The following is a 72089-nucleotide window of genomic DNA, read 5'->3' on the forward strand; positions in this document are numbered from 1 at the left end:
ACATATTGGAAATAGCTGATGAAGTGGATGGGTAGTAGATCCAAGGAATATCTACCAAGGGCGTATGTCTCCACTCAACGATTGATTCAAATGTGGAAGTTGCTGACAGAGGGGGCCATGACAGCCACAGGACTAGCTTTGAAAGGGAATTTGGACTGATCCATGGAGACTAAGGGCCATTCTGCACCGGGATCCATGTTGCAAATTGGTTGCAGAACGAAAAATCGCCATTTTAAATAGTGGAATTCATCATTATGCATACCTGCCTTTGTAGTGGAATCCAGTTACGTTTCTATCGTTTCCCACAGGTTTCCGGTCTGGGCAAAAATCGCTAGCCAGGAAGCGATATTGCCGAGCTGTGTCCCGCCCCTGTCTGTCAAGCAGCCAATGGGCGGCTGTTATTATGCTCCCAAACAGCCCCTTTCCCTTTAAGGAAGGTTTTTAAAAAACACGCACACACACACGTTGCAATGAATCTACGTTGATTCGTTACAACGGAGAGACCCATCTAGGTAGCAGGTGGTGTTTGAGCTGCCGTTTCATCGTTGCCATGCTCCCCCCGAGTGAAACCCCCCCCCCACACGGGCACGATTTTCGGCCGAAAATAGTGTGAAAAATAAAGGGGAAATAAACCAGCAAACGGGCCTCTGTGTTGCTTGTGCTTGGTGACTTTAAACAGAGGGACTGCAGCTGGGGAAGCCTCGCTGGGTAAACGAAGGCTTGCCGGTACGTTGATCTCCGCTCGCTCGCTCGGAGAAAAAAAAATGGCGATCGCTTCGCTGGAAGATCAGAGGAGAGAGCCAGGGGGAGGGACTTTGCAGAAACCGCAACAATGGTAATGCACAGAACTTTTCCGCTAGTGTTGCAGATTGGTTGCAGGAGTGTAGCGCTTTCTGGAGGGTGAATCCACTTTTTGGGATTTCCCTGAAAGCGCTACAACAAAGCACTTTTTGCGGATCGGTTTCAGGAGTGTGGTAGATTGTCAACGATGTTGTGCATAATGGCAAAACTGTAGTGATTTCAATTTGTAACCATTGTGCTATTTTGGACGAGTGCGGAATGGCCCTAAATATATCCATGTTGACTAGCCATCGTGACTAAAAGGCTCCTTCTGCTAAGTAGGGTTCTCAATCTTCTGCTGGTGGCTGGAGCTCTCTTGGGATTACTACTGATCTCTCGGTAACAGCGATCAGAACACTTGGAGAAAATGGCCACTTTGGAAGATGGCTTCTATGACAATGAAGTGTCCTCCCCTTCTTCTCCAATCCAGCCCTTCTCAGGCTCCCCCCCCCCCCAAATCTCCAAATATTTCCCAACCCTGAGTTGGTAGCCCTACTCCTTCATTTCCCTGGGCTAGCTGTATGGCTAAGTGTAGTAAAAAGGGGCAGAGCCCTAGCTGTCAGGGAGAGCATCTGACTTGTATGTGGAAGGCCCCAGGTGCAGTCACTGGCATCTTCAATAATCAGGATCATGAAATATAGGATGTGAGAGAGCTCTGCTGTGAATCCCACCACAGTACTAATGGTGATAGATCAATGGTCTGGCGGGGTATGAGGAAGTGTCCTGTATCTTCAGGATTGGTGCAAGAAGCACTAGAACAGCCCAAACAAGAGAGCTCTCCTCTTGAAAGTATTTTAAATTTAACACTATTCTTTGTTAGAGATGACTCTGTTTCTGTAAACAAGATGTTTTTCTTTTTTCAAAAACCTGCTTTTGTACTCTGTTTTTGCAACTGTTTGTTAACAGATTCCCTACCCTGTAATTTCAGACAGTCTTGTTTTAGTAACTGGCTGCTGGAGGCATTTATTTACCTTTTCAGACAAACAAGCTTGCATCAGGTTAGCAAAGCATGGTTGAAGCACAATTGACAAAAACTGCTTCCTTAAAGTTTTCACCTTTTCCTCGCCCCACTGAATCGCTGTGGTGGGCTGTGCAAAATGTCCATCACACTTCCTGCAATGCCATTTCCCCCCTGCCCTTTTTTGCTGCACAAGCTGCCTCAGAACTCTGCTAGAGGGCTACAGCACTCTAACACTAAAGCACTAGAGCACTCTAACACTAGAGCGGCACAATGGGGAATAAATTGATAGTTTCTTACAAGCTTGAGTGGCAAAATAGGCTGAGAAAAAAGTGTCACTATTTGAAATGGCTTCAGAGAAGACTAATTCATGCAAAGAATCACCATGTGAAACTTCTGTCACTGTATCGCGGCACTTAATTGGGCCAACAATGAACAATATCTGGTTTAGAAGGGTAATGTGAAGACCCCCAAGTGCTTGAAAATTATACTCATCTTGCTTCCGTTAACAATTTTCTCTTGATCTGAGCATGTCATGTGAGTGCATTGCTGATTTGTTCACAATTAAGAAGTAGCTGCATTTGTGGGTAGTGTTGACACTAGCACGGTTGGCAGTGTTCAAGTGGGAAGTTTCTCTTGGTATGGCAATTTGTTGACTTCCAGGTACCACAATTAAACTACATGTGGTGTGAAAATGTACTTTCTTGTGTCTGGTTAGAATCTGGGTCTTCCTGGGAACAAGAACCTGCCTGTGGTGAGCTCTTTAGAAGCATAGAATCATAGAGTTGGAAGGGACCTCCTGGGACATCTAGGGTGGTGGCCCCCAACCACTGGGCTGCAGCCTGGTGCTGGGCCATGGAGGCCCTGGCACTGGGCCGCGGCTCCCCCCCCCCGCCCCCCCCCCCCCCCGCAGTAAGAAACTTCCCAGGCTGCAAGCAAATCGGCCGCAAGAACGGCCGATTTGCTTGCAGCCCGGCAACTGTGGTGCCTTGTAATGATTCACTCATCAGGTGACCACCTTTGGAAGTCCATGGACAAATAGTCATTTCTGATTTGGGTTGCCAGCACTGGGTTGAAAAATACCTGGAGACGTAGGGGGTGGAGCTAAGAGTGGGTGGGATTTGGAGTGAGGAGGAACCATCAGTGGGTTACAATCACATAGAGTCCACCCTCCAAGGCAGTCATTTTGTCATGAGAAAATGCTGTCTGTTGAGCAGAGTTTAATTGTAATTCTTGGAGTTTAACTGCTCCTTAATTTTATTATACAACTGTATGAACATAAAATGAACAGAATGCTCAGTATACTTACCTGTACATGTGAACATAACTTCTTTAGCTACAGTTTTTCTTTTAATATAGGTCATACTTAATTAAATTGTACAGTTCAGAATAACTATGTATAACCTTATTGCAATAGAGACAAACTCTACATGAGGAGTTTCACAGGCCAATCAACGTTAAGCCTAACCAGTACATTCAAAATGTAAGCTTAGATCACATATGAATCTTCCCTGATCCCAGAAACGATACTGCCCTTAACATTTGCTATTTTGGATGCAATGTTATTAAAGGCGATTGAAGTCCCAGATATTCGCTTGAAGCAGACTCCATTGAGCGATAGGCATGGCAATTTACAAACTTCCATCTCCCACTGGACAAGGCTATTCTGTTGGGCATCACCATGAACACAGAAAAGCAGGAATCTCTCCTTTTGTTCATAGTCACAGTTGTTAGCATCTAACACTTTCCTAATCTCTCTCATCATGTTGTTTGGGTCCATGGAACTTGTGGTTTTCATACTCCAGGTGAACCTCAAATACCACGGCTTAGAATCTTTGCCATCTTCTTTCTCTCGCTCTTTTGGTTCTCCAGAAGTGCTCCTGTGAACAAATTTGGATGTTATCTTGCTGATAATGCCAGTTGATGTCCCTCTTCTAGTTTGAGCAAACGTGCATGTTTCATGCAATGGTGATGCAGGTGGCCATTATATGTGTCGTTGCACCGCTCCCGTAGCTGCTCACCATGGAAGGTGCTGAGACTTAAACTCCCCCGTGGAAAGCGGGTTCTATCTGGAGTGGTAGTGCTAATACTGGGAGCAGATGGGGAAGCAGCAGGAGCCCTCTGAGTTGCACTGCTTGGCCGGTAGGTTTCACTGCTGTCTTTGATTGTGGGCAACGTGGCTTTTATTGGGTGTCCAGAGGCAGACATGGACTTCTGGTGCTGAGGCCACGCCGCCTGCTAGCAGTGCCAGGCGAGGGGGGGGGGCGGGACGAGGCGCACCACAAAGGCCTGCAAACCCAACGCCGGCCAAGCCGCCGCTCACTTGCTCGCTCGGCCCTGCAGGGGCTGCCCCGCCACTCGCGCCGATGTCCACCCGGACGCCGCTACCCACCGCCAACGAGCGGGACATGGAGAACTATACTTCTGTAGATGGATATACAGAGCCCCATGTCCAGCCCACAAAATCCAGTAGCAGGCAAAACATACCCTGTTGTAGAAACTCAATAACTTCTGTAAATGATGATCATCCTCATGTTAGGAATTATCGCTTACTCAAAACAATAGGAAAAGGAAATTTTGCTAAGGTGAAGTTGGCTAGACATGTTCTTACTGGTAGAGAGGTTGCTGTGAAAATAATAGACAAAACCCAACTAAATCTCACCAGTCTACAAAAGTTGTTCCGAGAAGTACGAATAATAAAGATTTTGAATTACCCTAATATTGTTAAATTGTTTGAATTTATTGAAACAGAGAAAACGTTGTACTTAGTAATGGAATATGCCAGTGGAGGAGAAGTATTTGACTACTTGGTTGCACATGGAAAAATGAAAGAGAAAGAAGCACGTGCAAAATTTAGACAGATTGTGTCTGCTGTACAGTACTGTCATCAAAAATGCATTGTTCATCATGATCCTAAGGCTGAAAATCTTCTTGATGGAGACATGAACATTAAAATTGCTGATTTTGGTTTTAGTAATGAATTTACCATTGGCAATAAACTGGACACTTTTTGCGGGAGCCCTCCAGATGCTGCCCATGAACTCTTTCAAGGAAAGAAATACGATGGCCCAGAAGTAGATGTCTGGAGCCTCGGAGTCATTCTTTACACTCTAGTTAGTGGATCGCTGCCATTTGATGGTCAGAATTTAAAGGAACTGAGAGAACGGGTATTATGGGGGAAGTACCGGATCCCATTCTATATGTCCACAGACTGTGAAAATCTACTAAAAAAAACTACTAGTGTTGAATCCTATCAAGAGAGGGAGCTTGGAACAAATAATGAAAGACAGATGGATGAATGTTGATCATGAAGAAGAAGAATTAAAGCCATATATTGAGCCTGAACCAGATGTTAATGACACCAAAAGAATAGATATAATGGTCACAATGGGTTTTGCAAGAGATGAAATTCATGAAGAAGAAGAAGAAGAGTTGGTTCTTATATGCCGCTTTTCCCTACCCGAAGGAGGCTCAAAGCGGCTTCCCATTCCTCTCCCCACAACAGACACCCTGTGGGGTGGGTGAGGCTGAGAGAGCCCTGATATTACTGCTCTGTCAGAACAGTTTTATCAGTGCTGTGGCGAGCCCAAGGTCACCCAGGGGGCTGCATGTGGGGGAGAGCAGAATCGAACCCGGCATGCCAGATTAGAAGTCGGCACTCCTAACCACTACACCAAACTGGCTCTCTGATTCCTTAGTAAACCAAAAATACAATGAAGTCATGGCTACATACCTGCTCTTAGGCAGAAAACCACCGGAGTTTGAAGGAAGCGAATCCCTGTCCAGTAGTAACCTGAGTCAAAGATCTCGAACAAGCTCTGATCTCAACAACCGTTCTATGCATTCTCCTGCTTGGCTGAAAGTCCAGAGGAGTATATCGGCCAATCAGAAACAACAGTGGTTCAGTTAACATGTTGGCCCAGCAATTCCTCCTGCTGTCTCATACTCAAAAAGGGGTCAGGCAAATAGTGTGGAGAGTGAACACAAAGAGGAATGGGATAAAGATGTAGCACGTAAACTTAGCAACACTACAGTTGGCTCGAAAGGAGAGTTTAACTGCTCTGTCTTGGAGGTCGACAACCCTAAGTAAGATAGTTGTGGTTGCCAGCTGTGAGTTGGGAAATACCTGGAAACTTTGGGGGTGGAGTTGGGAGTGAGCTGGATTTGGGGCAGGGCAGGACCTCATTGGAGTATAATGCTACAGAGCCCACCTTCCCAAGCAGCCATTTTCTCCACGGGAACTGATCTCATCCACCTGGAGATGAGCTATAATTCCAGAGGATCTGCAGATTCCACCTGGCGACTGACATTCCTAGTTCTGATAGACTTGCAGGAGGGCATTATGTGCTGGAATAATACGCGACCCCAATGTTGGGATAAACAAGGCCACAGCTTTATTATCTCCCCACGGGAAGGTTGGCACAGCATGGGAGAGGGAGCCAGACCTTGCAGTCAGCAGACTGCACCAACAACCCGTGAAGTCCAGGGGCGCCCTGGGGACCTGCACCATTCCCAGCCGGAGAGCAGATCCCCTTGCCCCTTGCCTACTGAAGGGAAGCGACCTATGCGAGGGAGCCACCAGGCACCAACCAGCTTTGACTGCCCCCAGGCCACCTGGCAAACGAGCCCCTGGCCTCCCAGCTGGGTAAGCCGCGTTTGTATACGTGCCACCTCAAGAGAGGCCCCAAACCCCAGGGAGTCCGATCGCACACCGGACTCTCTGCCAACAGGCTCCATCCCATGTAAACCCGCAGCTATGACAACTATTGGAAAACAAAACCAAAAACATCCCCCTCAAAACCCTGAACAATCCTGTTTACAACATAGGGTGGGTGGGAGGGGAGCAGCTCCTGCAGCATTCCAGGTGAACAGGGCGAGACCCATCTATGTGTTGACTTAAATAGTTACCCCAGGCCCCGCCCTGCCGCCTCCAGCAGCACCCACACTAGAGGGCCTCTGGGTGGTCGCCTCTCTATCCCAGCAAGCCCTCCGCTGCTCCAACGTTCGGCCGAGGTAAGTCTCGGCCGGGTTTTTGTCGTCAGTTTATTATATTTTTAAGCCAAACACACAGGGTTATACCCTGACAGCCTGTGAACAGTCCTCTTCTTTTCCTGTTTCAAAACCAAACCTTTCTCCTCTCTACATTCTTCCGCTCAGGGAAAAGAATGTGATTAATCACAGCTTCTTGAGAGGCAAATCAGCGTGATCCACTGCTGGGTCAGTTTTTAATCAGAGTGGGCAGCCCTTTCCGTAACCCCTCCCTGTTTTGACTTTAAGGGTCTGATTTCCATTCTCTATATGACAATCCTCTCCAGTGAAATTACATCCTGAATATTCCCCACTCCAAGCAGTGGAGATAAGAGGGCAGGTTAATTTAAACCCGTCTTGGCTGTAATTTATGTTTTAACCTTGGCCTTGGCATTTCTTCTGCCATCCCCTCCTCTGCTTTTACCAATGTGTTTAACCCAGTGGCCTTAAAGCAAAACAAGACCGCACACACACACAAAAAGACAGATAAATCGACTCTATAGCCATTATTAAAATCTCAATGTGAATTCCTTAACAAAGTACCAGACGGCTGAGATCATTATATTCATATTATCCCATTACCCACCACAGTAATAAGGTCTGTAATTCAACGACTTATTAACAACATTGTTACGGCCAGACCTTTTTTTTTTTTGTCCTGTTATGGATATAATGAATGTGCCGTTGACTTCTCCTCTGAGTCTTCAAGTGTTCAGGGTGAAGTCCACTGATTAATGGGAGCCATTCAGATCAGTGAAATAGACAGGTCAGTAAAGCGGGAGACCTTCCAGAGGAGAGACAGGATGTCATCTTCCCTGGAAATTAAACTTAACAGACTGCAGATGTTGGCCTGACTCGGGAAACTCCAAAGAGAAAGACGCACTCCTGGCAATGTAGTGCTAGAGCAGGGGTAGTCAACCTGTGGTTCTCCAGATGTCCATGGACTACAATTCCCATGAGCCCCTGCCAGTGTTTGCTGGCAGGGGCTCATGGGAATTGTAGTCCATGGACATCTGGAGGACCACAGGTTGACTACCCCTGTGCTAGAGCACAGAACAAACCGATTCTCAAATAGCTGGCTGGGTATTATTGTCAGAAATGGTCAATTCTGCCACGCATCTATGTATCTATGTGTTCTGTCATGTATCCATTTTAATCTTTTATCTGACAAGCACTCTCCCTTGGTAATCTTTGGTTATACCCTGCCCTTTGATCTGGCCTGATACCAGTTCCCATTTGTCTTGCTAAGTGTTGCTTAGTGAACATCAACCAGTGCCAAATTCCAGGCTCTGTGTCTTTGATTCCACTCCTCTTCTCATTTGTTTTGTTTCACAGATTATGTCTTGCATAGCTTGTTTTCTGCCGAAAACTGGAGCCAAGGGGGGCCGCAGCAGAGGGAACTGATAAAAGCTCACCTCTGCCATTGTTCTTTAGTCTTGGCAACATACTGAGCAGGCTTCTTCACATTTATCCAATAAAGTGATTTTTGCACCAAAGCAAAGTCTGCTATTGTGGCAATTGAATGCAACAGGCTTGGCCCCTAGTTTAAAACATAAACCCAATATACCCATGTTCTCACCCACCTTCCCCAGCAGGACAGGAAAACTGGGCCACAGCCAACAAAATGAATGATATTTATTTGGGTAATAAAATGTGATGCATAAATATAAGATGGGGGATTCCTGGCTTGACAGCAGGACATATGAAAGGGATGGAGGACAATAAGTTGAATATGAGTTAACAGTGTGATACAGCAGCTAAGAAGTCTGCATTGCTAGGAGCACAGAGCAAGGGAAGTCATAATACCTCTTTATTCCACATTGGTTAGATCTCATTTGGAATGTTGTGTCCAGTTCTGGACGCCACATTTCAAGGATACTAACAAGCTGGTGTTCAGAGAAGGGCGCCTAGGATGGTTGAGGAGCTAAAATCCATGCCTTATGTGGAGAGGTTGAGAGAGAGCTTGGTATGTGTAGCTTGGAGAAGAGGAGGGCAAAGAGTGAGAGAACAGCTGTGATTAACTACATCTAAAGTAGACGTTGCAAAGAGGGGGCCAACTTCTTTACTGCAGCTTTTTAGACAAGGACAAGGAGCAAGGGGAAAGGAAATTCCATTTAAATATTAGAAAGTATTTTCTGACAGTGAGGGATAGATAGAATTTGCTGCCTCAGAGGGTGGTGGGGTTTCCTTCGTTGGGCGTTTTAAGGAGGAGATTGGATGAGCACCTGTCAGGAATGTGTCATTTTCAAGTCCCCAAGATGGTGGGGGCTAGACTGGATGGCCATCTATGGTCTCTTCCAGTTCTGTCTGATTCCGACAGCACACAGGAAACTAGATATCAAAGGCCTGGGAGGAGAGGTATGTTTTCACGAGGCTCCAAAAGCCATATAGTGCAGCTGCCTGGTGAATCACCAGAGCAAGGCTATTCCAAGAAAAAAAACCTTCTTGCAAATTTAATTAGGGAGACAAACCCTACAGCTTCTGCCTCTCTGACCCAAGCATCAAGCCACCAGGTCTAAGACTAGAGATGCCAAACATATGCCCAGGGGCTTCTGCTTCATTGAGTTTGAAGTGCCTTCTTCTGTACGGGGAGATGTAAAAGAAACTGGTAAAGTAACTGGCAAACAACCAGTTTGCCAGTGCCACATTCCTGATAAAAGATTACCAGAAGGAGGAACAACTTAAAACAAGTTTCATAGGAAGGACACCTAATATACCACATTCAGAGGTAGCTTGCTACTGCTTGGCTCTACATAGCAACTCTGGACTTTCTTGGTGGTCTGCCATCCAAGTCCTAACAGGACTGACCTGCTTTGCTTTTGAGATCTGAGAAGATCTGGATGGCCTGGGCCATCTAGGTCTTCCTTTTACTTCATTGCATTTTCCACCCTCTTTTTATGTCTTTGAAATGCATGCATTGTGAAGCCTGCAGATCTCACGATGCAGTGTGCAATCACAACAATGGTGTATGTGTGTCAAGAACGACCAAATGTGAACACTGGGTGATTCTTGACAAAAATCTGTGCATTGTTCAGAGCTGTCAGACTCTGAATTCCATTTGTCTTAGAAGTGACGCTAATAATGCCCTCACAAGATGAACAATACCATTGCTTTTATCACATTTGCTGGCTGTGTGTAGGAAATTTGCATATTTGACTAAGGGCTGCTTCTCGTTATGAAGATTGTGTTCATGAAAGTGCTTTCTAGACAAAGAAAAGGACAATAGAAGGAAGGGTTCACACCAGAAAACCACTTCTCAGTTTGCATTTTTACTCAAGTGGAGATGGCAAAGGAAGCTGGCACTATGTAGCCCATTCTCATCAGATATTGTTGGCTAAGCGGTGTTGGTCCTTGGAAGGGAGACCACAAAGGAAGTCTCTGAAGAGGAAGGCCATGGCAAACGACCTCTGCTGCTCACTTGTCTTGAAAGCCCCTTCATTGAGTCACCATAAGTTGGACCCAACTTGATGGCATTATACAGATAGGAGTCAATACCCAAGTAGAAAATTTTCTCATGTCTCAGCAGCCTGTAGCATGGGTACATGCAAAATCCAGTGCCTGAATTCAGAATATTCAGCTGCGGAGAAAGGTCTATACCCAGACATTAATTGTAAAAATGAGCATGTGCCAAGAGGTTCATGTCAATCAGCCAGGTCCGGAAGTGTGTGCATTTTGTATTTAAGTACTCATGCTTAGACAGCTAGTTTGGTGTAGTGGTTAGGAGTGCGGACTTCTAATCTGGTGAGCGGGGTTTGATTCTGCACTCCCCCACATGCAACCAGCTGGGTGACCTTGGGCTCGCCACGGCGCTGATAAAACTGTTCTGACTGAGCAGTGATATCAGCGCTCTCAGCCTCACCTCCCTCACAGGGTGTCTGTTGTGGGGAGAGGAAGGGGAAGGTCACTGTAAGCCGCTTTGAGCCTCCTTTGGGTAGAAAAAAGCGGCATATAAGAACCAACTCTTCTTCTTCTTCTTCTTCCCTATAAAATGCAAACACTTGTGCAATGTAGTAAAGATTGGCGATGATGTGGTTAAGAGAATGCTCTCCTGATTGCAAGAAGCTGCAATTATGTCAAAATTCTATTAATTACAGAGATATTTATAGATGGAAATTAAATAGAATACCAACACCCCATATCAACCCAAGAAGAAAATAACCTGAGATGAATTAAGGGTTTGATATCTATGCAGTTGCACTATCTTTTGTCCAGAAGGTAAAATTATTCCTTCTGTATAACTGTCGGATTATAAATCTTTTCATTAAGGTTGTAAAAGATATTTTGCTCATGAGCATTAAAAAGAAGCTGGCAAAATAACTGTGCCATCCTAAGCAGAGTTACATCCCTCTGAGTCCATTGATTTCAGAGGGTTTAGAAGGATGACATTCCGCACAGGATCACCCTTTAAGTCTTGAAAAGGCTGTATAAAATGATGGCTTTTAATTATCACCTGTGTAAAGGGATTCCAATATGCTGAAAACCTCTGGCCTCCTCTAATGACATCTGCAGTTGTGGAAGTATTCTCCTGAAGACAGCTGTTCGTTTGAAATATATTCGTTGGCTTGGATCCTTTGTTAAATTTCCGCTCAAGGACTTTCTTGCCCTGTATATCTTAATAATAACACAATCTAAAGTGTTATGTATGGCTGGACACCTGCCTCTCAGGCTGGCACACGGTTCTTTCTACAACCTATAGTACTGCTCCACACTGCTAGGAATAACACCATTTTGGACCCCCCTCTTCAGCTTGTCCTTCACTACAGGTTAGGAATAACAGAAACTGCCTGAAACATGTATTGCTCTTCTTCCCCACTCCATTGTACTGTGGATTCAGTGGCCTGTCTCAAACATGTTTGCCCAGGGGCACCTAGGCTCTTTTCTCTCATGTATGACTCCTGCTTGGCCCCTCTGCCAGGGATATCTCTTCCCCCAACCTCAGCCGCTAGACCTATTGAGACATGATGGTTTCCTTTCTTAGACCCATTAACGCCTTTGTCTAACCCATCAAAACCCATCTCCGAACCTGGCCAGGGCATTGCCCAACATCCTGCTCCATGGAAAATTCCATCATGTGCTCACCTGGGTTACATCACGTAGCTCCCTTCCCCAAAACATATATAAACAGTGGCTTCACAAAGCCACATTGTGCTTTCTGATTTGGATCGATTAGGAATACCCTTCACACTGGTTCATGTTGCTGCTCTCTGCCTCTCTGATGATGATGATGATGGTGATGATGATGGTAATGATGATGATGATGATGATATCCGTTCAGTCGTGTCCGACCCTCAGCTATTCTATAGGAAAGTCTTCGCCCTGCGCCCCTGTTTCTGACTGCTTGTTTTAACTGGTTCATGGTCATCCCTGTGTTGGCTCTGATCATGTCAAGCCAGTGGATCCTTTGGCGACCATATTTCCTTTTGCTGCTGACCATGCCAAGCGTTAATGATTTTTCTAGCGAGTTTGATCGCATGATGTGTCCAAAGTAAGTGAGCTTCAGCCGTAACATCTTCCCTTCTAATGACATAGTTGGTTTGCTCCTCTCCAAAACCATCTTGTTGGTAACTTTGGCTGTCCATGGTATTCGCAGCATTTGTCTCCAGCACCATAATTTGAAAGCATCTATTCTCCTCCTGTCTTCCTGCCTCTCTACTCTTCGGTAATTATATTGAAATGTTCCTCCCTACTCTATTTTTCTCTAAACTGATTGCTAGATATATTTTTGCCTATTTTATTATTTTCCTTCTAATAAAGATTGTCACTATTTTTACTATAATTATTTGTGTCTACCTTGAGTTCTTAACGGAGTAATCACCTCATAAACATAGACAAACTACCAATTTCGCTATGTTAACACCTCTTGTTAAGCAAATTCCCCACTGCTGACTCTACATGTGTCACAGGACATGTGTGTAAGTGCATTTCTGGTAACAAAAGGTAAGGGTTCTCTAACAAAAATGAACTCTGTGTGTGAGGTGATGGTCAGAATTACCTCTCCTCTTCCTAGAGCCACCTAATCTTCTGTCAAGTGCTATTTTAATTTTTTTAATCATCAAGGAAGTATACATAATATTTAGGAAAGTCACAAGATTACATTTCATGACATCTATGACATTCTAGGAATTCCTCTAATCAGGATAATTCCTTGAGTATCTCTGTTACTGTGATGTCATGTTGAGGCACTCAACCTAAAAAGATGTCCCAGTTTACTCAGGTTCCTTTGCCTCCTCCAAATGCTCCAAGCAGACAGATTTAAATACTAAGGAACTATTGGAATATACAAAAACTGCAGGCTCCCTAATTGAGCATAATTAAGCAGAATATCCCCCTTCAAGGATCGCTGCCTTGTTGTGGCAAGGGGGCTTGCGTAGTTCAGTGAAGCTATGAGCTATGCCGTGCAGGGCCACCCAAGACGGACAGGTCATAGCTGAGAGCTCTGACAAAAGGTGATCCACTGGAGAAGGAAATGGCAATCCACTCCAGTATCTTTGCCATGAAAACTCTATGGACAGTTCCAATAGGCATAACGATATGACGCTGGAAGATGAGCCCCTCAGGTCGGAAGGTGTCCAATATGCTACTGGGGATGAGCAGACGGCTAGTACGAGTAGCGCCAGAATGAATGAAGCGGCTGGGCCAAAGCCGAAAGGACGCTCAGTTGTGGAAGTAACTGGTGGCGAAAAGACAGTCCGATGCTGTAAAGATTTTTATTCTATAGGAACCTGGAACGTCAGATCCATGAATCAAGGCAAGCTGGACGTGGTTAAACAAGAAATGACAAGACTGAACATCGACATTTTAGGAATCAGTGAACTAAAATGGACAGGAATGGGTGAATTTAATTCAGATGACCATCAGGTATACTACTGTGGACAAGAATCTCGCAGAAGAAATGGAGTAGCCTTCATAATCAATAAGAGAGTAGGAAAAGCAGTCTTGGGATACAATCCCCAAAATGACAGAATGATCTCAGTTCGAATCCAAGGCAAACCATTCAACATCACAGTGATCCAGGTCTACGCCCCAACCACTGCTGCTGAAGAGGATGAAGTTGATCAGTTCTATGAAGCCCTACAACACCTTCTAGAAGCAACGCCCAAAAATGATGTGCTTATCATCATGGGGGATTGGAATGCTAAAGTAGGAAGCCAAAAGATAACCGGGATAACAGGCAAGTTTGGCCTTGGAGTACAAAATGAAGCAGGGCACAGGCTGGTAGAATTTTGTCAAGAGAATACAATGGTCATAGCAAACACTCTTTTCCAGCAACCCAAGAGACGACTCTACACATGGACATCACCAGACGGTCAACACAGAAATCAGATTGACTATGTGCTCTGCAGCCAAAGATGGAAAAGTTCTATCCAGTCAATAAAAACAAGACCAGGAGCTGATTGTGGTTCAGATCATGAGCTTCTTGTTGCAAAATTTAAACTTAAATTGAAGAAAGTAGGGCAAAGCACTAGGCCACTCAGGTATGAACTAAATCATATCCCCGACGAATACACAGTGGAGGTGACAAATAGATTTAAGGAATTAGATCTGATAGACAGAGTGCCTGAAGAACTATGGACGGAGGTTCGTAACATTGTACAAGAGGTAGCAACTAAAACCATCCCAAAGAAAAAGAAATGCAAGAAATCAAAATGGCTGTCTGAGGAAGCTTTACAAATAGCTAAGGAGACAAGGGAAGTGAAAGGCAAGGGAGAAAGAGAAAGATACACCCAATTGAATGCAGAATTCCAGAGAAAAGCTAGAAGAGATAAGAATGCCTTCTTAAATGAACAGTGCAAGCAAATAGAAGAAAACAATAGAATGGGGAGGACCAGAGATCTTTTCAAGAAAATTGGAGATATGAAGAGAACGTTACATGCAAAGTTGGGTATGATAAGGGACCAAAATGGTAGGGACCTCACAGAAGCAGAAGAGATCAAACAAAGGTGGCAAAATTATACAGAAGAACTATACAAGAGCGAGCTTAACATCCCTGATGACCACAATGGGGTAGTTACTGATCTGGAGCCAGACATCCTGGAATGTGAAGTCAAATGGGCCTTAGGAAGTCTGAGCAACAATAAAGCTAGTGGTAGTGACAGCATTCCAGTTGAACTATTCAAAATCTTAAAGGACGATGCAGTAAAAGTGCTACACTCAATATGCCAGCAAATTTGGAAAACTCAGCAATGGCCACAGGATTGGAAAAGGTCAGTTTACATTCCAATCCCAAAGAAGGGCAATGCCAAAGAATGTTCAAACTACCGCACCATTGCACTAATTTCTCATGCTAATAAAGTTGTGCTCAAAATCCTACAAGCTAGGCTCCAGCAATATGTGGACCGAGAACTTCCAGAAGTACAGGCAGGATTTCGAAGAGGCAGAGGAACTAGAGATCAAATTGCCAACATACGCTGGATCATGGAGAAAGCTAGGGAGTACCAGAAGAACGTCTACTTCTGCTTCATTGACTATGCTAAAGCCTTTGATTGTGTGGAGCACAACAAATTGTGGCAAGTTCTTAAAGAGATGGGAATACCAGAGCATCTTATTTGTCTCTTGAGAAATTTATATGCAGGTCAAGAAGCAACAGTGAGAACTGAACATGGAATCACTGACTGGTTCAAAATTGAGAAAGGAGTTCGGCAAGGCTGTATACTGTCGCCTTGCCTATTTAACTTGTATGCAGAGCACATCATGAGAAATGCGGGATTAGAGGAGTCACAAATTGGGATCAAGATTGCAGGGAGAAATATCAACAACCTCAGATATGCAGATGATACCACTCTAATGGCAGAAAGTGAAGAGGAACTAAAGAGCCTGTTGATGCGGGTGAAGGAGGAGAGTGCAAAAGTTGGCTTGAAACTCAACATCAAGAAAACAAAGATCATGGCATCCGGCCCTCTCAATTCCTGGCAAATAGAAGGGGAAGAAATGGAGATAGTGACAGATTTTATTTTCCTGGGCTCCAAGATCACTGCAGATGGGGACTGCAGCAAAGAAATTAAAAGACGCTTGCTCCTGGGGAGGAAAGCTATGGCAAATCTAGACAGCATCCTAAAAAGCAGAGATATCACCCTGCCAACAAAAGTGCGTTTAGTCAAGGCTATGGTCTTCCCAGTTGCAATGTATGGCTGCGAAAGTTGGACCATAAGGAAGGCCGAGCGTCAAAGAATTGAGGCTTTTGAACTCTGGTGCTGGAGAAGACTCTTGCGAGTCCCTTGGACTGCAAGGCGAACAAACCGGTCAGTCCTCGAGGAGATCAGCCCTGACTGCTCTTTAGAAGGCCAGATCCTGAAGATGAAACTCAAATATTTTGGCCACCTCATGAGAAGGAAGGACTCCCTGGAGAAGAGCCTAATGCTGGGAGAGATCGAGGGCAAAAGAAGAAGGGGACGACAGAGAATGAGGTGGATGGATGGAGTCACTGAAGCAGTAGGTGCAAACTTAAATGGACTCCGGGGAATGGTAGAGGACAGGAAGGCCTGGAGGATCATTGTCCATGGGGTCGCGATGGGTTGGACACGACTTCGCACATAACAACAACAACAAAGCAGAATATAAAGGGCATCCTGCAGGGGGCATCAGAGGAGATATATATTTAGCATAGAAGAAAGGAATTTCCCAATGATTTTCAAGTGATCTTCTCCAGTGTCTTGTCTCAGTGGGAGACTTCTTGCACGTTTGAGAACACCTCCTCCCTGCTTGCCTTCAGGTGTCAAGACCCTGTTTACATGTTCACTGATTACCTCTTCACCTGTTTTCATATAGTGGCCGTGGGATATTTCGTTGGTCTGTTTTTGTCTTACTTTATTTGTGTTTATTTTATTTTAGGCAGATTGTAAGGCAGAAGCCCTTGTGTTGGTGCTTGGCTCTTGTGGCCCTTTCTTGCATGCCCAGGAAAATGCCAATCACCATTTTGGGGTCAGAAGGCAATTTTCTTCCAGGCCAGACTGGCTAGTGATTCTGGTCATCTGGGCATGGAATTGGGGTCATTGTAGTGGGCAAGTATTTATGAATACCTTCATTCTGCAGGGGGTTGGAGTAGATGACCATGGGCCAACCCTATGACTTTATGATTCTTTTTCCAGAGCTTGGAGTTCCAGGGCCTCTCTGTCATGTATCTCATGGAAGCTTTTTATTGTTTTGATCATTCTAGTCTGATGTGTCTCTTGGAAATGCCTTTGTAGTGCCTAAGCTGCTACTTGCACTTTTGCATGGGAAACACTATCCATGCCTGGTTCTCTTTCAGCACACCTAATTTAAAATTGAGGGAGGGCTTTGGAGAATGCAAATAGTCCTGTTTCTAGATTTGCTTTTCCATTTTAGCAAGGAAACACCTTCCCTTGCAGGATGAGGAGCACGCAGGTAGGTGGAAGGGAAGCAAGGTGTGAGCAGGAAATCTGATGGTAGAGGGGAGGGAGGTCCCACAAACTCTGCCTGGGGAGAGAAGGCAGTGGGCTGAAATTTTTCCAGTCCTAGTTCCTGTCCCTCCAAAGGCCTTTGAACAGCACAAGTCACCACTAAATATATCAATGGAGGAGACAGTTGCCAGGTCCCCCTTGACCACTGGCTGGTGATGGGGGGTTGCCAGATGCAGGCTGGAGAGATTTCCTAGAGATTTGGGGATGGTGCCTGGAAAGGACAGAGACCTCAGATCAGTACAGTGTCACACAGTCCACTCTCCATGGCAGGCTTTTTCAGCCAGGGTGTCATAAAACCCCGGGGGTTCCTGATGGCTGTGGAAGGGTTGCCCAAAAGTGTGGGAGTTAATTATTTTTTTAAAAAAAATGTTAAACATTTATTGGATGTAAAAGGTAAAGGTATCCCCTGTGCGAGCACCGAGTCATGTCTGACCCTTGGGGTGACGCCCTCTAGCGTTTTCATGGCAGACTCAATACGGGGTGGTTTGCCAGTGCCTTCCCCAGTCATTACCGTTTACCCCCCAGCAAGCTGGGTACTCATTTTACCGACCTCGGAAGGATGGAAGGCTGAGTCAACCTTGAGCCGGCTGCTGGGATTGAACTCCCAGCCTCATGGTCAGAGCTTCAGATAGCATGTCGACTGCCTTACCACCCTGCGCCACAAGAGGCACTTATTGGATTAATTATGTTGGGGTCTCTCTCAAAATAGTCAAGGATATATCTGGAGGGGATGGGAAGGGGAAGAGCCCTAGGTGGGCGTGTCCACAGCTATGCGTCCCCACCATATTCTGCACAATTGCACCACTTCTGAGGTTTCTTGAGGCCTGAAGAATGTTTCAGAGTTTTCTCAATGGTATAAAGGCATCCACTTCCTCAGAAAAAAAAAACCTATATAGTCTGGGCATGAACTGTAATTCCAGAGGATTCCCTGGTCCCACCTGGAGGCTGACATCCTTATTGGGAGTGGAAAAGACATGTGGATATTTCACTGGCCTCTTCTTGTCCGTTACACTTCTGTACTATGTTTATTTTACTTAGAATAAATCATTTTTCCTCAATACTTTTCAGTCGCCTTCTAAGCAGAATTGCAGTCTTTTAAGCCCATTGATTCAGCAAGATTAACTCTGTTTAAGTCTGTACTGCCAATAAGCTACATCGGCTTGTGTTTGCTTGTCTGTTTTAAGATGTTCTGCTTCCTCTCTTAAGCTGCAAAGTGGCAAGCGTACATGACAATTTAAAGAGGAGGATGCAATATTACTATCCAGAAAATTTCTGGCAGGCTGTACTTCTGATAGAGCTAAGTGTCTGGAGTGCATCTCAAGGATGTATGGTGCCAGGTCATGAAAAGGTCATGGTGTGTCCCTAGGGAAATATCTGTTAACCATACAAGTCTGTATAATCCGCCATGGAAAGAGAAAAAAAAATATTTTGCCATTTCTAGTTCTCTGAAAAAATCACTAATTTTTCACCTGAATGGGGCAACTCTTTTTTTTTTTAAATCTAGGAGGAGGGGGGCACATCCTTCAGTCTATTGGTACTGATCTGCTGAGCACATAACAGTGTGGGGAAGTGTGTACCGCTATGTTATACCGACAGTGACAATTTCGTCGGTGGTGGTGGTGGAAGCAAGGGTGTGATGCTTCTTCTGTATCCATCTGTTTGTGCCAAAGCTTAATGCATGTTGCATATTAGTTATTGAGCTAGGCATTTGAAACACCAGCCCTGGAAGTGACTCAGTTGAGTTCATGCGCAATTTAGCAATTAGCTATCAGGGGACCCAAGGAGGCTGGAGTGGCATGCTGGCACTGACAAAGAGAAGTAATTGTTTTACATTCATGAACTTCGGGGAGAGCTGCAGTTGAACTGATTGCTTGGAACATTTCAAATCTAATTAAAGGACAGACTGTGGCTGGCCCCTGACTGGGTGCGCAAACAGGCAGGTGGTCAGAAAAGGGAATGAGCTGACGCACATCGCACAGCTATTTGAATATGTTTTGTCTAAAGATGCGGCAAAACTCTAGGATCCCCCCCGCACTCCCGGAAGCATGCCGTGCAGCAGAAAAATTGCCCAAACAGGTATGGGGTTTCTGAAAATTATTGCTGGGTGCGCAATAAAAAGTGACGTCGTCGTTGAGTCGCTGTTTCAGAAATAGGCCAACTGTCCGTGGGATACTCAGTGAGTCTTATTAGTATTAATGGAGGCTGCTGTCTATATTTTGTAAATGGGGAACACAATGTGCCAATGTCCAGCTTAGCATGCCATTTGTGTAATGTCTCGGATGGTGCTATGATTTTGAAGGAGGGATGTGCTGGGTGCATAATAATCATGTTCGTGCCATGTGATGAAATCCATTTGCCTCTGTTTCCAGGATGCTCAACTTTTCTAAAAGCGGAATCCCCATATAGATCTCTCATTTCACTTGTTGTGTCTTATTACAAAACTTGGTATACAAGAACACAACAAAATTATCCAGGCAAAGCTGGCACACTCACTGGGTTGGCCTCACCAATTGCCTAGGGCAGGGGTAGTCAACCTGTGGTCCTCCAGATGTCCATGGACTACAATTCCTATGAGCCCCTGCCAGTGTTTGCTGGCAGGGGCTCATGGGAATTGTAGTCCATGAACATCTGGAGGATCACAGGTTGACTACCCCTGGTCAAGGGGGTCACAGGGCCGAGGAATGCCATGGGCACCCAAAAGGACTGGCCTAACACCCCAAAAGCTCTGAACTTGGCCCTACATCTAGGTAATTATATTTCCCAATATGTTCCTGTTTAGAAGCAGAGTATGGTGATCCAAATCTCACACTGTTGTTTGCTTTTCCTCCACACATGGTGATGCTATTGAGTTAACATGGCCAGTAGCCACTAATCTTCCATGAATTCTTCTAACCCTCCTTTATAACTACTGTATATTCTAGTTTCTTTTCAGTTCTCATAGATCTATCTATAGCTACTGTATCTAAAATAGAGGCCTTCTCTATATCCAGAGAAATTGAATTCCATAAGGTAGCCTTTCTCAACTTTATAAACCAAAATATTGTGTAATTGATTGTCCATCATGGTTGACAGTTTTTGTTTATATATAACAGTAGTTATAGAAGTACAAATGTAAAAATAAGAGAAGAATAAAAAAGAGAGAGAAAAGTAGGTAACGTAATTTACAAATGGCTTCTTGTTGTTGTTATGTGCGAAGTCGTGTCCGACCCATCGCGACCCCATGGACAATGATCCTCCAGGCCTTCCTGTCCTCCACCATTCCCCGGAGTCCATTTAAGTTTGCACCTACTGCTTCAGTGACTCCATCCAGCCACCTCATTCTCTGTCGTCCCCTTCTTCTTTTGCCCTCGATCGCTCCCAGCATTAGGCTCTTCTCCAGGGAGTCCTTCCTTCTCATGAGGTGGCCAAAGTATTTGAGTTTCATCTTCAGGATCTGGCCTTCTAAAGAGCAGTCAGGGTTGATCTCCTCTAGGATTGACCGGTTTGTTCGCCTTGCAGTCCAAGGGACTCGCAAGAGTCTTCTCCAGCACCAGAGTTCAAAAGCCTCAATTCTTTGACGCTCGGCCTTCCTTATTGTCCAACTTTCGCAGCCATACATTGCAACTGGGAATACCATAGCCTTGACTAAACGCACTTTTGTTGGCAGGGTGATGTCTCTGCTTTTTAGGATGCTGTCTAGATTTGCCATAGCTTTCCTCCCCAGGAGCAAGCGTCTTTTAATTTCTTTGCTGCAGTCCCCATCTGCAGTGATCTTGGAGCCCAGGAAAATAAAATCTGTCACTATCTCCATTTCTTCCCCATCTATTTGCCATGAATTGAGAGGGCCGGATGCCATGTTTTCTTGATGTTGAGTTTCAAGCCAACTTTTGCACTCTCCTCCTTCACCCGCATCAACAGGCTCTTTAGTTCCTCTTCACTTTCTGCCATTAGAGTGGTATCATCTGCATATCTGAGGTTGTTGATATTTCTCCCTGCAATCTTGATCCCAATTTGTGACTCTTCTAATCCCGCATTTCTCATGATGTGCTCTGCATACAAGTTAAATAGGCAAGGCGACAGTATACAGCCTTGCCGAACTCCTTTCTCAATTTTGAACCAGTCAGTGATTCCATGTTCAGTTCTCACTGTTGCTTCTTGACCTGCATATAAATTTCTCAAGAGACAAATAAGATGCTCTGGTATTCCCATCTCTTTAAGAACTTGCCACAATTTGTTGTGCTCCACACAATCAAAGGCTTTAGCATAGTCAATGAAGCAGAAGTAGACGTTCTTCTGGTACTCCCTAGCTTTCTCCATGATCCAGCGTATGTTGGCAATTTGATCTCTAGTTCCTCTGCCTCTTCGAAATCCTGCCTGTACTTCTGGAAGTTCTCGGTCCACATATTGCTGGAGCCTAGCTTGTAGGATTTTGAGCATAACTTTGCTAGCATGAGAAATTAGTGCAATGGTGCGGTAGTTTGAACATTCTTTGGCATTGCCCTTCTTTGGGATTGGAATGTAAACTGACCTTTTCCAATCCTGTGGCCATTGTTGAGTTTTCCAAATTTGCTGGCATATTGAGTGTAGCACTTTTACTGCATCGTCTTTTAAGATTTTGAATAGTTCAACTGGAATGCTGTCACCACCACTAGCTTTATTGTTGCTCAGACTTCCTAAGGCCCATTTGACTTCACATTCCAGGATGTCTGGCTCCAGGTCAGTAACTACCCCACTGTGGTCATCAGGGATGTTAAGCTCGCTCTTGTATAGTTGTTCTGTATAATTTTGCCACCTTTGTTTAATCTCTTCTGCTTCTGTGAGGTCCCTACCATTTTGGTCCCTTATCATACCCAACTTTGCATGAAACGTTCTCTTCATATCTCCAATTTTCTTGAAAAGATCTCTGGTCCTCCCCATTCTATTGTTTTCTTCTATTTGTTTGCACTGTTCATTTAAGAAGGCATTCTTATCTCTTCTAGCTTTTCTCTGAAATTCTGCATTCAATTGGGTGTATCTTTCTCTTTCTCCCTTGCCTTTCACTTCCCTTCTCTCCTTAGCTGTTTGTAAAGCTTCCTCAGACAGCCATTTTGATTTCTTGCATTTCTTTTTCTTTGGGATGGTTTTAGTTGCTACCTCTTGTACAATGTTGCGAACCTCAGTCCATAGTTCTTCAGGCACTCTGTCTATCAGATCTAATTCCTTAAATCTATTTGTCACCTCTACTGTGTATTCGTCGGGGATATGATTTAGTTCATACCTGAGTGGCCTAGTGCTTTTCCCTACTTTCTTCAATTTAAGCCTAAATTTTGCAACAAGAAGCTCATGATCTGAACCACAATCAGCTCCTGGTCTTGTTTTTATTGACTGGATAGAACTTTTCCATCTTTGGCTGCAGAGCACATAGTCAATCTGATTTCTGTGTTGACCGTCTGGTGATGTCCATGTGTAGAGTCGTCTCTTGGGTTGTTGGAAAAGAGTGTTTGCTATGACCATTGTATTCTCTTGACAAAATTCTACCAGCCTGTGCCCTGCTTCATTTTGTACTCCAAGGCCAAACTTGCCTGTTATCCCGGTTATCTTTTGGCTTCCTACTTTAGCATTCCAATCCCTCATGATGATAAGCACATCATTTTTTGGCGTTGCTTCTAGAAGGTGTTGTAGGGCTTCATAGAACTGATCAACTTCATCCTCTTCAGCAGCAGTGGTTGGGGCATAGACCTGGATCACTGTGATGTTGAATGGTTTGCCTTGGATTCGAACTGAGATCATTCTGTCATTTTGGGGATTGTATCCCAAGACTGCTTTTCCTACTCTCTTATTGATTATGAAGGCTACTCCATTTCTTCTGCGAGATTCTTGTCCACAGTAGTATACCTGATGGTCATCAGAATTAAATTCACCCATTCCTGTCCATTTTAGTTCACTGATTCCTAAAATGTCGATGTTCAGTCTTGACATTTCTTGTTTGACCACGTCCAGCTTACCTTGATTCATGGATCTGACGTTCCAGGTTCCTATGGAATAAAAATCTTTACAGCATCGGACTGTCTTTTCGCCACCAGTTACTTCCACAACTGAGCGTCCTTTCGGCTTTGGCCCAGTCGCTTCATTCATTCTGGCACTACTCGTACTAGCCGTCTGCTCATCCCCAGTAGCATATTGGACACCTTCCGACCTGAGGGGCTCATCTTCCAGCGTCATATCGTTATGCCTATTGGAACTGTCCATAGAGTTTTCATGGCAAAGATACTGGAGTGGTTTGCCATTTCCTTCTCCAGTGGATCACCTTTTGTCAGAGCTCTCAGCTATGACCTGTCCGTCTTGGGTGGCCCTGCACGGTATAGCTCATAGCTTCACTGAACTACGCAAGCCCCCTTGCCACAACAAGGCAGCGATCCTTGAAGGGGGACAAATGGCTTCTAGCTCCCCTTAAATTTTTCCTTGCAGACAATCCTTCATTACATTACATCATAATAATATCTAATAATACCTTATTCTAAAGGCCGTAGTGCTTGTATAGGTAAAGTGTGCCATTGAGTCGGAAGAGATTCCCAGTGACCCCATGAAGGCCCACTTCAGAGGGGGTTCCAAAGCAAGAGACTAGCAGTGTGTTGCCTCTACCCTCTTCTGCATAACAGAAGTCCTTGGTGGACTCCCATCCGGGATGCATCAGCACCCAAAGTTCTGACAAAATCACGTTAGTGGGAATTAACAGGGCAACTATGGCCCTGATAGTCTTTCTTTCTTTCTTTCTTTCTTTCTTTCTTTCTTTCTTTCTTTCTTTCTTTCTTTCTTTCTTTCTTTCTTTCTTTCTTTCTTTCTTTCTTTCTTTCTTTCTTTCTTTCTTTCTTTCTTTATGTTGCCGGCAGCCAGCTTATGGTTGACAAAAGATGTTCAGAGATGGTTTGCCATTGCCTACCTCTGCATAGCAACCATAGTGTTCCTGAGATCCAGCATGGTTAAGAGTGGTGGCCTCCAGTCCGGTGAACCCGGTAGATGCTGTGCTCCTGCTCTACATGAAGCCTGTTGGGTGACGTTGGTTTAGTAACAGTTCTCAGGGCTCTCTCAGCCCCACCTCCCTCACAGGGCGGCTATTGTGGAAAGAAGAAGGGAAGGTGATTGTGAGCCACTTTGGCTGATTCCACACCAATGGCACCACTTGGGGGGCACTGCAGGGGCAGTGATGCAGAGCTGTAGGCTGTGCAGCTTTCAGCAGGGCACCTGGTCAGCCACTGAAGTTTGTTGCCCAGAGGATGCAGCCGCTGCGGACAGGTTCCACTGCATGGGGGGGGGGTTGTTATTTTGCACGAAGGTGAGATTGCATGACAACACAATCCCACCTTTCTGCAAAATAAAAAAAAATGTCCCAGTCTACCCTGTAGTGATGTGAAGTACGACAAAGCTGACCAGGGCATTTTTTTTGCCCCTCCCAACCTCTGTAGGGTGGGAAGGAGCCAGGCCCATCTCTTCCCATCCATGCAGGACTGCTGTGGGACAGGCCACATTGACACATGCAGCATGAAAAGGAGATGTGGGGCTACTGAGGGCCCAATCTGCGCCAGGCCCTGTAGGGTGTCAGCATGGAAGCAATTACATGTAGACGTGGGGATTAGCCTCGTATCTATACAAGCCCCCTTCTGGCTTTTTGGTGCCAGCTTGGTGTAGTGCGGACTTCTAATCGGGCATGTCGGGTTCAATTCTGCCCTCCCCCACATGCAGTCAGCTAGGTGACCTTGGGCTCGCCACAGCACTGAGAAAGCTGTTCTGACTGAGCAATGATATCAGGGCTCTCTCAGCCTCACCCACCTCACAGGGTGTCTGTTGTGGGGAGAGGAAAGGGAAGGCGAATGGAAGCCATTTTGAGACTCCTTTGGGTAGAGAAAAGTGGCATCTAAGAACCAACTCTTCTTCTTTTCTACCCATTTGGAATCAGTCTTTGAGACCCTTTTGGGTAGTGAAATTGGGGTATGAAAACCAACTTTTCTTCTTGCTGTTTCCCATCCAGTTAATAACCAGTGCTGATGCTGCTTAGGTTTAAAGAAGTGATGAGATCGGGTTAGCCTAGCCAAGGGGTAGTCAAACTGCGGCCCTCCAGATGTCCATGGACTACAATTCCCATGAGCCCCTGCTAGCGAATTGTAGCCCATGGGCATCTGGAGGGCTGCAGTTTGACTACCCCTGGCCTATATTATCCTGGGCAGAGCCTCCTTTTATATATTTACTAATTCTTGTAAAAAAATAAGTTTTCTCCAGTCTACCTGGAACAGACGTTATACTGGCAGTACTGTAATTTCCTGAATCCCTTGGATCCCTTTTATAAGCATAGCATGATGCTTGCTACTTTCCAGTCCTCTGGTAGGGAAGCTGCTATTACTGACAAGTTGTACATTTCTGTTAGGCGATTAACATTTTTACATTTGAGTTCTCCAAGACCCTGGCAGGGCTCAGCATCCCATTCCATCTGTGCCTTGTCTAGCTCTGCCATGGAAGGCACAGCTGCCGTTATGAGATCATACATATATGTTCTGTACTCAAACAGCAGCAGCATGGCTTGTGCATGTGAATCTCTAATTATTACACAGTGAACTTTGCAGAGAATACTGTAATGCCTATATACTGGCAAAGTATATATGTGACGGGTTGCCATCTCTTTTCTCAGGAAACTATATAGATTAAGCAATTCTAGCTAATTCGTGGCACTTGCCATGTTGATGTGAACACATGAAACTTCCTCATAACTGAATCCGACTCTTGGCCCATCAAGGTCAATATTGTCTACTCAGACTGGCAGAGACTCTCTAGTGTCAAAGTCTTCCACATCACTCACTGTCAGATCATTTAATTGGAGATGCTGGGTATTGAACCTGGGACGCTCCACCTGCCGTGCAAATTCTTTACCACTGGGCCACAGCCCCTTCCATCTCTTCCATCATGTTCAAAGAGACTGGATCTTCTGATCTCTGAAAACTGACATAATGTAAAAGAGAGAGAGAGAGAGAGAGAGAGAGAGAGAGAGAGAGAGAGTAATATCACTATTAATATTATTAATAAAGTTTATCTCCACTCCTCCTCAAGAATTCGGGTGGGGCAGGGGGAGGAGTAAAAGCTGCCAACCAGCTCCATGGGACCCATCATGGCCACTGCTCTCCCTCCCTCCCTCCCGCCCTCCTAGCGGTCTTCTCCAGGAGAACTGGTGCCTGGAGACCAGTTGTTAATCCTGAAGACCTCCAAGCCCCTACCTTGAGGTTCGCAACCCAGCTGGCTGCACATGAAGGAGGAGTGGGGAGTCAAACTGGTCTCTGGAGATTAGATTCTCCTCCTGTTTCATCACCCCCAACATGCTGGATCTTAAGATCCGTCGGGAACCGGGCTGGGGGAGGGTCAGCACCCAGGAAAGCCACAGTGCAGGCATGTGTGCTAGCACCCATTGTATTCCTGGATATAATGGGCTTTGCTCCTAATATGACAATAAAAAAACAAATATTATTACAATAGTGACATCCAGTAACAGAGATAGGATTAAGACTTACAGTCCTGTTGGCCCCTGTTGTAGGTCTAACAAAGTTGACCGTAACGATGCTAGGATGGAATGTAGGGTAAGTGTCCATGAAGGGGGAGGCCCATCAGATATCTGCTCTGCAGTGGTATGCAGTAGCTGTGCTGTCCTCAACCAAAGACTTGGCAGAAGAGCTCCATCTTGTAGGCTCCGTGGAATTGCTAGAATTCTGACAGTCTTGATTGCACTCGGAAGCTCATTCCACCAAGCAAAGGCTGAGAAGGTACTAAAATTATAAGTAGTGACACCCAGGCTCTCACAGGTATATGGGACACATACCTGCTCCATAGATCTTTAATCCATCCCGCTCCCCCCCTCGGCCCTCTCTCTCACAAACACACACACACACAAACACACACACACAAACCATTTCCCTCCCTACTTCCCCCTCCTTTCTCTCTCCTTCACTCTTCCTTCCATTATCTATTCTCCCTCCCACACAAACATGCACACAAAGAGTCCTTCCCCCTCCCTCCTTACCTCTTCTGCTAGGAGGGCCCTGGCCTCCTCCAGCCTGGAAGGCAACGTGTGGGCTTGCACTGGCCTGTGTCCTGGCCCTCGGAAGCCTGGTGGGCAGCCACCTGCCCCCGGAAGCCACGCAGCCTCCACCCCAGCCCTCAGAGGCCCCCCCGCCACTCAGACTCCCTGCTTCCTCTGCACCCTCACCTCTGCGCCACCTCGCAATGTCCGGTGCCCTCAGATGGTGCTGGCCTGGCCTCCTCAGCTGCCCCAGGCACTTCTAGCACACTCCCTCTTTATAGCTTGTCTGGAAGACCAATCAGGAACATGACCTGGGTGCCATACTTAAGACTTAGGCAGCACAGCCCCCAGATGCCACAGACCCAAGGCTGGGTATGGTGGCCACTTGCAACAGTGCAACACTTGATGGCCATCCAACATGAACCCACACAACCATCCCAGGTGTCTGTGCCCTGCTTGGCCACTGGGTGAGTTGGTGCTGGACAAGATGGACCACTGGTCTGAATTAGAAAGATCTTCTTATATTCTTATTTTCACTAGATATGAGACATAGGTAGGTAGGTAGCTAGCAACATTAAAGCACAAACACATCAGTTCAGTTGTCAGAAATATGCAAATATATGTTGAGGAAATTACCGAAGTAGGTACTTTGGTGACATCATCCCCCACTATGGCATAATATATGTTCTTAATACTGTCAGGAGTTTCACCAGATGCTCAACTCCCCAGCTGCTACTTAAGCAGCTGCCCTAAAAAATGGAAGTTGCTGTTTTCTCGGTGGCTTGGGATCTGAGCATTATTCATGAGACCAAGCCATCACCATGGGTAATTACAAAGCACGCAGAATGATGTAGCTTCTTTGGAGAATTTTTTTTGCAGATAAGATTCCCAGAAGTCTGCATCCATATGGAAGCAACATCCACCCTTGGCTAAAGAGGGGAAAGTTGGCAGTTCTTAACCATCCTGAAACTTTACAATGTGTTTTTTTAACAAGATGATCATTCTGATCCCACTTTCCCTCAAATAATGGTGGTGTACTTTTAAAAGATTGTAATTAGGTCAAGATCCCATGGTAGTGTGAGGATTTGAACCCTGATCTTTTCATGGCCTCCAGCGCTCTAACCACCACACCATGCCAACTCAGCTTAGCTGGACTCTAACTCTGTAAGAATACACAACACTACAGAAGGTCTGTGTTAAAATCACAAATCCCTCATCTCCCCCAAGCTCTCCATGACATGGTTGTAAACTCTGGAGTAGGGTTGTGCTCTTTGGCTGGCAAAGCAGCCGTCCCAGCCGAAGCGCACAACCCTACTATGGAGTGGCTTATCCAATGGAATAGTGCAGCTGAAGAGAGAGACTCCACAGATATGCTTGGTAGCTGCAGATGAGATTTTTAAAACTCTAAGATGCCTCATGGCTCCATCGGACTAGCAGATTGGCTTGAAGCATAAGGTTTTGTGAGCTAAAGTCCATATGATCCATTGAAACAAATGTTAGTGAGAATATCAGACTTCCAGGAAGTGCTGGGGGAAGCTGGTTTTGATCACTCAGGGTCACTCACCATGACATTTACATCATTGGAGGCATTGCTCTGTGCCGGTTTTTGGCTCAGGGCAGGTTGCCCTGCCTCTTCCCAGCTCCACACAGGGGGATATTTGGCCCCCATCACCTATCTACCCCGGATTTATGCTCCCCCATTGCAACTGGGGTCAAGTGCTGTCATGTGGTAGCAACGTATGGTAGACCCCTCAAGGGGTTTTCAAGGTAAGAGACGTATGAGGTGGTTTGCTGTTTTCTGCCTCTGCACAATCAATATTCCCAATAACCAGACTGTTGAAGAAAATCACTTTATTTAGGAAGGAGTGAAACTGAACATAGTATCTCCAATTCCTTGCTAAAACTCAAGCACCTCTAAATAAGCCCCTCTATATCTATACTCCCACTGACCCCAATTTTCAGTGCAAAATAAACAAACAACCAAAACCCCCATCATTTCTCATGGCAAAATGAAAGTGCCAGACTTAGCCACTCGCTTGGGCTCCAAGGCCATGGAGATAACCTGTACCTAAACATTTGGCAAATTTACACGCTGACCCTCCTGATGGAATGGGAGAGGTGGCAGGCACCATCCCCTACATGCCATCTCATGAACAGTCTACAAGCCTAAGCAAAACTACATCATACTAACATGCATAATGGAGTTAAAATGGTCATGGCAAAAGCTGGTCTTCCTTTGGTTGTCTGCCATACAAGTATTAACCACGGCTGACCCAGTTTAGCTTCTGAGATCTGGTGAGACTAAGCTAGCATGGCCATCCACATCAGGGTATCCTTGTCATCATCATCAGGTAGTAGTTATTACTAAACCTTCAAAAACATGTCAAAAATTGCATTGACAAGGAAGTTTCGACAAGATCACTTGGTCAGTTTTTGAAGAACATTTTCTTTGGAGACAAAGAAACCGTTGCTGGCATCAAGTTATTTGAAGTCAAAGGAGGATGCCGAGTGACAAGACATCACAGCTGAGGGAACTTCTAAGCAGGCGTCAAGACCTTTTGTAGATCGGGATTGACAGAAGAACAACTATTTTCTACAAGCTGTATCAAAGTCCATTTGTTGCAAGGGGGCAGGGAGGAAATTCCTTTGAAGCCTACTTGAAGACATTTTTTTCCTGGGGAAACATTTAATACAATGGCATGATTGCCATGGCAATACATTCTTGACAATGCATAAAATGAAACATAGCATGTTTGTGCTTATTTTTATGCAGGCATTTCAATCCCACTTTTCTCCACAGTAGGTGGGGGGCTGGAAAGAAGAAGAAGAAGAAGAAGAAGGAGAAGGAGAAGGAGAAGGAGGAGGAGGAGGAGGAGGAGGAGGAGGAGGAGAAGAAGAAGAAGAAGAAGAAGAAGAAGAAGAAGAAGAAGAAGAAGAAGAAGAAGAAGAAGAAGAAGAAGAAGAAGAAGAAGAAGAAGAAGAAGAATCCCCTGATTAGAAGCTGCCACTCTTAACCACCACACCAAGCTGGATAAAGCAAGATCAATTTTGCTTTAAAAAAAAACAAATTAAGATGAGCAGTCACAATGTATTTGGAAGGTGGTGGCACTAATGGAGTTCTCATGTTTCCATTTCAGGTAAGCATCTTCTGTAGTAACATCTGAATCCCCTTCCATTAGTCACCTTTTGTTGTTGTTAGGAGGTTATTTCTGCACACTTTTACCATCTCTTATCCATTAACCCACCATAACCTTTTTTTTCCCCTGCTCATAAAATATTTTTTCCCTAAGAATCTCCAAGGCAGTGAGTGCTCTGACACCAGTGTCTACAACAAGAATGGGTGATTCAGTTCAGATAAGCCAAAAAGGACCCAAATCAATGATGATTCGGGCACTTTTTGAACCTATTTGTGCCTACCCATCCCTGTACTTTAAACCGGCCAAATCAGTGATATACAAATCATGATTTGGTGATTGGACCATCACTCAGCTTGTTTAACAGAAGGGTCGTGGGGAAGAATACACACCAAGCAGCACATCAGCTGCTTCGTGCACCTTTTAAATCCCCCCCCCTTTCTCAACCAACAGAGATGTTCTCTGCTGCCTGGGGAGGCAGGAGAGGGAAAGGCATGGGCACCAGCTGAATCTAACTCAGTGAAGGGTGATTTGGATTCGGCCTGAACTGATTCCCACTGAATCTGAAACGGTCCAATTTGTTTTTCCTGTGCACTTGTCTAGTCTACAATCACAAATTGCTGTTTAGATGATTTCCAAAAAACAAAAACAAGGTTGTGCTCAAATAGGAGCCTGATGTTCTTGTTTAAGATGCTAGCTGTGCTAGAGAAAAAGTTGTCAAATCTACTGATCCAGGAAGGGGTTCCCTGCTTTCCAGATGTGCCTTGCCCCCTGGACTCCCCCCAAACCAGGAAAAAAAGTCACCTTTTAACACAATATACTGACACCATCCAGAAGTGATGTTGGTGTGTCGGGGTTGTCCAAGGGGGGAGGTGGCACTCTGAGTTTTGAGCAGAACTCTATAGCTTGAAGCAAATTCTACTATAGGTTTCTGCTTAAAAGACAGAGTGATACCCCCAACATCACTTCTAAATGACATCAGCATATTTGACAGCTCTGAAAAATTGGTCCCCATCTCCTGCTGGCAGGGTGGATGGACCTGGTAACCCTACTCTGGGATTCATTGGTGGTCTCCCATCCAAATACCGACCAGAGATGATCCTACATAGCTTCAGAGACTTGATGAGCTCAGACTAGCCTGCGCTAGACACATTAGATCCTAATGTTTTAGGAGTTCCACAAATATTTATTTTTTCTATTTAAATGCTTCTTTGCTGCTTTTCTACCCAACTCAGTGACAATTTCAAGCGGGTCACAAAGGTCACAAAGGCAATGAAAATTTCAAACAGGATATCAGTATTTAAAAAACAAACACAAATATGTGCATGCACACATACAGTATTTAAAACAATTAAATAACATGTATAAACACATAGATGCAAATACAGAAAGAATGACTATCAATAGTTTGTGAAGAGAAGCAAGAAAGTCTTCACCTGCTGGCAGATGCCAATGATGGAGACAAATGCTTCTCCCTGGGGAGGGAGTTCCAAAGTTTGGTGCCACACCCAAGAAGACCCTTCCTCAGTGCCCCCAGTCTAGTCTTAGATGGTGAGGGGACCCAAACAGGCCTTCTGAACCTGAATGGAGTGGTGGGGAAGTAGCTGTTTCTTTAGGCCGAGTATCTATTGTGGCACACATAGAGAATGAACCAAACAAAATTTGAAGCCCCATTCATTTCAATATGGGAGATTAAAGGACTAGGTTATAGCTGCCTTTGCAGTTTGTACATCTTGAAAGGAGATTTAGCCCAATGAAATTTCAGGCATAAAATAGTCACATGTAATAAAAAAACACCATAGATCTATCAGCTTTACAATTTACTATATGGCAGGGGTGAACAAACTGGCTCTCCAGATGTCCATGGACACGTTGGCAGGGGCTCATGGGAACTGTAGTCCTTGGACTTCTGGAGAGTCATAGTTTGGCCACCCATGCCATAGTGTTGTGCTGCTTCCTCTCAGAGGCAACATTTTCCCTTCACTCCATGGCTGGCCGATCCACTCAGCCATTTTAGAAATGCACCTTATTTGTGAGCCAATGCTATGTGCCCTCTGCAAAGACAATTCATGAACTCATTCAGAAAAAGAAGCAATTTTCATTTCTAATTACGATCCAGTCAATTGCCCAGGTGTGAGAAAGATTCAAAGGACAGCCTGTGCCCAAATTGCATTGTTAAAATCGATTTATACTCAAATCTATAAGCAATAACCCTTGTTTAAATCATGTCTTTTGAATGGGATACCTAAATTATTCAATAATATAACTGAATCATTTAATAATGCTATTGGCTACATCAGAGTGGCCAAATTTTATGCAGCTCATTCTCATATTAGCTTCTCAATGGGACATGGCAAGCATAGATGCATCTGTGAGCATGTTTGCACGTACCTAAAGAAGAACAGAAATTTCTGTGACCCTTTTCCAGTCTGGTCCCTGATGGAGCCTTATAGAGAGAGAGCTAGAGCCTCCAGCAGCTGCTCAGTTACCAATTACCTTCCAGCATTTTCAGAGAGAACAATGAGGAATCAATGGACATGCTGTTATTTTTCTCTCTCTCTCTCTCTGGTGGCAGGTGCTTTCCTCTTCCCCCCTTGGGAAACATAAACCTCCCTCAGCTCTCTTCTCTTCTAGCCTCAGCAAATACAAGACACTTTTTTCAAAATCTGGAAAATAGATCAGAGGCCCTGTTGAGAAATATCAAGAAGAAGAAGAGTTGTTTTTTTTTTAAGACCCCTTTTGACTACCCGAAGGAGTCCCAAAGCAAGCTTGCAAACACCTTCCCCTTACTCTCCCCACAACAGACTTTGAGGTAGTGGGAGTAGAGACAGCTCTAAGAGAACTGCTCTGCAAGAATACATTTAAGAGATCTGTGCCTAGCCCAAAGTCACAAAGCTGCATGTGGAGGAGTGGGGAATCAACTAGGCTTGTGAGGTGTGCTTTAACCACTGTGCTTTAACCACTACACCATGCTGGCTCTCAAAGAGCATAATATCTCAAGCCTAATATGGGCTAAGTTCCTCCCCTGAGGTGTCTCATGAGCCCCAATCCTTTCCCTGTCCATTCCATTCTGTCACAGGCATCCCTTTGGCTGAACTAGTCACTAGCAGCCCACCTCTTCTTTTATGCTAAAAACTCATGAAAATATTCCATTAAGTTTCTTACAGCAACATGCTAGGACATTGTGACTCCATGCAATTCTGAGCCACAAGAACAGCGTTCTCAAAAGATAATCTTGACCCTGCACATTACACGGAATAGATATCTGTTCTTCTAAAATGCAGGCATAGCTCACCAAGTTGAATCACACTGCAAGTTGAAGTGAGTCTGTCAAAGTTCAATCTGGATATATTTTGAGGCCTCTCCAGCCTATATCTGTCATAGTTCTCCCAAAACATAGCCTGTGCACACAGTAGTGATAGCTATAATGAGGTCTTCCTGCCAAGTTTCCATTTGTCCTTGTCACCTGGAAAGTTTAAATAGTAGTAGCTGAGGTTACCGGGCAACAGCTAGCAACTGGTTGGAGTCTGGGGAGGCAGGGAACTTGAGGGGGAGCCCCTGATGGGGTGACAGCATTATGTCACTTTTGTGAGAACCCAGTAGTGATGTCACAGCACATTAGGTTATACCAGAAACTCTTTGGTAAAACCACAGAGATCCTGGCAAAACGTAGAGCGGTGTGATGTCACTTCCAGGTTTTCCCAGAATGATATAATGTTAGGCATGAGCAGTTGGGCTCAGATTAACTGAAAAGTACATGAATCAATGCTGCTTTAAGCCTTTTTTGGCTCATCCAAGCTGAAACACCCATTCCCTGCATTTGAATGGTCCAAATCAGGGTGGCCAAATCATAATTTGCAATTTGACCATGATTCAGCTATTTAAATGTTTTCCCCTAGCATTCTCGGGCAGTCCCTGAAAAGGTGGAGGGAGAGCTTGTGCCTAACAGTTGAAAATGACAGATGCCCTCCACAACTGGTATGGGATTTAGTGGTGAACTGCCACTTCAGACACCAAAGCACCCAACTCTAGTATCCGCCCTTCAAAGCAGCTATTTTTTTCTCGAGGAACTCATACCAGTTGCCTAGAGATCAGTTGTAGTTCCAGGCAATGTTCAGGCCTCACCTGGTGGTTACCAATCCTATCCACACCATGTCCTGAATGTATGCAAAGCACTCAAGGATTCTGAGGGGTGTCAGAGAAATCAGGATGTGCTGTGCTGTCCATCTGGTTTGAATTGGCAGCTTCAGGTTTGCATTGGCAGAGCTCTTTGTAACGCCAATCGTTTACTCTCAGGTCTTGAAGCCCTCTAAATATGCAAATACCGTCTGAATTTCGAAAGGAGCTTTCAAAGGAAACCCCCTCAGCCGCAGCGAGCCAAGAAACCTCTTCAGACCTGAGAAGTGTCTCAGAGAAGGATTAAAAGAGATTAAAAGTATAAACAAGTTCATTAGAAAGTGGCAATTATTCCATACATCAAACCAAGATGGAAAGAAAGGAGGAGCAGGCACATCAAAAGGAGACATCGCCCTCCCTGGCTGCGGGCCAGCCGAAATACGGATGCCGCAGAGGGTGCCCTTTTGGTTTTGCTTTAAATTGTCACTTTGTCCCTACGGGCAAAACACCGCTTTGGTGTCAGATACATTTTGTGTGATATCTTACTTAAGCTGAAGAAAGAGTTTCTCGGACAGATAGAAAGGCTCATTTTGAATGCTGTTATGACTGGCAGATCATATACAATACAGCTTTGTGCCAGACAAATACTCTGAGGAGAAAATTTGCCACCTTTTGCCCTTCTAAATATAAGAAGGAGGGATGTTGGGAATTATCATTCCATACATATGTGCCACCAAGTCACCAAGTTTGGTTAAGAGCTGCAGCCTCTAATCTGGACAACTGGACAACTGGGTTTGACTCCCCACTCCTGCATGTGTAGCCAGCTGGCTGACCTTGAGCTAGTCACAGTGCTGTTAGAACTGTTCTTGCAGAGCACTTCTCTTAGAGCTCTCTCAGCCCCACCTACCTCAAAAGGTGTTTGTTGTGGGGAGAGGAACAGAAAGATGTTTTTAAGCTGCTTTGAGACTCCTTCAGGTAGTAAAAAATGGAGTACAAACATCAACTCTTCTTCATCATCTGATGATTACCCCAGCAAGAGGATTTCAGGACAAATTAAAAGGAGAGGTTGTTTGCCATTTCCTTCCTCTGTAGTCGTCCTTGGTGGTGTCCCATACAAGTGCTACCCCTTCTTACCTTCCCAGAACCGAAGTGACCCAGCTATACCATGATATCTTTCCTCCCAGGAAACGTTGCTGGGCTATGCTACATGTACATTTCTGGCACATCAGGGAGTACAATGTACTCCCAGATATTCAAGCTTGTTCACTGTTCACAAAAGCCCCCAAGACTCATCTAAAGGGGGCCGTTGCCGCTGCAGGGGAGGAAGGCCAACAGGGACCTGGCTGGTGGGAGGGAACTCCCAGCCCTGGCATTCTCTGGGCAGTGTGTACGTTGGCATGGCAACAGGGGGCGTGGCTGAGCTAGGCGTCAGTTAGGACTGCCACAGAAGGGATGCAAGGTGCTGCACCCTAGAAGCCGGTGGAGATCTTTGGGCTGGGAAATGAAGTTAAGGTGCCCACAAGGTAAGGTGCAATGCTCTAGGGAAGCATTCATCTGGTTATCCAGTCTCAGTTATGACAGACGGCAGATGGGTCAGCACCTGGTAGATCACTTCTGATACGTGTACCTCTTCCGCCCATTCAGGAATTCCCTGGCTTCATACTTATGTCAGCACGATTTGGCTCCCCATCATCTGATACCAATGCTGTTGGAGGGAGAAGGGGAAGACTATATATTAAGTTCTGCAGAGCTGTCCCTCATAACTCTTCACTTCTAAGCACCTGATCTGGTTGGCCTCATCAGTCGTCTGGGCTTTGCATTGCAGCCCAGGTCTGCAAATATATGAGACTAGAATTAAAGCCCATTTATAAAAATGGGCAGAGCAGGGGCGGCTGGCAGAAGTTGCTCCTCGCTTATAGGGAGAGGTGGGCAAAGGTCGGTGGCCGGTGGGTGCTCGGGCCGCTGGCAGCCAGCGGCACGGGTAGGGCTGGGGGGGTGGGCGAAGGTTGGTGGCCAGCAGCCACTCGGGCCGCTGTCGGCCAGCAGCGTGAGTAGGGCTGGGGGGCGGTACGGGCAGGGGGGCGACGGGAAGCAGGCATGTGTGGAATTCCGCGCATGTGTGGTGTCTCGTGTCGGCTAGGGCTGGGGGGCGGGGCGGCCATGGGAGATCTCAACCAGGCATGCATGGAACTCTGCGCATGCGTGGTTCATTTGGGCATCGTCCCACTGCCGTGCGGGCTGCGCGGCCTGTGGGTGGTGGTGCCCAGGAGCAGATTGCAGGGGCAGCAAAGGGGTTGACACAGGGAAGGGTAAGTAAGGGGCGGCGCAAAGGTGGCGTAGGGGGGTGGGGGAGATGGTTATGGCTGGTTGGGTGGCCAGGGGGATCCGGGGGGGGAGTGAAAAGTGTTTGATGGGTGGGGGGAGACGGCGAGGGACGGGTTGTTGGAAGGGGGTAAACATGCGGTGAGCAGTGTTGGTGGGGGGAGTGAGTTGGGGGGTGCTCCAGAGCTGGGACGGTGGGCGTTGGGTGGGTGGCACGACGGGGGAGGGGGGTTCTTACCTTGTCCGTCGCTGTGGTGGCAGGGCTCCTGGGAAGCTGGTGAGGGGCGCAAGGTGCCCTTCCGTGAGCGGCGGCGTGGTGGCCTGGCGCCTTCATGCAGGCGGCTGGCCGCAGTAGCGACGGACAGGATGGAAAGCGTTGCCTGGGTGGGAGGGTTGCGGAGAGGCTCGGGAAGGCTCCTTTCCTGGCTTCACCCTCCCCAACCAAGGTCTATGGTTCGCCGGCAGGAAAGGAGCTGAGCCGCCGCGTCTTTGACACGGCGTCCCTGCTCCTTTCCCTGCGGCGAACCATCTGTGCGGCCACTCCAGGGCGGGCCAAGTGGCCACTTGGCCCCCAAGTGGCACTCAGAGTGACGAATCAGGAGCCGCTTCGCGGCTCCTGATTGGCCCTTCCGAGTTTTTATCATGGACGGGCCCCATCCTTTCTCTGCCCACACAGCCCTTACTGTTTTATTTATCAGCTAAGGGGCTGTGTGGATGCAGAGCCTGGTTGAAGGCTTGCATTTCCGGAGGCAGGAGAACCCAACAGGCTGATGCCTGGAGGGATTACTCCATATTGCCTCCCCCCTTTTCAGGCTGCCAGGATTTTGGGCTGGATAGCCAATGCAACCCATTGAGGGGCAGGCTGCGATGGGCTGCCTTGTGGTCGTCTGACCACAAGAGGGCAAATTTCTCTTCCCATGCTCGCCACGCTCCATGTTGAATAAAGGCTGTGGCCAAATATTTTACACCAAATTATGGTTGTCAGTGTCCTCATTAGGTGGTCAATGTCCCCCTGCAAGGCAAAAAGCCCCCAAGACCCATCTAAAGGGGCCATTGCGGGGGAGGAAGGCCAACAGGGACCTGGCTGGTGGGAGAGAACTCCCAGCCCTGGCATTCTCTGGGCAGTGTGTACGTTGGCATGGCAACAGGCGGCGTGGCTGAGCTAGGCGTCAGTTAAACGGATGGCCTGACATTGCTCCGCCTCTTTCCCCCTCAGGGTGCCCAAAGACGCAAAACCCACCCTCCCTCCCTGTTTATGAATTGTTTGACTTTTTGTTAGATGTTGGGTTATATTATTGATTAATTGTCACAGCCTGCGGAAGTGTAGCATGGGAAGGATCAGTTTTGGGGCGGCCAAGCTTGCATGCTGGCCTCTCCTAGATTTGGGAGCCCCCCTAAAGGGCTGTGTGGATGCAGAGCCTGGTTGAAGGCTTGCATTTCCGGGGGGCAGGAGAACCCAACAGAGGCTGATGCCCCGAGTGGTCACTCAATGCTGCCTCCCCCCTTTTCAGCCTGCCATTATGTTCAGGATTTTGGGCTGGATAGCCAATGCAACCGTTGAGGGGCAGGCTGCGATGGGCTGTCTTGTGGTTGTCTGACCACAGGAGAGCAAATTTCTCTTCCCATGCTTGCCACGCTCCATGTTGAATAAAGGCTGTGGCCAAATATTTTACGCCAAATTATGGTTGTCAGTGTCCTCATTAGGTGGCCAATATTCCCCTGCAAGGCAAAACATAATCATAATCTGATTAGGATCCCTGGCCCTAGGGAGGTCCAATTGGCCTCCGTCAGACTTAAGGCTTTCTCTGCATGGCCTCAACCCACAAGAGATCAGGGCCCTGTGGAACTGAGTTCTGCAGGGCCGTTAAACAGAGCTGTTCTGCCAGGCTTATGGTTGAAGCCTTCTGTAGTCACATCTAGCCACTGATTACTCTGCCTGTAGCAACCAGGGTATACTCAGTGAGGGCTATGTAAAGTGCCCCCCTACCCATGTAAGAACGCTATTAAAGGCTATATTAGTGGTGTAATTTTAAAATGTTTTAACTGTATTTAAGTAATTTTAATTTAAAATATTTTTAGAATGTATGCTATTGACATTGTAATCCAGTTAGTTTTTCTTTTTTTTTTGAGAAAGGGTGGAATAAGAATTGAATCACCTGCCACCTGAACATGAGGAGAATCCATTGGAAGCCTTCTTGAAAACCCTTACCCCAAGGTCCACCAAGGGGATTTCCTACACAAGGAAAAAGGGCACACAGGTTGGCAATCCAAAATGAATCCAGTCCTATGCTGACACCTGACCATGTTGTGAATGATGACTGAAGCAAAACCCCTTGAACAACACTGAACCTGTATGTCCCCCAAACATAGTACCCTCCCAACATTATGGTATCTGCAAACCCCCACATGCATTCTGCCCTTCTGAGGAACCACCTGTCTCCTTAAGCCCCCCACAGAGCCCTTCACACTGCAGGTCTGAATCTGCTGGTGGTTCCTAGCCCACAGGAGGTGTGGCTGGCCTTGACCAGGGCCACTGCTTCTTTGGTCCTGGCCCCGGTCTGGTTGCTTAGGGGTAGTCAACCTGTGGTCCTCCACAGAGGTCGGATACTCCACAGAGTATTCAGAGGTGGGATTTTATTCTGGAGATAGAGGGGCGGGGCCAGTCCAATCTTTGGACCAATTTAAAATATATATTAAAAATGTATTCACTTCCACCCATTCAGGAAACCTTTTCAGCGCCATGAAAAAACCACAGGGTTTCACAAAACTCTGGTTGAAAAAGCCTGATTCCAAGCAAGATGGCCCAGTGAGGTATGGATGGCATAACACAGGGGTAGTCAAACTGCGGCCCTCCAGATGCCCATGGACTACAATTCCCAGCGTTCGCTGGCAGGGGCTCATGGGAATTGTAGTCCATGAACATCTGGAGGACCACAAGTTGACTACACCCGGCTTAAACCACATCCAATTCAATGGACTAAATTTGAGTAGGGGATTGGTTAGACCCATGGGGGCCATTTCTGAAAACGTTTGGTGGAGACAGAGTAGATAAAAAATCTAGAATGGATTCCATAATAGGACATACCTGTGGAAGAAGAAGAAGAGCTATTTTTTGTACTCCACTTTCTACTACCCAAAGGAGTCCCAACGCAACTTATAATTGCCTTCCCTTCCTCTTCCCACAACAGACACCCTATGAGGTTCAGAAAGCTCTGAGAGAACTTTGGCAGGCCCAAGGTCACCCAGTTGACTGCATGTTGAGGAGTGCAGGATCAAACCTGGTCCTCCAGATCAGTGGTCACTGCTCTTAACCATTACCCCAAGCTGGAAGAAAGGGTTTCTCTTCATGAAACATGACTTCCTTTCCTCCACTGAAGACCTTCTGTCATCCTGTCTTTAAGATCAGCATTCATGTAAGGCATTTTACACTGCAGCTGGAGGAAGTGTGATATATATGGGGAAATACATACAGAAATGCTCTGTTGGGTTCCACCTGCAACTTGCTGCATGAATGCACCATAACACATAGTGAACCTAGATTCTTTGTTACATGCCTGACCACAGAGCACTGGAAGCTGTGGACTAGTGTAGATAGGAGAGATGGAAGCTGCCTGTTTCCAGGTAGGATTTAGTGATTCCCCTCAAATTACAGCTCTTCTTCAGACTACAGAGATTAGTTCCCTCAGAGAAAAGGGCTGCTTTGGATGGTGGATTCTAGTCTAGTCAAACTTTATTACAGTCGTTCAGACCGTTATATATAGGGAGAAGCATAAGAAACCAGTTCTTCTGGATGAAATGGCTGTTTTGGATGATGGACTCTATATATTATAACCACTGAGGTCCTATCCTCTCCAAGCCCCACCTTCACATCTCCAGGACTTTCCCAACCTAAGGCTAGTAATTCTGAACCCACAGGGTAGAGGGACCGTGTCTCAAGGGTAGAGCATCTAATTGCCATGTAGGAGGCCCCAGGTTCAATCTCTAGCATCACCAGTTGCAATGATGTGGCAGTAGGTGATGTGAGTTCCTGGAGAGCCATTGGTAGGCACAGGCATCACCACACAGACAATACTAACTTTGAATGATCTTATTCAATATTAGGCGGCTTCATGTTGTTCACTCCCCCCCCCACACACACACACTCACATGCACACATACCAGTGGTCAGGGAGATCAAAGCAACCTTAAGAAAGAGTCCTAGTCTGCAACTATCACCTTTCATGGTCTTGGGTGAGATGGGCAATGATTTGATTTCCTGCTTGCCATGTCAGAGGTCACTGGGAATACAAAGGATTGACTTAATGGAATCTCAGTGTTTGTCTCCGTCATAGCAAAGATGGCCAATAGCAAAACAGACTGCAAACATTGTCAGAAGTCTCTTTATACAACATTCACCAGCTTCTGATGCAGGGAGCTCAGTGTATTTTGTTTGGTGAATCTTGTGAAAGACCGATGATCACAGCCACGTTAAGCATGGTTTTCAAAACAAGAAAGCAGTGGCTTAGAATTTCAACAATTTGCCTCTTTTTTTTCTTTTCTTTTTTCTTTTTTTTTGCATATGATAAAATTAGCCCAAATGGTGTCTGAGAAAGCACCATGCAATGTTTGCAAAAATTACAACACTGAGTTGAGGGAATTCATTCAAACAGAGAAGATGCTCCTTAAAAAAAAAAAAAAAGACTTGGCCAGGAAGTTCACTGCATTTGATGCAGAGTAGTATCAATGGACTTTTGTGTTTGCGAAGCAGATGGCTTGGGAGTCTAGAATATTGAACACACATCACAGATGCATTTAACGTTCCGAGATCTTATTTGTTTGGTTTCCTAGATATCCGCTTACCAATTTTGTTGTTGATAATACAGTAATTCTTTTTTTTACAGTAAATATCCAATCCATTTGAAAAAGGATGTTTGTCTTTTTCGCCTCTTGACAGGTACTTGATTTGTATTTGTGGGATGAGATTGGAGGTGTTAGCAGGTTTCTTGTTGTTGTTTTCTCACAAAAAAGACTATTCCAACTCCAACTCATCACATTTTTCCCCCTCTAGCCTTTCTCTCCCACTTAATTTTCACTTGGCTTATCAACTGATAAGCACGTGCTGGTGAGTTAAGAGAAAGTGGGAAGGCATCCAAAATATGTGGTACCATTTTTCAATGCTTATTAATTTCAGAAATTATAAATAGCATTGTGGGAGATGGAAGATTTAGGATCTGCTGGGGTTTCTTGAAAGAATGTTTCAGGGGTTTCTCAATGGAAAAAAGTTGAGAAAGGCTGATTTACAGGGACACTTCCTGGTAAGCCTCCAGAAGCCAGAAGTTAGAGTCAAATCCCAGCAGGGCTACCAGCACTTGGCTTACGGTAGATGTGGCCAGCACTACGAGCAATGGATGCTAACCAACGGTGGTCTTCTCCAGCACAACAAGCAACAGGTGAACTGACACTCACCACTGAGAACATCAGTGTGACTTACTCCTGGAGCATGTTGACATTCCAGTCTACTCCTGTCCCTGCCCAAGGGCCATCTTCCAACCAGCTCCTGATTTCTAGAAAGACTCTTACATATTCTATTGTTACAACCTCTGGTGAGTAGCTTTGTCAACCCATAATTATAAAACAAAATTTTAGTCCAGTACACCAACATTTTTTCCCACAGTATAAGCTAGAAAAGAAAGCAAGCATACTGTAATAATTAATAATAATAATAATTTGGGCTGATCCTACATTGAGCAGGGGGTTAGACTAGATAGCCTGTATGGCCCCTTCCAACTCTGTATGGCCTGTATGACCCCTTCCAACTTTGGGCTGATCCTGCATTAAGCAGGGGGTTGGATTAGATGGCCTGTATGGCCCCTTCCAACTCTATGATTCTGTGATTCTGTGAAGAGCGGTAGACTCTGATCAGGAGAACTGGTTTAGATTCCCCCACAGATCCACCTGAAGGCTGCTAGGTGACCTTGGGGCAATCACAGTTCTCTCAGAGCTCTCTTAGCATTACCTATCTCACTGGGTGTCTGTTGAGGGCAGAGGAACGGAAAGCTATTATAACCTGCTTTGAAACACATGAGGCCTGCTGGGTGATCTAGAGCTATCCACAGTTCCCTTTGAGCTCTCTCAGGCTCACCTACCTTACAGGTGTCTGTTGAGGGGAGAGAAAGTGTAGGTAATTATGAGCGTCTTATAGACATGATGTAACCAGGTGAGCATATGAGGGAATTCTCCATGGAGCAGGAAGTTGGGCAATGCCGTGGCCAGGTCTGGTGATGGGGGTTGATGGGCTTAGACAAAAAGGAGCCATGTCTCAATAGGTCTAGCTAAGAAAGGTTGGAGGAGAGATTTCCCCCTGGCAGTGGGGCCAAGCGTGAGTCATATGTGAGAGACAAAGAGGTTTGCCTAGGTGCCCCTGGGCAAACAGATTTTAGCCAGGCCACTGAAACAGCAATACAATGGGGTGGGGGAGAAGGAGGAAAGCAATTCCTGAATCAAAAGATACCAGTGATCCCCAAGCTATAGTGAAGGACAAGCCGAAGAGGGGAAGTCCAAAATGGAGTCAGTCACTACAAGCATCTTGTCAGGTTTCACATGGATTGACTTTGGCACAAGCCTACACTATTGAGCAGAGCAGTACTACTGGTTATGGAAAAACAGTGTGCCAGCCTGGGAAGCAGGGGTCCTGCCATATTTAACAATATTGATTATGTATTTGGTCCCTAGATATATTAGGCCCAAAATGGTTATGGGCTATGGTTCAATGTTGGAACAATAGCTTGGTAAAATCCCTAGTATCTATGGGAAAAAAGATCAGATGGGAAAAATGGGGGGGGGGGGAGAGAAGAAGAGCTGTTTTTTTTATACTTGGCTTTTCACTACCTGAAGGAATCCCAACGCAGCTTACAAATAATTTTCCCTTCCTCTCCCCACAACAGACATCCTGTGAGATAGGCTGTGAGAGTTCTAAGAGAACTGCTCTGCAAAAACAGCTCCAAGAGAACTGTGGAAAATTCCACACATTTAAAAAAATAGTGTTACACCAGCAAAATGGTGTAGTGCTAAAAAATATCCCGCCTCCGGCCATTCCTCACCTTCTAGCTCTCTCACTTTGTCTGCATCCTTCTTGCACTCTTTGCACTCTGCATGCTTGCTTGAAATGGTGGAAGAGAGCAATGCGCTTTACACACGAGTCTCTTCCACCTGTCAATCTAGCCAGGCAGCCAATCCACTTTCTCCATATTCTATAATGGGAATTTCAGCATTCCCACCTTTCTCGGGGCCTGGGTGGGGGGTTGGGTTTGAGGTAGAGCCTCCAAACTTTCAGGGTAGCTCCAGGAGGCTCTTCCCCCACCCCTCCCATTATATCCTATAGAGTTCATTCCATAAGATATAATGGAGGAATGGGGGCACCCTCCTCGGAAGTCCCTAGATGTGGACCCCTTGGACCAATCATTTTGAAATTTGGAGGGGAGTCAGGGAAGAGCCCAGAAAAGGTAAAAATGCTGAACTTTCCATTATAGTCTATGGTGCCATAGACTTTCATGGGCACTGAAGCACAGGCAGCCAGATTGGGCCCTTAGTGTGTCCTTTGATTTGAGATAGGAGGGTGGGGGAAGAATCATTCCTGATTGGGGGGAAGAAAAATTCAAAGAGGCATGCCTTGTGTTTAAACTGTGGGGGGATTTTTTTTTTTTTTGCCTTGCCTGCATGAATCAATGCCTATTCATTACTTCAGGCAGTTTGCTTTAAAAAAAAAACTGTCTCCGGGAGAAGGGGGAGAGAGGCGGGTGGATGGGCGGGCACTGGAGGTTGAGGTAGCACTATTTCGGCTCTACACATTTTCTTAGCATGTGATTTGCTGGTTGCTCTCCTGTAGCTTGTGCTTTTTAGTTGATTGAATCCAATGTATGTGATTCCCTTGCTATTGTTTTAAAATGGAGACTGTAGCTACTGGTTTGCTGCTTCGTTGCTGGATGTTGGTGACATCATGAAAAATGCCAAAAATATGTTGTCTACAGAAGGTAAGCATTATACTAAAACAAGTTTTCTTCTCTAAGCTGATCCCAAGCCATAACTAAAAGCCAAACAAAAACTAGGCTAGAATGATGCTCTTATTGAGAGGAACAAATTCCCTGGCTAGAGGGAGGGAAATTGTCTTCCCCCTTGTTAATTGAGACTGCTCACACCCTCCTTTCCATGGGCTCTTATTGGCTGACAATCACTTGAATTTACATGACACTGACCATTTATGCACTGGGAACTTCACTGCCCCAGCTCCCATTCAGGAGCAAAAATCGGGGGCAGATGAGGCGCACTGGGCCAAATGCTCCCCTGTGTGGGTGCAAGAAGAGGTGGGGCAACCTGCCACGACTAAAACTCCAGCCTGCAGCCTGCCATGAAACCCCCAGTGCATAAATGATCACTGAGATTACAAGGATTGGTTCAGCCATGGAGGAGAGGGAGGAATTTTGTGGGATGATTGCCACAGAGGGAACCAGTGTGAAGAAAGGAAAACATTCGACATTTAAGGCTCCATCTTTTGTTTTCAGTACAGTTCCAGCATCTTTACTCTCGCTTTTCTCACATCAAGGCACCAGGACTACTGAGGTATACTGAGAGATGTCTTATATATCCTATGGGAGAAATTATCCTGTGGGAGAAATTATGTGTAGCCAAGCTGCTGAGAAAGACGGAGAAACGATTCTGTTCAATTATAAATCAAATGCTTATTTTTTAAAAGTATTTTTAAAGTATTTTTGCACCGAGGATCTCTACAAGAACACATAATGGCTTTGAACTTGTTTCTTAAAGAAAAAAGGCAAGTACTTAAATATGTAAGGGTAAAATCAAATTCTTCTGTGTAAGTCAGAGGGGTGTTTTTCTCACCCAAAAAGGTCTCTGTTTAAAAAAAAAACTATACTTTTTTGTCTGAAAACATTCTTGGATTATTTTTGCATAGATAGCTAGTGTTCCCCGTTATGTACAAGTCTTGCTTCAAAAGTATTATCCTGTATGAAAAGTTAATTTTCTTTAAAAGTGTATATTGCTTAGTGTGCTGTGTACAAAACAGGAAGAGAAGCAAGAATTGGCATAAATCTCAAGAGCTCAGAGAGGTTATAGCCTATTCTGGGGAATTCCTGTTTAGCATCTATATCCAGCAATGAGAAATAACAGTTTCACAGGTACTGCTTTTTCTATAGTGTGGCTCCAGTCTTGTTCTAATGAGGCTCAGCATTCAGGATGGGAATACACATTTCTGTATAAAGGAAATCTTCCTCCAGTCAGTTGAGATCTGGATGAGCATCATAATGTCTCCTACCATCTTGCATGAAAGTTGCCTTTACTGTGCAGGTATTTTTTACTTTATTGGAGAGAATGTCTTTACTGCACTTTGTCTATGCCAGTAAGCATTATACTATATTTAACGGGTGCGGAATGACCTTGTGACTAACCCAGAATCACCCAGCTGGGATTTAGTGTGGAATCAAACCTGGTTCTCTAGATCAGTGGTCCCCGGTACCGGTCCATGGATCAGTTGGTACTGGGCCCCAGCTCTTCCTCGTCCTCCTCCCCAGCTGCTGCCTTGGGGGCTGCCCTGCCACTCTGCTGCCAGCTCACCTTTGGTGCTCTCCCGCCATGGCTGGTGCTCCCTCTCAGCGTGGCACTGCGCAGCTGCTGCTAGCAGCAGCCCCTAGCGGGCAGCAGGAAGTCAGGGGCGCCAGTGGGAAAGCAAGCAGAGCAGGGGCTTAGGCAGTGGTGGCGATGTCCCTCGGCTGTTCTTCTGGACTACCCCCCCCCTGGGCCTCAGTAAAGTTGTCAAGCGTTGACCGGTCCCTAGTGATAAAATGGTTGGGGACCACTGCTCTAGATCACAGTCTGTCACTCTTAATCACTACACTATGTTGCTGCTCAGCTGATGCAAGTGATGGGAAAGACCCTAGAGATCCACTTCTGATCTGAGCAGATGATACTGACCTTGAAGGATCAATGGTCTGATTCAGTATAAGGCCATTTTCAGTGTTCAAGGCCTCACCATGTTGTCCTGATAAGAGATAATATGATGCAGGCAAAATGTTTGGAAATTAACTTTCACTTCTTTGTTCTGAAGAAGAAAAAGCCACACTGATGGGTAATCAATCATCGTGCGCTGATTGCACAGATGGTATCTTGTAACGCAGTGGCAGTTACTCAAAATTTTAGGAAAAGGGAAGTTATGACTAGTTCTATAAGACAGATTGCTTATCAAATACTGTAAATCAGAGTGCGTACCAAGGAGCAGAGGTTTTTTGTTGTTTTTTTAAGTCAACGATGTTGCCTTTAACATGAAATAGGCAGGCCATTCTGAATAGGTCTGAAGATGTTCCTGACTAAAGTAATTAAGCTTAGTGTTTCCTCCCCAGATGAATCTACAGAGAGAGAGAAAAAAACTTTCAGAATTGTTTCCAACTATATAGGACTTACGGGAGGCAGGGCAACATGCTATAGCCCAGTCTCATCAGAGCTTGGAAGCTAAGCAGGGTTGGTGCTTGGAAAAGAGACCACCAAGGAAGATTCTGGACAGGAAGCCTCAGAAGACAACAGAAGAAAAAGAGAAGAAGAGCTGGATTTTACATCCCGTCTTTTACTACCCAAAGGACGAACTATCCAAAATGGCTTCCACTCCACTCACTCCCTGTGAGGTAGGCAAGGCCAACAGAGCTCTGGGGCTGACCCAAGGTCACCTAAGTGGCTGCATGTTAAGGACTTGGGGTTCTCCAGGTTAGAGGTTGCCACTCTTAACTACTACACCAAAGTGGAAGGCAATGGCTCAGGTCACTATAGACTGGTTGCGACTTGACAGCCCTTTACACAGACACACAGAAGACATAGAACTAGAACATTCATAAAGGGAATGGGTCCTGCAAAATTAATTGCATTTGAACATGACAGAAGTGACCACCTACCTCATGACATCTCCTCTCTCGTGGCTATGTATTTCCTCACAACCACAGACTTCCGTGATGAATTAAGCATGGAGAGTGCATGTCAAGACGGGATAATACTATTGTTTATTGATAAAACTGAAAACAATTTCCCCATAGGAGTAAGACACAGCCTTTTCTTTGATGTGTATTTCAGAACATGCAATCCAATCTGATTTATGGCATTCGCTCTCAAGCAAATGATATAATGTAAGAGACACAAAAATAGAATTTACACACACACAGACACTAATATACGAAAATCAAAACCTTCACATCTGCTGCTATTACTATTACAATATCACTACATAATATATTAGTATTAATACAGTTAATATACAATGCAATCCTAAGCAGAGTTGCCCCTTTCTATGTTCAGTGAAAGTCAATGGTTTTAAAAAGGTGCAACTTCTCCTAGGATCCCAGAGTTCAGCTGATGGCCTCACAGATATTCATGTTAATGACAATTTTTTTTAACTTTTATTTTCAATAACTACCGCTATGGATCTTGCTTTTCTAAGTAACAAAATCATATCTATTCCCTAATAATTAGTCTTAATCTTCCAAAGAGTTGACATGCAAGAGACCAAAGACATTTCTCATGCTATATAAATATCTAGGTCATCTAAAGATCACATGGGCCAAATCCTCAACTTGCCTATAGATACTGAAGAAAATGTTTTATTAGGAGTCCTATTACATTGTACCTCTGGTATCGCTGATAGTAGAATATTCAATGGTTCTGTAATAGAAGACTAAGGTCAAAATTCATCAAATTAGGAAAATAAGTAGGAAGAATCAGGAGAAAATGTTTATCAAAGTATTCTCAGAATTGGTAATAATGTACAATCTGTCAACACTTGAATTGTTTTAGCAACATAAACACTTACTGGAATTTCCTGTGGGGAGGGAGAGATTTACCAATTAATATAAATGCCCACCAAGAGTGAAATTTCATCTCTTAATATGCCAAAATTTACCCCAAACCAAAATGGAAGGCTCACCAAAAAGGATTTATAAACCAGTCTCCATAATACTGGTCTTCGCATCTCCTAATCAGCAATGGGATTACTTGAAGGCAACATATAACAGTGCATAACAATAAAATAAACTCACAGATCTTCTCATATGCAGTTATCCTTTATAGAGAATACTTAAAATGCAACCAGGATTTATCAAAGGAAAGTGGGTATGGCACAAAGGTCGGGAAAACCTGACAAAAGATTCAAGCAAAAGAACTGAAGCCCAGAGTATCCCCCCCCCCCTCAGTTGGACCTCCAAAAGCCTGAGTCTTTATTACTCATTGGCTGGATATTTGTGGTGATGTTACCATGTATCTTTAGTGGGCCCATGCTCCTTCACAAGGTTACATTCTTCTCTGCGCAAAAAACTTCTGTATTTCTACTCAGCAATCTCACATGACTCTCCCTCATAGACTCTCCCTCATAGTACTCCCTTCTTGACCAACATTTATCTATTGGTTTTTTACTTATATGCTGCTTGCTTCCTCAATCAAGACTCGTGAGTTATAACACAAAAATAGCCTTACAATCTGAAACTACAAAGTAAACAGGTACGACCAGAGAGTGAAAAAAGACTTTCTGCTGTCTACTGCTCACCTGTTTTTCATGAAGAAACCTCCACAAACTTCCTTAAAATTCTTGGCACTTCATGATTGCTCCTCAGTAGATCTTCCTTACACATCTCTAGGTTGAGATCCTTTTAGCCAAAATTCATCGTGAACTTGCATTCCGTAGTTGCCTCATGCCAATCCCTATTCTTGCCTTTCAGCCGATGTCACAGACCTGTACCGCTGTTTTTAATTTATGGAAGAACCATGTGCCTTTTCTCTGTCTCTAGTTGTGTACAGTTGTGTACATCTGTAACCACTCCTGCAGAGCGGTATTAATAAAAGGCTAAAAGGTAAAGGGGAGGAGAAAGAGGCGGGCCGAATCATGATAAAAACTCAGAGGGGGCAAAGCAGCTCCCGATTGGCCCCTCTGAGTGACACTAGAGAGCCAAGTGGCCAATGGGGAGCCGTGCAAAGCGCGGATCTAGAGTGGTCTAGTGCAGCTTTTCTCAACTTTTTTACCATTGAGAAACCCCTGAATAATTCTTCAGGCTTCAAGAAACCCCAGAAGTCATGTGATGGTGATGAATATGGCTGGGAAGCGTAGCTGTGGACACGCCCACCATGAGCCACTCCCCTTCCCACTCCTTCCAGGAACATCATTACTCACGTCATATCACCTGATAAATCTTTAACAAATTTTAAAAACATAAAGAAATAATTAACTCCCACTTATTCAGGAAACCCTTTCAGGGCAGTCAAGGACCCCTGTCTAGTGGCTAAGACCTGTGGCCTCTAATCTAGACAAACTGGTTTGATTTCCCACTCATCCAGATGAAGCCTGCTGGGAGACCTTAGGCCAGTCATAGTTCTCTCAGAGCTCTCTCATGCTTAACCTACCTCACAAGGTGCCTTTTGTGGGGTGAGGAGGGGAAGGACAGTGGAAGCTCTTTTGAGTCACATGAAGCTTGCTGAGTGACCTTGGGACAGTTCCAGTTCTCTCAGAACTCTCTCAGCCCCACCTATCTCACAAGGTGCCTTTTGTGGAAGGGGAGGAGATTGTAAGGCCCTTTGAGACTTCTTAGGGTAGACAAAAGTGGGACATAACAAAACAACTCTCCTTCCTCCTCATCATTGCACTTCAAATGATGTGAGTCTTAGAATTGTACTGGGAGTCTGGTTAAGTAGCATGATAACAATAAGTCATTGTTCCTCCTGCCTCATATCTTAGCATTCTCTATCAAGCCAATTATTATTAGCTTGTTCCCCCTTTTTATTTGACACAATTACATTCTTAGCCAAGAAAGGCTTTGAGACCTTAATTGGTTCGTCATACAGTGTCAAAGCAGTAATCTCATCTTATGCTACAAGGATCCCTTCCTCCAATACAAGAAATAATTCATTATTCCACTTTTGTTGTCTTTCTTATTGAAGTGCAGAGGACCAGATCAAACTTGCAAAAGCTGTACTTTCAGCTGGGCTACGTGGTCAACTCTCCATCTTCTGATAAACAATCCATTAGGGCTTCATCAACTCTAATCTAAAAAGATGGCTCAAGTTCAGTTTCTGTGGCGGCCCCTACTTGAAAATCTAAACTCTTCCAAAGCCAGTGTAACTAATAAGGATGTGCCAGACAAGATTTGTTTCATCTGGTTGCTTCATTTCGTGGCTTGATTTATTCTATTGGCTTGTTTCAATGGTTTATTTCATGCCCAATTCAGGTAGTCTCTTGAATGTAGTACTGATTTGGATTCGAGTATTATTCTTGTTTCCAGTGAATCCAATTCACTGCATATTGTTCAGGGTTGTTGTTGTTGTTGTTTTTTTTGGGGGGGGGCGGAATCTGGAGGCATTTGGGAGGGATGTAACCCCTGGTATGGATTCATGGAGGCTGAGAAGGGGCAAAACCTGAGGCTGTTTCTTTTGGTGCACATGGTGCAGGACAATAAAATCAGAGTCCAGTACCACCTTTAAGACCAACAAAGATTTATTCGTGAGTTTTTGAGGCAAGCATCAGAATGTGATCTTCTTACATGACAGAAGAAAGAAAATGAAAACTTCTTTACTATCAAGTAGTAGTTGGCTTATGAGGACTCTATAAGGCAGGGGTGGCCAAACTGTGGACATCTCTAGATGTTCATGGTCTTTGCTGCCAGCTAACAGGGGCTCATAGTAATTGTAGTCCATGAACATCTGGAGAGTCAGTTTGACCACTCACATAATAACATTTGCAAAGGAACAGACATTCAGAGGTGGCTTGCTATTGTCTTCTTCTGCACAGGAACCATGCACTTCTTTGGTGGCCTGCCACCCAAATCTGTTACAAGACTGACCCTGCTTAGCTTCTGAGATCTGATGAGACAAGTCTATCTTGGGGCATGTATATTTTCCAAATAAATAAACCCATCTCCTCTCTGTTTCACATCAAAACCACAGGAAATACACTAGTTATCCTAGGAAACATCCCTGTAAAGTTGAAGAAATTTGGGTGCAGGGGTTCCCAAGGAAACCATGAGATAAACATAGGAACAATAACCCAAAATAGCACAGAAGAATATACAAGCTTTTGAATGGCCCCAAACTCTACAACAGGGTAGATTTTTAAAAAGAAAAGAAAATGGGTAATCATTTAGAATAAAGTATCAATCCATTATCTTAATGGCTTGTCAACCAAGAAAAAGAGATATTGCTCAAATGGTAGGAAAAGAACTTCAGACAAGACTGTGCTCACAGCCCCTCCTCCCCTGAACTCACATCTTTCCATTGACTTTTTAACATGCACTGACTAAGAGCTACAATTTTGTTAACACACTACATTCTAGCTTTGCTTACAGCCTTCTAAAGCTGGCAGGGGCTCATGGGAATTGTAGTCCATGAACATCTGGAGGACCACAGGTTGACTACCCCTGTAGGATCAGAGTCTCCAAGACGTTGCCAAGATAAGGGACAGGGATGGCGGTGAGGTGCGGGGTGTCATCCACCATGACATGTCATCACTTCCGGAGAAACCTCAAAGAGATATCACAGCTCTCTAGGAAACACTGGAAATCATGTTCTTATCGATGAATGTCCAGTGATTTCTAGGGAAGTGTGACATCACATCTGGGACATCATGCTGTGACAGGCAGTGTTTTTCCCCCTTCCCCTCCCCCCAAAGGCTCTGGCAGGCCTTGAGAAAGGTTTGAGCCTTGCTATTATATCTTTGGTTTTCATTGGGACTGTTTTTATTGTAAGCCACTTTGAACCGAGAAAAAAGGTGGGATATAAATTTTTATACCAATAATACAATTCATGACTCTTGCTCCCTATCATTATGGTATCCATGGATGGATCGTCACTTTATATGAATATTCCTCAGGAAGGCGAGAGCTGTTTTTGGAAAATACTGTCATTCTTTGTGACCTTGAGAGAGGCTTCAGACCAGGGTGCCTGCCAGATCTTCATATTCCCCTCCTAGGTTCTTCCTCAGACACTTTACTAGAGCTACAGCATTCTGCTATGTACCCCCCCCCCCCATCCTCATTTTGCAACAGGTTTACAACATACATTCAGCAGATTTGTGCCACATCCCCACAGTTCATTTGTCTCTCTCCCAATGTGCTCATGAGTTCATTTCTCTCCTTCTCCCCCCATCCTCTGGAGCGACTCCCCGCTCCTCCACATGCTGCCAGCTGGGTGACCTTGGGTCAGTCACAGTTCTCTCAGAACACTTTCGGATTTGATTCCCTGCTCCTCCACCTACTGCCAGCTGGGCAGCCTTGGGCTCATCACAGCCCTGATAGTGCTATTTAACAGAGCAGTCCTGTCAGAGCTCTCTCAGCCACACCTCCCTCACATGGTGCCTGTTGTGGGTAGAGGAAGGGAAGTTTATGGTAAGACACTTTGAGATTCCTTAAGGTACAGGTGGGATATAAAAACCTATTCTTTTCCTGGAGATCTGGGTTTCAATCCCCATTCCTCCACATGAATCTAACCCATTGACCCTGTACTAGTCACAGTTCTCTCAGAACTCTCACAACCCCTCCTGCCTCACAAAAGGATGGCTGTGGGCAAGGGAAGATGATTGTAAACCACTTTGAGACTCCTTAAAATATAAAGAATATACAAATCAGTTATTCCTGAGAGCCAGCTTGGTGTATAGTTAGGAGCTCCGACTTCTAATCTTGTGAGTCGGGTTTGATTTCCTGCTCCTCCTCTACATCCAGCCAGCTGGGTGACCTTGGGGTTGTCACAGCCTGGATAAAGCTGTTCAGACCGAGCAGTAATATCAGGGCTCTCTCAGTCTCACCCACCTCACAGGATGTTTGTAGTGGGGAAAGGGGAGGTGATTGTAAGCCACTTTCCTTCTGGTAGAGAAAAGCGGCATATAAAAACCAACACATCTTCATTTAGAAATTTCTAACCTGCCTCTCCCAAAATTACTTTACTTGCATGAATAATCATGAATCTGTTTCATGTTTATGTTCAGAAGTAGCAATTTCTCCGGCTCTATCTTGGGTTTTGAAGATTTCTGTTCCTACATGTCTCAGAAGTTTGTAGAAATCAATATTAAATAGGATTAAAAGTGTGTTTATTCACCTTGCAAAACTTTAGTTAGTTAAGACTAAGTTAGTACAACATCTTTAGGTCCTTCTCTGATGGATTGTAATGGATCATAATTAATGAAGAGACCCGTATTCAGACAAATGCACTAATCATTGCTTAGGTAAACTATGGGTTCATGTAATAAGTGAACTTACCAGTGCAACAAACTTTGTTTTCCGAAAATTGTTAGTACTCCGTAGTCCATTCTGCACACATCAGATAATGCACTTTCAATGTGCTTTTGCAGCTGTATTTTCTTGTGTGAAACAGGAAAATCTGCTTCTGCAGTGCATTGAGAGTGCCTTATCCAACAGTTGTGGGATGGTTTTAATACCATTAAAGCAGATTATGAGTGTATGGCATGTTTTCTTTTCAAACTTCTGAAGCTTTGGGGGAATCCCTACTCAACTAAACTGTACACATAATAATCTTTTGTACATTGTAATTGTGTGTTATTCTTTTTGTGTGTATGATGTTAACTACACAGAGGAAAATCCATAATGCTGAAAAAAAGCAGAAGAATCAAATTAGCCACTGTACCACTTTCAAAAGACTCATCCTAAATCTGTTTTTATTTTATTTTCCAGGTACAATTAAAACAATATGTATTAAACATGAATCCTTCTGGATATTCACACTGATGACAATAAAACCCTGAGAGACGGAATGAATTGTTTAAATCTTGCTCTTGGCTATGAACAAAATAAATAATAGAAGAAAGTGGATATGCAGATAGCCAGATCTTCTTGCTAAGAAATTATAAGCCTACATGAAGGGCATTTTACACATCTACTCTACCCCTAACTCACAGCAGTCCAGAGACAACTATTATGTTCAGCAGCAGGAATGGGCACAAACCATGTTTTTGCAAGTCAATTTGGTTCCTGGTCTATAGCTGAACCACAGACTGAACCATGAGCTTGTATGAACTGGAAATTTAGTTCACAAACTGAATTCCACCCCCCCCCCACCACCTTCCAGGGCCAAGCTGCTAAGTGGATCCAGCTGTTCTGCTGCTGCTGCTGCTCCTTTCCCACTCTCCCTCCAGGGCTGAGCTACTCACTGTGGCCTCACTGAGGTAACTCACTGGGGCAGGCTGTGCTTCCCACCTCACAACTTCTACATGAGGTCAACTCACTGGGGCAGACTGGGCTTCCTCCAACCCCAACTTTTACACCAGGGGAACTCATAAGAGCAGGCTCTCCTTCCCCTCCCCCCATCCTTCCAGGGCCAAGCTACTCACTGGGTTCAGCTCTTCTTCTGCTGTTGCTTTTCCTCCCATCCCCCCTCCCTCAATGCCAGGGCTACTCAGTGGGGCATCTTCTATTGCTGCTTCTTCCTCTTTCCCTCCCTCCAAGCCAGGGATACTCGGGCCTCTTCTGCTGCTCCTTCTCCTCTCCCTCCATGACTGAGCTACTCACTGGGGCTGGCTCTTCTGCTGCTGCTACTTCTCCTATCCCTCCTTCCATCTTTCCATGGTCGAGCTACTCACTGGGGGCTCTTCTGCTGCTGCTTCTCCTCTTCCTCCACGCCTGAGCTACTCAGTGGGGCCAGCTCAGCTTCCTCCCAGCATTTTCTGAGGGCAGAAGGAAGTTGGGGGTGGAGAGCTGACTCCTTATCAGCCCTTCCTGGCCTCGGGCTCTCTCCCTAGGCTCAGCTACAGGACAGGGCCATTCCTGGCCAAGGGCCAATCAGGTAGCGAGTGGCCCATCGTTTCCAAAAATATATGGTTTACTGATTATGATAAACACAAAGTGCAAATTTCTAGAATAATGGGATTGCTCTGCCTTTCCTCCAATGATAAATTTACTGTGTGGCCTTAGCTCTCCAGTTAATGTTGTTAATCCACAGCAGTTGCTCTCTTTCTGGGTTCTTCAATATTTAGCCAACCTATGCAAGGTTGATTAATAGATAACAGATAAATCCAACTGTTGTATTGCCTGCTTTGAATAGCAAAGGACGTGTAATTACTAGTAGTCAAAGAAGTTTCCCCTCCTTTTGGAATATGGCTGTATGTCTCCTCCTGTATTTGTTCCACACCGGAGAATGCCTTAACAGCAAAAAAATCATTTAGATGCAATGCGACTGACAAGGTTTCCAGTGCAATCCACAGTAGAGTTAATTCTTCCTAAATCAGTTGAGATCAGTGGGCTTTAGACTGTAGTACCTCTGCAGAGGATTTCACTGATAAGTGCCTCAATTACAAGTTTTCCTCTGCATTCCCTAATTAACAGTGAAGTAAATAATTAAATACGTTGTCTGCTCTTTCCAGAGTGCTTTTTAGCCAATAATTGACTCAATATCTGATCATTTATTCTAGTTAGAGACCGACCACGACAGGCTTTTCTTCACCGCTGGTCTTAACCCTTTCGAAACAATGCATCCACTGTCTATTTGCTAAGCTCTTTGTATAGATGCTTGCAAAGATTCATAACTTACAGTACCCACTACAAGTAATGTATGGCCACTTCGGCAAAAGGTTATCCAATTAAACTGCAGGGTTTTTTTTTTTTGAAGAGCTGGAACTTTTTACTACCCGAAGAAGTCACAGCTTACAATCAGTTTCTTTTGACATCCCAGAACCCTGATATAATTGAACCAGTAGCAAAGTTTTTACATCTTGCCATGAGAAATCGTGAATGTATTATGTCTAAAGCATGATCTTTGCCTTTGTTCTCACTAGCAGTGGATCCTTTTGCACTTTCCCTTCTTATATTGCACTTTTATATGCTATTAAAGGCTTGTTGTTGTTGTTGTTGTCTTCACTTATGTAAATCCCACCTGTCTGCTACATGGCCGAATGTCTGATGAATTTGAAGAACCTTCCTATCTAAAATGAGAAATTAATTTCAAACTTGTATTACTGAGCTCTTGTGGCAGCTTTGTTGTTTGTACTTTAAAGCTTTGTATTAGTTTTAGTTCTTTTTTAAAAATCAAAAACAAACAATTTTTGTTTGCTAATAATAAATTGGAGGTTTGAGAATACCCTCATTGGGGTTTTTTTTGGGAAAAGTAAAGAATAGGGATGGGCACAGGTAGTATTTTTGTGGTTTGGTTCCTAGCTGAACCAGAAACCAAAGCATGAACCCATATGAATAGGGAGGTTGGTTTGAGAATGAACCTGGTTCATATTGGTTCATGCACCTTGTAAACCTCTTTAACAGGGGTAGTCAAACTGCGGCCCTCCAGATGTCCATGGACTCAAATTCCCATGAGCCCCTGCCAGCATTTGCTCATGGGAATTGCTCATGGGAATTGTAGTCCATGGACATCTGGAGGGCCGCAATTTGACTACCCCTGCTCGTTAAAGTTTAAACACCAGATTTCTGCTATATACTGCTTATTCGACAGCATATGGTTAATGTTCTTTAATGTAGAATAGTTTTTTACACCATGTCTTTCTCTCCTTAAAGATTTTCACAGTTGCTTACAATCACATCCCCATCTTCTCCCTACAACAGGCAACATTTTATAGGAGGTTTGTAGCTGTTTATTACCCTGCTTTCTGCTCCCTGCAAAAAGCCACAGGGAGCAGAAAGCTGGGGAGCATTTAAACCAGAGCAGAGTGGTGGGGAGCTCCTCTTTGTTCAGCTTCTTTTCATGAAGAACCATGAACTGCCACAAAGAGGATCACATTTGTGAAAGTTCATGGTGATTCTTCAGTTCCTGAACATTGCTTTGTGAACCACTAGCCAGCCCAAGTCCATGATGAACTTGTTCATTGGCTGGTTTGTGCCCTTCCTTGGTAGAGAATCATAGAATCATAGAGTTGGAAGGGGGCATATAGGCCATCTAGTCCAACCCCCTGCTCAACGCAGGATCAGCCCTAAGCATCCTAAAGCATCCAAGAAAAGTGTGTATCCAACCTTTGCTTGAAGACTGCCAGTGAGGGGGAGCTCACCACCTCCTTAGGCAGCCTATTCCACTGCTGAACTACTCAGACTGTGAAAATTTTTTTCCTGATATCTAGCCTATATTGTTGTACTTGTAGTTTAAACCCATTACTGCGTGTCCTTTCCTCTGCAGCCAACGGAAACAGCATCCTGCCCTCCTGCAAGTGACAACCTTTCAAATACTTAAAGAGGGCTATCATGTCCCCTCTCAACCTCCTTTTCTCCAGGCTGAACATTCCCAAGTCCCTCAACCTATCTTCTTAGGGCTTAGTCCCTTGGCCCCAGATCATCTTTGCCGCTCTCCTCTGTACCCTTTCAATTTTATCTACGTCCTTCTTGAAGTGAGGCCTCCAGAACTGCACATAGTACTCCAGGTGTGGTCTGACCAGTGCCGTAGACAATGGGACTATGACATCTTGTGATTTTGATGTGATGCCTCTGTTGATACAGCCCAAATTGGCATTTGCCTTTTTTACCGCTGCATCACACTGCCTGCTCATGTTTAGTTTACAATCCACAAGTACCCCAAGGTCTCGTTCACACACAGTGCTACCTAGAAGCATATCCCCCATCCAGTAGGCATGCATTTCATTTTTCTGACCCAGATGCAGAACTTTACACTTACATCTTTATTAAATTGCATATTGTTCTCATTTGGCCAATTCAGACAAGCAAGCACACCAGCAATAATCCGAATAGCTCTGCTGTAATCCAAATAGCTCTCACTGCCTGTCCCAACAAGAAGAACTCTAATGGGGATGTCACCAACTGTTTGGTCAAGTTAACTGTTTTAATCATTTTGAATTGTTTAATTATTTTAATTGTTATTATATCTACTAATGTTGTCAACTGCCCCGAGACAGCAGGCCAATGGGATTGGTCTAGAAATCTGATCATAAATAAGTAAATACATGAATAAATTGGCTGGTTACAGAAGCTGACATATCACTCCGCTTCTTCGTTTGGTGCCTTTGTGAGACCAACACACACGCTTTGTCCTTCTATCCCCCTCCCACACCTGAGCTGGTGCCACCCTTGGGCGGAAGTCAATTATACGCAAAGCAGCTATGGTGGGGTGTCGCATTCTCTCAGTAGCACTGCATTCCTTTCCACGTTCATTTAGGAAAGAAAAAAAAATTAGAAACCCAAACACGTCTGTTTGCGCTACCAAAAAGTGTTCACAAATAAGATTAATTATTCCCAGCTCACAAGCGCAAAATGCCGACTTTGAGATCCTGTATTTTTAATCACATTTCAACAAACAAATTTCAGCAATTTGCATTTTTGATTTCCGAGTGTGATTTCCCTCTCCCCCCTCCCCCCTGCCCAGTTTACTGTACAGCGATAATTATTCCCATTGCAAAAAAAGAAAAAAAAAAACACCCCCACAAATTCTGCTAAAGCACTTTGCAACAGTAAAAGCCTTGAAGCATCTTCACCCATGCTGCTGAGTATCAGCACTTGTGTTATTTAGGAAACATTTGATGCAGGGTACAAGCGAGGGGGGAGGGAGAATTTTTCTAACATGAGGCTAGTTAAGGAATCACAAATTAAGCCCTTTGTGTTATCCCCATCAGGCTGATGGGAGTGCTCTCCTTATACCTGTTTATAATTATGACAAATATCTGGATTTCCTTATACCCTACAATATGAATAAAACCTGGGAAATTGTCCCACTGCCTTGTTTGCCCCACCTGAGGCCAATAACAGAGCACTTGGAACCACAATTCCTTCTGGAACTGGAAGTGCTGTTGAGGAGAAGGAAAAGGAGGAAGAAGAGGAAGAAGAGTTGGCTTTTATATCCAACTTTTCACAATCTGAAGGGTCCTGAAAGCAGTTTACAATCGCCTGCCTTTCCTCTCCCCACAGCAGACAGCCTGTGAGTAGGTGGGACTGAGAGAGCTCTGACAGGACTGCTCTGTGAGAACAGGATTGTGACTACCTCAGGGTCACCCAGCTGGCTGTGTGTGGAGGAGTGGGGAATCAAACCCGGCTCTCCAGAGCAGAGTCTGCACTTACTTTCTTTATTCCATTGTCAATCCTGTTGAATTCAGATTGCTTTGAACTCGGGTCTTCTTCTCCCCCCCCCTCCCCATTGAAACAGGAAAGTCTTCTGCATGTGGTTAGGGAGGCTGAGAAGAGGGGGGGGGGGAGGCAAATGGAGACTCTTTGTTTTCTTGAAGGGGGAAGAGGATCAAAGAAGTCAGAGGAGGGAGGAAAAAATCCTTTCTTTTCTTGAAGGTGGGGGGGAACGACGAAGGCACAAAAAAAATCCAAGGCCGACAGAGAGAAATTAGGGGTTTCTCCTTTGAGGCAGGCTTGTCACATGACCACCTGTAGCCAATCACGGGTCCTCTACCATGGAGGAGAGACCAGATTCAAAACAATGTGATTTTCTGAATATATTCAGGATTAAAAGCAGTCTGAGATATTGCACAATAAAGGTAGGGTCACTCCGGATCAATCCTTCTTGCTGCAGAAGGAAAATTAAAATCGCCCCAAATCCAAACGGAAATCGCATTCTGGGTAGAGGGCAGGGACTAAATCAGTCTGGGGTTGGAATAAAAGCTCCGTGCAGTTTACACCCAGATTAGAGGATGATGCTCTTCACCACTACACTAAGCTGGCTTTCTAGCTATTGCCAAATCATGACAATTCCATTGGGTTTTCAAGGCACCAGTTGAGCAGAAGTGGTTTGCCATTTCCTGACTCTATGTAGTAACCTTGGACTTGGTTTAGTGCTTAGGAGCACTAACTTCTAATCTGGCAAGCAGGGTTTGATTCCCCCCTCCCTGACATGCAGGCAACTGGGTGACCTTGGGCTCATCCACAGCACTGATAAAGCTGCTCTCACTGAGCAGTAATCTCAGGGCTCCCTCAGCCTCACCTTCCTCACAGGGTGTCTGTTGTGGGGAGAAGAAAGGGAATTTTTGCTGCTTTGAGACTCCTTCGGGAAGAGAAAAGTGGCCTATAAGAACCAACTCTTCTTCTGTGGTCTTCCATTTACAAAGTAACTATGGATAAGCTTTTGATATTTGACAGTATTGGGTTAGCCTGGGCTGCCCATACCAATTAAACTGTGGCTAGGTGTTCACTATTATCCTTTTCTTAAGTTTTAAGCCATAATATCTTATCACATGAGAGAATCATAAATGTTTATTTTAATTTTATGCTTAGTTGCCAAGCGATAGGATGCCAATGACCTGGGCTGAATCTGCACAGAGCTTTTATTCCAATCCCAGGTCGATTAAATTAAATGGTTTCTGGCAACCCTATAAAAGTCACAGTACAATATAGTGTGGGCAATCCATTCTATTGCACCTGAATTACAAGGGCATAGTTGGTCCTCTATAGGCACACGCTGCAGTCTTCCACTTAGCAGTCCTGGTTGTGGCCAAATATACCTCTTTGAGACCAGGGCACACTGGTTGGTGTTCACAGAATGGAGCTTTCTTTAGGAGATGTAAATAGAGAAGCAGTCTTTCAGATACGCAGGACTCGAACCACCAATAGCCTTCTAAATGTAAATCAAGACCTACCTTTTCTATTTCAGAATGTGGACCCACATATAACCAGGGCTGATTCTGCACTTATTCCGTTGTGGATCCTGCTAAATTCAGATCGATTTGAACTCAGTCCTTTATCTATCCCCCCTCCCATTGAAACATAAAAGTTTTCTGCATGTGGTTAGGGAAGCTCAGAAGGGGGGGGGGGTGAGCCAAGCGCAGCCTCAAATTATGACCAGACCCTTGCCAGCTCTGACACATTTACCACACAGGAGGCATTATGCCACACTGCCCCCTGCTTTTTTGCTACAGGATAGTTGCCCCAATTTTCCCCATGACTGCATGGGAAGCCTTTGACCCTCTCTCCCCACCCTGTTTGCCCCCAGGATTTGTGTACACACAGGATAGCCGAGGGACAGAAAATCAAAAATCCCCAATCATCTTCCAGACCCATTTTGTCTCAATTGAGCACCCCCCTCCAAGTCCGAAAACATTTTTTTAAATTACCATAATTGCATTGCAATGCAACACTGCTAGAACACAAACAAGGGGATAAAAAGGTGGGCCGTTGTATTTTGCTGTTCCCCGGCACACACACGCAGACTAGAAAGAAAGAAAGAAAGAAAGAAAGAAAGAAAGAAAGAAAGAAAGAAAGAAAGAAAGAAAGAAAGAAAGAAAGAAAGAAAGAAAGAAAGAAAGAAAGGTGCCAACCAAATATGGCAGCGGGGTGGAGGGTAAACAGGACGTTAAGGGACCCGACGACTAATTTAAACTGGTCATAGCTTCCGCAGTGCCCTTCTCAACTGTGATAGCCACATCTGGATTGACACAACCTCTGTGTGTGTGTGCCTGTGTGTGTGGACAGAGCACATGAGATAATGCAAAAAAATATTCATAATAAATATTCATACTATAGGTGAGCCAGTATGGTTTAGTGGTTAAGAGTGGTGGTCTCGGATCCAGAGAACCAGGTTTGATTCCCCACTCCCCCACATGCCACCAGCTGGGTGACCTTGGGCCAGTCACAGATCTCTTAGAGCTCTCTCAGTTCCAGCTACCTCACAGAGCGTCTGTTGTGAGGAGAAGAAGGGAAGTTACTTGTGAGCTGCTTTGAGATTCCTTCAGGTTGTGAAAAGTAAGGGACAAAATGAACCGGTTCTTCACATAAAACAGCCAAAGGAATAATTGCAACTTGTTTTATACTTGCCAATATATTGGCCTTGGCCTCTATGACCTCTTTATTTGGCCTTCCATGGCAACTGAGCGGTTGCTGGGTGTGACGTGATGCTAGACCTGATCCAGCAGGGCTCTTCTGGTGTTCTTAGGAAGGCCCCGGCCTCTATGCCCTGATCTTGGACCTCCAGAGGCTGCTGTGTGAGGCAGGATGCTGGACTAGATCAGGGGTAGTCAAACTGCGGCCCTCCAGATGTCCATGGACTACAATTCCCAGAAGCCCCTGCCAGCATTCGCTGGCAGGGGCTCCTGGGAATTGTAGTCCATGGACATCTGGAGGGCCGCAGTTTGACTACCCCTGGACTAGATGAACCACTGGTCCGATCCAACAGGGCTCTCCTCATGCTCTTATGTCCTGAAGGTACTCTGCCAATACTAAGAAATACTTTGTGATTTGCTCACAACAATTTGTTTAATCATGACTTTTTGAATAACGATTATTAAAACAAATTAGTTGAAACACCTAATGGTTGCTTCAGCTAATTTGGATTGCAGTTTTTTGTTGTTGTTTTTTTTACTCTACCACTGTCCCTGAGAACACATGAACTGTTTCCCATTAAAAAGAGAAGTTTGATATGTACAAAAACCACTCGTTTGACAACACTCCAAAGTCCCCACAAGTTTCTCTTCCAGGGCTGGTCCCACCTAAAGATCAGACGAGTCTTCATGGTACTGCAAAATGGAGTCCGACAACAGGAGGAATGACTGAAAGCCACTCACCCTTGGATTCCACCTGGAAGAGGTGCCTCTGGCTTGCTTGATGTGTTTATAGGCAAGAGCTCGCTTGACAAACACTCTCCATTTCTCTGGACGAATAAAAAACCTCCAAGAAGTGCAGGAAACGGCTTATACCTGGGCTCATAAATATCGTTGTACAAAGAACAAGGAACATTACACCTAACCCATGTTAACCTTCCTTGGGCTGTTTAAGCTGTTTAGAGCTCAGTTGGGGGTGGGGGATAAACATAAGCAAGTATACTTTTTAACTTTTCATAGAGATCTGTCTTCTCAGTGATTCTCAGATTCCCAGTACTGTTTACATAAGAGCCTCTTGTGGCGCAGAGTGGTAAGTGGCAGAAATGCTGTCTGAAGCTGTCTGCCCATGAGGCTGGGAGTTCGATCCCAGCAGCCGGCTCAAGGTTGACTCAGCCTTCCATCCTTCCGAGGTCGGTAAAATGAGTACCCAGCTTGCTGGGGGGTAAACGGTCATGACTGGGGAAGGCACTGGCAAACCACCCCATATTGAGTCTGCCATGAAAACGCTGGAGGGCATCACCCCAAGGGTCAGACATGACCCGGTGCTTGCACAGGGGATACCTTTACCTTTATGCCAGGGATAGCCAAACCATGGCTCTCCAAATATCCATGGGCTACAATTGCCATGAGCCCCTGCCAGCATTGACATCTGGAGAGCCCCTGTTCCATGAATGGAGAAAGCTGAGAGCATTCAATGTCTGTTCCTTGCTTTAGCAAAGGACACAGATGAATCTGTTTTCCCTGAAGAAAGAAGAAGTAGGCGGGAGCCACTTTAAACAAAGGAATCCCCAGGACATGTGCTTGGGGTTTTTCCACTGCAGTCTCACCTGTGACCACTTAATGCCACTAGTGAGCACAGAGGCAAACAGCTTAACAACAGCCCTTCAAGGCTGACTTCACCCAATTACTTGCAGATTGCAATTCCAACACTTTTTAACATCCGCTAAAGAGATGCAATAGCAGTTGTACTGATGATGATGATGATGATGATGATGATGATGTCATCCATTCAGTTGTGTCCGACCCTTGGCAATTCTATAGGAAAGTCTTTGCCATGCACCCCTGTCTCTGACTGCTTCTTTTAGTCGGGTCATGGTCATCCCTGTATCGGCTTTGATCGTGTCGAGCCAGCAGATCCTTTGGCAACCACGTTTCTTTTGCTGCTGACCATGCCGAGCATTAATGATTTTTCTAGCAAGTTTGATCGCATGATGTGTCCAAAGTAAGCGAGCTTTAGCTGTAATATCTTCCCTTCTAATGACATAGTTGGTTTGCTCCTCTCTAAAACTATCTTGTTGGTAACTTTGGCTGTCCATGGTATTCGCAGCATTTGTCTCCAACACCATAATTCGAAAGCATCTATTCTCCTCCTGTCTTCCTTCTTCAGGGCCCAGCTTTCACATCCATTGGTTGTTATGGGGAAGACAACGGTGTTGACTAGCCAGCACTTTGTATTAAGGCTGATATCCTTACTCTTCCATATTCAGTTCATGCCTAACATTGCGTTCCGGCCCAGTATTATTTGCCGTTTGATTTCACGGCTGCATCCACCACTTTGATTGATCATAGAGCCAAGAAAGATGAACTCATCAATACATTCAATGTTCTCCTTGTCAATTGTGACTTTGGTGCTACTGCCAGTACATATTCCTTAAAAAAAAAAAGAAAGAAAACAAATGAATATAGGCAAAGTCCAACCTGTTCAGTTAGAACTTTCTTGCAATGAAGTTTTGCCCAGGATCTCCTAATATTTTTTTGTGTTCTAGACTTCTGACAGTTGACTTTTGGGCACAGCTAAAATGTTGATCTTTTAAAAGTGGTCTTGAAGATTTTGGTGGTTGTATTGATTGGATTTATTTTACTGCAGGCAGCCCTCTGTCTCGGGAAGTAGCTGGAGTTAAAATGTAACACATCAGTGAAATCAGCAGAGCGTACCACCATCCATTGTCTGTAACAGACAGAACCATTGCCAGCTCCCAGCCCATCAAGGACTCAATAAATGTCTTTATGGTGCAACCTGCCAGGAACTGCAAGAAATATGCCTCTGTGTGAATTGCATATCAGATCACAGCTGCAGGCTACTGGCCACCATCTCATGACATCATTCCTCTTTGGCTTCCCTCTGGTGTCTCATTGATGGGCTTACAGTTTAAAATAAACATCAGCATATCCCATTAATTGTTTGTCTTGCTTTTGAGCCACAAAGCCACGGCACGTTTTCTGGTGCACCACCAACTTCAATGAATCCTGCTAGGAGATGGCAGCTTCGTGCCAAAAATGTTGGGTGGAGGGTAGATAAGGGAGCTGTAGAGGTAGGATTTTTAGCAAGAACCCCAACATGATCTAATTGTTATTCCTTCAATAAAGGACTTTCTTTTCTCAAATGAAGTCTGTACATTGGGAGTAATTGAATATTCTCATACATGTTGCCATATAATTCTGGCGGGAAGAGCATGGGATTATACCACAGTTAAACAGTTTCCATGCCACTCTGATATTTAGAGTTGGCAACCTGGAACAGGAAGTTCTTGGCTATTTGGGTGTGGAGCCTGGAGAGGGTGAAGTCTGGAGATGAAGAACCTCAGAAGAGTATGATAAGTAGCTGCTTTCTCCAGGGGAACTGAGCTCTGCCAATTGAATTCTAGTTGCATCTGGAATTGCATTGCAGTAACATCTGTCAATTAGATCTAGAGATCAGATGTAATTCTGGGACAGCTTCAGGCCCAACTTGTCAGTTCTATGGATACCTTTATCCTGTATGTTTTCTTCCAAGTTTATCCTCCTCTTTTTTAAAGTAGCATGCCTAGACTTCCTTGGTCTTCCATCCACATACCAACCAGGGCCAATTCAGTTTAGCTCCCAACATTCTCTGGCAAGGACAGGCTAGCCTAGGTTCTTCAGGTCATGGTACTGGTGAGTACTTTCACAAACAAAGCCATGCCTCAACTAATGTTTGGATAAAGGCATTATAAAGGCATTATGTTGAACATGCAAAATGTCAGCTGAACAGATGGTTACATGAGCAAGGATGTCCATCTTTGCCTGGAATCTGGTTCAGGTGGATGGTGCTCTGTATAGTGACCCTTGACATCCTTGGTGGCCTCCCATCCAAATATCAACCAGGGCCAACTCTGCTTCACTTCCAGCATTCTCAGATGAGATCAGGCCAGCCTGGGTATCCAGGCCAGGACATTGGTCTGTCAAGATCTTGTTCACTGGTTCTTGTCATGTCATGGCTGTCATGCATTCGTCTGTTGTTTTAATAATATATATACCTTAATCTGTTTCTTTGGCCTGTTGTTTGGTTGGTTGGTTTTTGGTTCTGTCATGTGATAACCTTATGCTCTTTTGTTTGGTTGACCCCAATTAACTGTGGTATATTCTCACAGAACTCTCCCCTATGATGTTGCCTCGCCCTAACCTTGGGTGGTTGTGGTAATCTGCTTGGAATGTTGTACCATCTTGCACTGCTTACACAGGGAAGATCTTTTGCAGCTGGCAATTAATTTGTGTGCCAGGATTCAAGTTGTGGGGAGGGGGTGCAGGTGGCCATATAGGCATGCTAGCTTAATTTCAAATCAGTTTCAGCAAGTAATTCCATGTTCTTGTTTGCCTGTTTCCTTCAATAAAGAGATTTATTTTGCACCAAAGAGTCTGCTTCTTGGAAACTCGACAGGACATGATACCATCACAAACAAAGCCCTGCCTCTGATAATGTCTGGATGAAGGCATCATGTTGTATGAGTAGAACTTGAGGGAAGTAATGGCAACAGTATGATTCCCTCATTATGGATAAGATTGCTTCCTACATGCTGCGGCCCTGTAGAACTTTGCTCTGTGTGTGATGTTTGCCTTGGGCCTAGGAAAGGACAATGCCTGGACTTCTGTATGATGTCACCTTGCATCAAAATAGCAATTCCTTTGCAAAGAACTGGTGTACTTTCAAAGCTTATTTTTTCCGAAGTCTTTTGGTGAGCTTCAAGAAGGTCAGGTTCATTTGCAATACAAAATAACATGACCCAGAAAGCTGCTAGATATTTTTAGGTCAAATCAAAAGCCCAATATAATCTTGAGTGTCTTTAATTATCCTTTTTTTTTGTACTTCCATTCCCCCTGATTAATGACCTGTTATTTTAGCTACGCACACGAATTTCCTCTAGGAAGATTCTCAGATCTGTAACTTTCCTAGAAGCCGATTTGTCTGGTTTACGAAGATTAGCTGACCCTCCCTTGCCATTGGTAGAAAAAGTATTTTCATGCATTACTGGGAATTGTCCCATTATGGTTTTTGGAATGCAAACATGGTTTTCCTTGGACCTGGGCCATTAAGTCTTAGAAGCATCATTCTACAATTTTTTTTATTCTATCAAGACCAAAGCAAAGCATTTTTAAATTTCTAATCCTTTAGAAACTGAGAGGTTATGTTTACTTCCCTGCTAAGTGGGGCTGACATGCTGCCTTGATGGCCTTGAAATGATATTGGCCGCATAAGCTTAAAACCAATTGATTCTCTATGATTCTAGGAGGGAGGGGGTCCGAAGGCTCTACTCTGGAATCAGCCCCTCCCCTCTGTGTGTGTGCAGTTTCTTCTTCTCTGTCTCGCTCCTGTGGTGGTGCTCAGCTCTCACGGCCATTTTGTATCTGCCCAGAGTAATGTCAATTGACATTTTTGGCATTAAACAGGGATGGGCATGAACCTCATTTTTGCAGTTCAGTTCATGGTTTGTGTCTGAACAACAAAACTGAACCACTAACTGATATTCCAGTTTGCAAAATGAACTGATTCATATTGATTTGTGACTCTGCTTTCTGCACCCTGCCACTTTTTACAGGGAGCAAAAAGAAAGGATTTCAATGGCTCTGAGTCATTTAAGGCTTAAATGACTCAGATTTTAAGCCCCTGATTTCTGCTCCCCACAAAAAGTGACGGGGAGCAGAAAGCAGATGCTTTCTTCTCCCTGATGCTCAACTGCTTTTCGTGAAAATCAGAAAATGAGGTTACTACACTTCACAAACTACCATGAACTGCCTTAAGATTCATGTTAGTGCATGTGACTCTTCAGTTTGTAAACATCATTTTGCAATCATGAACTAGCCAAAATTAATGACAAACCTTAGCTCGCGAACTGTTTCATGCTCATCCCTAGACAGGAAAGAATTTTCCTCCAGGCCAGATTGGCCCGGGAATTCTGGAAAGTTTTCTCTTCCTTCCTCTGGCCAAAGAGCAGGAGTCACTGGGAAAATGGGGAAGCTGTGAATTTCCAGCATCGGGTACTTGGCCCCGGTGGTCTTTTCCAGTTCTAAGTTTCTAAATCTTTAATTAAAGATTAGTGCCCCCCCAATGCATGGTCACTAACACACATCTATTACTCCTGAGCACCCTTCCCCCAGCATCTATTAACTTTCTCATTTGACTCTGATCTTCTTTTGTCCAGTGTTACTGAAGACTGAGACATCCAGAATGCTTAGAAATATGAGTCTGGGCTCCCGGGGGCTATATCATCTGATGCTTTAAGTTAAGGTATCTCCCTTGGAAGCTAACAGCATTAGCCTGATAGAGGCTGGCTCCTGGATTCTGTTTCCAGGCCAATTTGTTTTCTGACCTCTGGCAAGCGTTTCAGCAAATTAAAATGCACATGTCATTTAAGACCTGTAATTGGTCTCAGTCTACCTGCAAGGGACCGTATTTATTTTACAGGGGTCCCTTTGAAGCTTAATTAACTAATGCTTTCAAAGTAATCTAAGACCCTCTGATGCACAATAAAAAATGTTTTCCTTTTTCACTCCCCATTCAATATTTTATGAATGGGTGAGCTAATAGGTCTCCAGGATCCTGTAAGAGTATCTGTGCTTTCCCTCCTGACAAATCGTTAATTTCCCCCCTCCCCGCCCTCTTTCTACAATTTCATTTTTAAAAGTATCTACTACTGACTCGAATCCAGTGATGCAAATGTCGGAGCCAAGACTTTTTCATCAGTCTGAGTACAGCTCCTTATGAGCCTCCTTCGGGTAGGGAAAAGCGGCATATAAGAACCAACTCTTCTTCTTCTTCTTCTTCTTCTTCTTCTTCTTCTTCTTCTTCTTCTTCTTCTTCTTCTTCTTCTTCTTCTTCTTCTATGTTGTGTGCAGTCCGACTCTAAAGCTATCCTGGGCTTTGGAGATAGAGCAGGACCCACCTTCAGAGGGACCGTAGGTGTTGGACAGGTATGTTTTTTACACAGGTGTGCCTGTTAGGATGATCAGCTGCATTCATACTGAGGACTACTTGCATATGGCGGCCTCACCTTAATGCCATAGAAGAGGCAATTTGAGTGGGAACTGTACAATTTTGTATGGATGCCAACATCCAGATTGGAATTGTAGACTTCCAAGAATTGCAACTGATCCTTGGACAAAATAAATGATTTCCCCTAGAGAATAATGGATGAAGTGTAGACTCTATGGATTCTTCCTGTTGAAGACTCCCCTCCCCAAACCATCCTCTCCCCAGAATCGCTAGATCAGGCTTTTGTGAGCATGTACAAAGCTCTGCTTCCCAACCATATTCCACACTATCACACCACTTCTGGGGTTTCTTGAAGCCTGAAGAATGTCTCAGGGGTTTCTCAACAGTAAAAAAGTTGAGAAAGACTGCTCTAGATATTTCCTAACATAGATTTAGCATCCCTCATTGTTGTGAATCCTCTCTTTCTCTAGGATCTCCTCTGTATTAGTATTAGTAGTAGTAGTAGTAGTAGTAGTAGTAGTAGTAGTAGTAGTAGTAGTAGTAGTAGTAGTAGTAGTAGAAGAAGAAGAATTCTCATATACCACTTTTCTCAACTTGAAGGAGTCTCAAATTGCCTTACATTCACCTTCCCTTTCCTCTCCCCACAACAGACACCCTGTGAGGTAGGTGAGGCTGAGAGAGTCCTGATATTACTCCTCAGTCAGAACAGCTATATCACGGCCCTGATGAGCCCTAGGAGGACTGGGGAATCAAACCCAGCTCACCAGATTATAAGGCACCACTCTTGACCATTACATCAAGCTGGCTCTTTCACATCACCTTTGACTGAATTTTTCCAACTGGAGATGACAGGAATTGAACCCAGGACCTTCTGCGTGCAAAGCAGATAAAAGGCACTGCCCTCCCCCAATATATCAGTAGCAGTATTTTAAGCTGTAAAGGACTGCCTTGACCACAGACCCTTTTACAATGACTGGACTCATTTCTCTGTGACAGAGGGCAGAGAATGGAAATGGGGCAGGATTTATCTGCTCATCGGGTTCTGACATGTGGCGTTCCTCAGGGGGCAATTCTCTCCCTCATTCTTTTTAACATCTATATGCGTCCCCTTTCGCAACTGATTTGGTAGTTCGGACTGACACTATCTTGTTGTTTCCTGTTCTTGGCTGCCCTGAACCCACTGAACAGTGAGATAAGCGGCCTATGATTCAAAACTTATAAATACACTAGGGGTAAAGCCCGTTCTTCCCAGGAATACAAGCCTGACTTGTGGCTTTCGTGGGTGCTGACCCTCCCCCTGCCCCGTTCCCTGGTGGATCTTGAGATCCAGCATGTTGGAGGTGATTAAACAGTAGGATTGAATCGATCTGGGGTTGGAATAAAAGCCCCATGCAGTTTACACCCAGGAGAGCCCATAGAAACCCTTGAAATAGACCTGCAGAAGATCATTGCTAAGAGCTTCTAAAGGTATAGGTTATATGTGGCTTGATACAGCCCTGCAGCGATTACTGCATTATTTAAATAATAAACCATCAAAAGCTTTTGCAATTAGAATTTTATAGGAAGCCTGCCTTTCCCCCCCTCCTCCTAGCAAGAAATCTATAAAGGATCATTAGCGTACAGCTGCTGTCCCAACCCTGCCATTACTAGCTAGATGAAAATTTCCAGTCTGTTTTTGCGTGCATGGTCACTGCACCAAAGCTGTGCTAAATAGTGCTTGTAATGAGTTATTCCTCCTTTGGTCCTCTGATGGTTTAAAGCTTGCTTGATCTATTTGCACCATTTGAGTCTATTGATCCTAACTACTTCTTTACTTTCTGCAAGAGCATATTGGTTATTTAAAAACAAAACAAACAAAAAACCTATTTGATTTAGCAAGAGCGTTTTAGGATGTTTCTTTTTTCCCATTCTGCTTTTTTGGGGGGTTTTGCCACTAGCAAAACCTTTTACTCCACTGTACCTCTAGTAGTGGAAAGGCTCATCAAGTCACAACCAAATTAGGGTGACCCGATAGGGTTTTCAAGGCTGGAGATGTTCAGAGGTTGTTGGCCATTCCCTGCCTTTGCATGGGAACCCTGAACATGCTAGTGGTCTCCCATCCTAGTACCAACCATGGTTGACTCGGCTTAGCTTCCAAGACAAGATGAGACTAGCCCGGTCCATGGAGGCATCAGAGCTCTGCAGGTCTTTAAAAATCACCATGTGCACCTTCAGACTGTAAAGCAAGAAAAGTCTCATCCTGTAAGTTTATCACTTTGGGTGTTTGGCAGAGGGGAGTAGCTGGATACCTGCCTCATATGTAAAGTAGTTTGCCCCGATGAAAGAGAGGTCTTGAATCTGAAGAGAGCTGGATTTGATTCCTGACTCCTTCACATGCAGCCAGCTGGGTGACCTTGGGCCAGTTATGGTTGTTTCAGGGCCTTTCCACACCCATTAAATGTAGTGAAATTCTCACCGTAGGTAGTCATTATATTCCAGCTCCTCCACATGACATCACCAACATCCAAGGTCCAGGCAGAAAACGGCTGGCTACATCATTTT

The 72089-nt window shown here is 44.8% G+C and overlaps 2 long non-coding RNA genes and 1 pseudogene across 3 annotated transcripts; 2 read left to right on the forward strand and 1 right to left on the reverse strand.

Annotated features, from left to right (window-relative positions):
• The first annotated feature begins 4164 nt into the window (after positions 1-4164).
• LOC143840793 (serine/threonine-protein kinase MARK1 pseudogene) lies at positions 4165-5208 on the forward strand (annotated as a pseudogene).
• Positions 5209-29156: 23948 nt separating this feature from the next.
• LOC143840451 (uncharacterized) lies at positions 29157-36015 on the reverse strand. Its single transcript, XR_013232192.1, has 5 exons — positions 35644-36015; positions 34519-34789; positions 33689-33859; positions 32785-33080; positions 29157-29933 (listed from the first exon to the last, which is right to left on the reverse strand). It is a non-coding gene; the product is annotated as an uncharacterized LOC143840451 (long non-coding RNA).
• On the forward strand, positions 35918-56881 carry LOC143840450 (uncharacterized). Of its 2 annotated transcripts, none has more exons than XR_013232190.1 (8): positions 35918-36032; positions 38966-39089; positions 41712-41764; positions 42114-42413; positions 44760-44840; positions 45369-45637; positions 46020-46170; positions 54522-56881. It is a non-coding gene; the product is annotated as an uncharacterized LOC143840450 (long non-coding RNA). The 2 variants fall into 2 exon arrangements; XR_013232191.1 differs by having other exon boundaries at positions 45410-45637.
• Positions 56882-72089: the final 15208 nt, after the last annotated feature.

The sequence above is a fragment of the Paroedura picta genome, chromosome 6 (genome assembly GCF_049243985.1).
Source record: "Paroedura picta isolate Pp20150507F chromosome 6, Ppicta_v3.0, whole genome shotgun sequence".
Taxonomy (NCBI): domain Eukaryota; kingdom Metazoa; phylum Chordata; class Lepidosauria; order Squamata; family Gekkonidae; genus Paroedura; species Paroedura picta.